The sequence below is a fragment of the Myiozetetes cayanensis genome, unplaced genomic scaffold, assembly GCF_022539395.1.
Source record: "Myiozetetes cayanensis isolate MyiCay16 unplaced genomic scaffold, myiCay2020 scf9, whole genome shotgun sequence".
Taxonomy (NCBI): Eukaryota; Metazoa; Chordata; class Aves; order Passeriformes; family Tyrannidae; genus Myiozetetes; species Myiozetetes cayanensis.
The window spans coordinates 32,528,787-32,600,875 of NW_026088185.1; the positions used below are offsets into that span (position 1 = coordinate 32,528,787).

A 72,089-nucleotide genomic window follows, 5' to 3' on the forward strand; every position below is an offset into this window, starting at 1 on the left:
TACAAATCTTGTTCACTTTGATGAGGTTTCCATAGATTCCACAAATATGATTTGACACCTAGATTTTTCTCTTTATTGACTTCCTCTTCTGCTTGCCTTCATTTTGCCATGATGATTCCTACATGTCTTTTGAAATTCACCTACATTAGCTTGAGGAATTTTCTGTTCTGAGTTTATTTTCCTGGAAATCCACAGCATATTTGAACTGCTATACCATATTCCAGTGGCAAAATATTATCAAAAATGTAAATAAGAATTTTCAAAATATTTTTTCCTCTGATATTTGCTATCAAGAAAGAATTTTTCAATTAATTTAATATAATAACTCAGTAAGTATATTGTGATGATTCATAGAGTCAACTGGTAATAAATAGACACCAACCAAAAGCTGCAGTTTGGGAATTCCAATAGTGAGGTTGTATGGAAGCACCACGAGGAATGATCATACCAGCAGCAAAAAGTCACACCTTTTGCAAATGATTTGTGCCTTCAAATGAACAATGAACAAAAATACACAGTGTTTATTTTGCTTACTGAGAAGTGCAGTAGTTGCTGTGCTTCTTGTTTTCACTGAAGGGAAATGGTGCCTGACATTTGCTGGCCATTTACAGGGGGATTACAGCCCGGGGGGATAAAGGCAGAGCCACTGGTGTCACCCTCCTGACCTTGTACAAGGCTGCCTTGGCCACTGTCCCACACAGCATCCTTGTCTCTGAACTGGAGACAGGTGGATTTCATGGGGGGGTCACGTGGTGGGTGAGGGCTTGGCTGGATGGTCACCCAGTCAATGGCTCAGTGTCCAAGTGGAGCCCAGTGCCAAGTCACATTCCTCAGGGCTGGATTCAGGACTGGGGCTGTTTAACCCCTTTGCCAGCAACAGGCACAGAGGGATTGAGTGCACCCTCAGGAATTTTGTTGATGACACCAACCTGTGTGGTGAGGTGGACAGAGAAGCTGTGGCTGCCCCATCCCTGGAAGTGCCCAAGGCCAGGCTGGATGGAGCTCTGGGCAACCTGGGCTAGTGGAAAGTGTCCCTGCCATGGCAGAGGGGTGGAACAAGATGGTCTTTAGGGTCCCTTCCAACCCAAACCCCTCTGTGATTCCATTTTACAGGAGACAAGCTATGAACTGCATTAAAACAATTTCTGAGGTTTTTCTTGTTGCTGTCACTCTTGGACGTTTTTATTTTAGAATAAAATCATCCGTATGGAGAGAGTTTGGGTTTCTGGAATTTTTTCAAGTAATTGTTCTACTTTGAATGTGTATTTTATCTTATTTGGATGAAGAAGTTTAGGCAAGGCCTTGGCCTTTACCACTGTGCCATTCAGGTGTCTGTAGGTTTTTATTGCAAGTTGCCATGGAAAGCTGTGGTACAAGGTAGACCATATTCAGTGTAAAAATTCTACAGAAAAGTCTGAACTTGTCTTCATGTTTGTAATCCTGTACTCAAGGTACTGCTACTCTGAGGAGATCTGTGGTTTTTCTCATTTGACCTTTGATCTTTATTTAATGTCTCTTTTTTATTATTTTTCATTTCCGTCTCTTTCCTGCTCTATTTTAAATTTTTCTTCTTTCTGTTAGACAATAAAATCAGTGAATTAAGAGAAAAAGCACATAAAGAAAATGACAGATTTTCAGCTACAGTGGGCATTTTAGTTATCATGAATTGGGATGTGCTTCTTTAAATGAACGTAATTAACTGTCAAAATATGATAGTTATCAGATTGACAACAAATCTGATTTCATTTACTCTGTGTGTAGGTACAGCTCTTTTGTTGTCTGAGTTGTCAGAGCTGATGACTTGGTGAACTCTGATATATTTATTACTCCAGCTGGGGAGTGGCCAGTGTAAGAACATTGGTGGATCAATAGTTCAGTTTTTCTTTAATTTTATATTTCCCCCCCTACATTTTCCTTGATTTTACTCCCCTGTGTTTTCCTCTGCCTTTTTCTCAGCTGTGTGGTTATTTAAGGAGCAATCATAGTGTTTAGTATAATTCGTGTTTGCACATTTAGCTTGGTATAAAATTTACATATGTTTGGCAGGGCTGTGTCAAATGGGAATAAATCCTAAGGAGGTGCCCCTTACTTAACCCAGTGTCTTGTGTTATCCAAAGAATAACTTCAAAGCTGATTATTTTACCAAGAGGAACCACACAGGGCAGCCCTTTGATTTTGCTTTTTTACTGCTCACAAGCTCTGATAAAACAAATTAAAACAAAATTTCTCAAAGACCACTTCTTTATATTTTTAGTTGCCCTAATAAAAGAGATCACCTCCACGTTTTGGGGGTGCTATAAAGTGCTTTTCTGTTGAGCCAGTGTAATTACCATTTGCACATTCCTTACTTTAAAGGCCAAAAAGAAAGCTTTATAACATGGAGCCTGTATCACACAGCCCTGGCATTGTGTTTAACGGGATTCAGGACTGCAGCTGTTTATTCCCTTTTTTCCTTTGCTGTGACAACAATTTAAGATGATTTTGTTTAAAGTGAGATCCCGTTCCCGTTATTCACCTACGTTATAAAAATCCTGCCGTGTTTGAAAGTGTCATCAGTGCAGCAAATGTTTGAAATTGTATGGAGAGTTTAATAGATCTGAGCAGATGGGTCCCCAGCCTCAATCCCTGCAGTGAAAGATGTGCACTGCTGAGAACCTGCCTTTAAACAATGACTATACCATATGTTGTTGCAAAGGAGCACGTTAAGGCTTGGCAAACTGTTTAAAAAAATACTTTGCATCGTTCAACCTCCTGCTTGAAGATACCAAAGTTACCTTGAGACAAATAATTTAAATCAAGCAGTTTAGTGGTGCTGGTGAGCATTTTCCCTGGTGTGTCCTAAACAACCCAGTGCACAATGAGAAAGACTCAGAAAAGTGCTGTATTAAATAGTATGTTGGCAGATCATTGAACTGGCTGTCCTGCAGCTTTGTTTGATGTGTGAGAACGTGGCCATCTCACACTGGTTTTATTATGAATGCAGGAAGTGATGGTTATTAGGGCCTGGGAATCCCGTTCAGACATGTACTTGAATTAACATGTTACCACTGACAGTAGACTTTGTTAGCAAAGGGAAGAACTTGAAGTATTCAAGTGAAAAATAATGTATTCAAAAGTGAAATAAAGGATGAAGTCAGCAACTTATCCTGGAGTGCATAAAAAGTAACCACACACTCAACATGCGATCTCTGTTAATTTACAGCAGTTGGAAACAGCAAAGAGCAGAACATAAAGTAAGTCAAGGCTCCTATGAAGAAGTAGTATCTTTTACTAGACAAATGACTTAAGTGAAATAACAGCTGGTCTTTCTGCAGTATCTTATTCAGGATTGAACTAAAGCAACTACTGAATATATTGGTTTGTGTAGTAAAAACATTGGCTATCCCTAGACAGCTTAAATCATTTATATACACAGGCTGCCACAGTTGCAGCATCATTGCTGCTAGAAACATAATATATTTGTGAAAAGAACTTTTTTCCCCTAGTTAGCCTTCCCTCTTCTTCACAAAGTGATTCCTCTGTCTTTTGGGAAGAAACTTGGATATGCAAAAAGTGCAGAGTCAATAGCAGTGCCACAAACCCTGCACTCCCAGTGAGAAGAGGTGTGCTTTGAGGCAGAGATCCCAAGATGCAGCTGCATGGAATTGTCAGCAGATTCCATTAGATTTGTTCCAAATTTGTGGCTGTGGTGTTTACTAGAGATTACTCCTGAAGACTCTGCTTCCATAGCCAGTGGCTGACCATTTATCCTCTGAGGCTGAACCACTGATAACTTGATACAGTTTAAAGTGACAATTTGGAGCCTTTTGTTGTCGTTAATATTTGTTAATGTTCTGGCTCATCTCTCGGTGTTCTTTAGACTGTGTCATTGCTTACTGAGGGGTTTGCAGCAACATAACTGTGATAGAAACACAGTTATTATTTACAGGGCACAACATGGGGGACTTCTGAATTGGTGGGGAAGGTTTGTCTAAGACTCAGCTATGGAGTAGGTGGGGAAGGAATGCACACTGAAGGAACATGGTCCAACACATGGGTGGTACAGGCACGTCCACAGCAGTGCTGGAGCTGTGCAGATCTGGGAACACACAAGTAACAAGCAAGGCAAGGTTTCTGGGAAGAGGCAAAATCTTAATTATTTAGGTTTTCAGCTGGAGAAATCAATAAGCTTTTGAGAATGCAAGACAGAAAGAAGCAGCAAATGTCAACCTGTATTCCTTTTGGGAATAATTGCTTTGATAATTTAAATTACTTAATTACATTAAGCAGCTTGAAGGAAAAGAGGTGGCAAGGACAGGAAAGTTGTTAGGCACTGGGAGACCGAGGGATGACGATGGAAAACAACAATAAAGGGAAAGTTTAGGAGCAACTACTAAAAAGAAACAAATGCATTGAGATAGAGAGTTTATTATAAAAAAACTCCACAACTATGACCTTCCAAAGTAATCCTGTGAGTTTTAGTAACTCCTTCTGGGTTGTGACAGAACAGAATTTCTCCACCAGCATCCTTGCCAGACTGTGATTTACTATCTGTGATGTAATTGTCTTCATGTTTGGATTTAAAGTAACTGGGTTCTTTCTTTGTTCTTTCATTCCCTTAAATTGAATGTTTTCTCTCTTTAAGCGTGAAGGCACTTGTTCTTTTATTTGTGAGAGAATCAAAGCAGCTCAGACAGATTGCACAGCATTGTTTCTAATCAAATGAAAGGAGATAACTCTGTAGTTTGAAAGTGAAACCCAGCAGCGGTTCCAATGAAAACAAATCTCATTAAGTGTAACTATTTTTTTCTATTTATATTGCCTTGTTTTCCATCTCCCTGCAAATTGCTGTTTCTTCCTTCTTCTTTTGTAGTTCTAACAAACCAAAGTGAAACTAAACTTGCTTTGATTGCATTTACAACATCATCCAAAAATTCAGTGACTCATATCATGTGGAAGGTACATGATCCAAAGGCTCAGCTGTGTGAACTTGGTAGAAAGTTTGTTGTGTGGTGTTATCAATACTTCTTCCATAACAAATGTGTCTGAAATACTTTCAAAGGAAGATGTCTTATAAAATTTCAAAAGAAGACGTGGTTGGAGTCCTGCTGAAGTGCTTTCTGTAACAATATGATTCTTAGCAAGTGCTGATTATTAAATGCCTTTGCTAGTGTATATATTTTATTTTTAGTAATGACAAATGTAGATGTTTGCAAAGCTTCTTTTGCCTGTGAGGTGACCTGCCAAACTGGGAAGCAGAGACAAGAGTGATGTTCATCACTGGTCACTTGTTACTGCAAAAATCCCACCAAAAGTCTGCCTTTAAGAAATTATATCTCCCATTGCTAATTCATTTTTATCATGCATTTGACACAGTGACAAACATTGGTCTGGTTTGCCAATATATATCATAACAAAGGACCAAATAGCTAAACTAGTTTTCAGGGTGGCACTGATAATCCTGTGGGAATGGCAGGGTTTGTACATTGCATGTGGAATACCAGAAATTGGTGTGCTGTGATCATCTCTGTACAGCTTTAGTGTGCAAGTATTAAATATGTAAATATGAAAGCAGGTAATTTGAAAGCACTTCTAATATCAGCAGGTGAGGGCAGTAAGAACTATGGAGTGTTAGTTGATTAGGTATTTCTGTGGGAAGTGTTCCTGTGGAAATGAAAGGATTGTGTATTTAATTGCCTCATAACATTGCAGGCTGAGTTTGCAGTAGATATTCACGGATGGAAAGAGGAGATTTGGGTGTGCATAGTTAAAAAATAACTTCCTCTGAATAAACTGGATTCTTCTGCATCAGGTGGTGCATGAAGTACCAGTTCCTTAACAATTGCAGTTCTGTAAAAGGTAAAAATGTACCAAAGTAACTGTCTGTAATTCTGAGCAGTGAAACACACACCTCTGCTGGCAGCTCAGTTTGTAAAGGAGAACATCCAGAAGTGCATTAGGAGAAAAAGTGCACTAAAGTATGCACTTTGTGGCATAGTGCCCAGGGCTGTGTCCAGTTGGGTGTTAAATATCTCCAAGGATGGAGCCTCTGCAAGTTCCCTGTTCAGCCTGTTCCAATGAGAAAGGGTTTTCACAATGAAAAAGGGTTTTTTGTTACCGTTAAATGGAATTTCCTGTATTTCCACTTGTTCTCATCAAGAAACTACACAAAACACCAAAGCAACTGCCAGCCCTAAACACTGTATTTTCAGTAAGGAATGATTCTGGGATTCTTTTCCTACTGCCTTATATAATATTGGGTTTTGAGCAGATAATTACTTTTTACTTAGGTAGGAGAGTTTGACCTTTAGAGGAAAAATCTGAAAATTTCTGTGCAGAAATGTGTTTCGGTCAACTGCCACTCAGTAATTGCAACCTTTCAACCGATAGCTGTCAGATACTTTTTAGGAGAGGGAAGCTACTGACCTACCTAGCAGGGCTCACTTTTAAAATTCATGCTTGGCTCACCTCTGTCAGCGCTGCCAGAGTGTAAGTGGTTAAAGGTAACCAGTGCCTTCAGATTTGGATCTCCTGTCAATTCATTTTATTTTGGATAATTGCTTGCTCTCGACATCTGGTGTGATTACTTCTATCACACTGCTTTTGTCTCGATTTCCACCAGACATCTGCCCTGCAGACGTTGTTTTCAGTGCCAGAAAAGTCTAGAAAACCTGAGTTCATCTCAGCTTAGAGAGCGGACTACAGACAGAATCTCAGTGAGCAGAAATCACTTTGCGGTTTCCGTAATGTTTTTAGCTCGTTACATGTGAGCTGCTAATTTACCTAAAACTACCAATGGGGTCGTGTTCACCGAGATTGCCCTCATTTCTCTTCAGTCCCTATCAGTGGTGTGTTTTGCCACGTGCAACTAATCACCAGATCACTGCAGCCCAAAGATGCTGTGGAGCAGCAAGGACTGTTTCTCTCACACTGGCAAAAGGCCATTGTCACAAAGATGTTTTGAGAAGGCTTCAATTCTGAATAATGATAATAAATATTCCTTTGTTTGCTGGGTAATGACCAGCTGGTGGTTACTTACCCAAAAACTTTGTATTTCTATTCTGTAGAATGTTACTGTACTGATGAATTTAAAAGTTGTGTAAAACAAGTTATCAGCTTTTTGGTTCTGTTTTTAATTAAAATCATTGCTTTTACTATCTACTGAAAAAACCCCAAATCAAATATCATGTTATGAATTACGTGGCATTTCAAGTTCAGTTTTGGAGTTAGAGAAATGCAGGTCTCTTCAGAGTTCTTTATGAGTGGCTGAATTAGACACTCAGACCTGAAGTCCGTGCATGTGCAGTGTTGCTTCCTCAGGGTGGGCATTCAATTGGCTGGAAGAAGTTGCTGAAAGAGGAAGAAAATCTCATTGTATTTTCACGTATCAAATTTACTTGACTATGTCTAATTATATCCTGCTTGACTGTCAGCAGAAAAAGTGCTTGGGTAATCTTTCAAGAGCATAATAAAAAAAGCAAGGGAAAAAACAGCAATACTGGGGTTTTTTGGTGCCTGATCTGTCTGCAGGACAGTGATGTTTCCCTTTTAGGCACTTCTGGATGTTTCCATTTTTTTATGCTTTGTGCTAAAATGCTTCATTCTCTCCCTCCTCCATTTTGCTGAACCCATTCAGAGTTTCCCAGGACAAACTGCTTTTACTGGGACAATCACTTGACAAGTTCCAATTCTAAAAAATACCTTTATGGAATTTTGAAAGGATACATTTATAGACTGATCCTGAAATGTTGTGGCTTCTTCTACTGCCTCACGAAAGATTCTTACAGCCCACTTTTTCCACTGGATTTACTTGAATCTGTGTATTCCACAGCTGCTGCCTTCACAGTAGACCTTCCAAATAAAATAGCTGCTTATATAATCTAGGAGCCACAGATTGTAATCTCTTCTATGTGAGAGAAAAGTTGTTTCACAGGATTTATTTTCCAGTATCAAAGGAGGAAAGGAGGCTGAGGAGCCACCTCAGACTTTCATTTTGGTCAGTGTTTGTGTTGCCAGATTCAAGCTCAGGATGATTATGATGGTAATGAAACCATCATTTCAAAGGGTTAACTTACTTTTCTCCCCTAATCTTAGTTTATTGGCCCATTATAATCTATTTCATAGGAAACTCCATCGCTTTGTTGCCCAGTGTCACTGGTTGTACAGGACTGTGCAGTTCATTCTCTTACCTTGAGGGTCAGCAGCAAAGCTTCCTGCTCATCCTGACTTATTTTCTACCCTCATCTTGGCAGCAGGCAGGTGAAATGTTTTGCAAACTCACAGTCTGTTTTGCACTTCTTAACTCTTCAAGACTCACAGCCAATATGTCACAGCCTCCTCTGAAGTGCAGGCCATGATGTACATGTAACAACCCATCTTGATTTTATTTCTAACAGATCTGATAGGCCTGAAATCAGTTCCAAATGTAGGATCTGTCCTTCAAAAGGTGGAGCCTTGTTCTTTCATGTCACAGAAGAACTACTTAGCTTGGGGAATCATTCCTTTCCCTGGAAAGTTTTAACTCCAAGGATATAAATATGATGTTGAACTGTGCCCCTCCAGTGACCGTGATGAACACAAAGTCTCTGGGAGTCAAATTTTTCATTAGGTCATGGAAAAACCACACAGTGTTAGCAAGGGAATGTTCTGTCTCCAGTCTCTGTCCAGGCCATCAGCCGTGTGACATCTCCTGGCTCTGGCCCTTGGGTGGGCTGGGACACAAGGGCTGTCCCCAGGACAGTGTTGATGGAATCTGTAAGACATTCCCCCTTTTTACCAGGGGTTATCATAGTGACACAGACAGTACCACTGACACATTTTACATGAACACACACAACAAAACCAGCACGTGGTTGCCTCCTCTCTGCCTGTGAATGTTCTGGCACTGACACTGGCCTGCACAGTGTCAGGCTGCCTTGACTCTTCTCTGGCTCTCCAGAGTGCCAGACACAAACTGCACAGCTTTACTGCTCAGGCCTGATGAATCACCAGTGAGAACTGGGCAGCAATTCTCAGAGCCCTCTTCCAGGATTTGTGTGTCCCTTGAAATCCATCTCCTTCCCTTCAGGACCTAAAAGAAAAGCCACTCTTTCTCTGGCTGTCTGTTTTCTGGTTTCTTGTTATGTGTATTCCAGCTGCTGTGGGGAAAGTTTCTCATCTCTTCACTCTGTCTGATGGACATCTGGAAGATAAAGCACAACACAAACGAGGTAATTACAATAAGCTTGGGTTGGCCAAAGCTGTTCTCTCTCTGATTTTGTTCCAGCTCTTATAAGAGGCCTGTGAAAGCTTGTCTTAGTTTCCACACTTGCTTGCACATCATCTGCACCTGCACATGAAGGTTGTTTGCCAATCAGTGTCAGGGTTGGTGCCTGCTGGTTCTTCCTTGGCAGGACCAAGATTCCTTTCAGCTCTTACAAAGGACATCTGATGGACAAGTACAGTCCCAGAGTGTCCCAGTGTGAAAATAAAATTGATTTACATCCTTCATTGGGTTTGAAGAAGTGGTTGAGCAGCAGATGTAGCAGGAAACTGATTCCCCTTCCTGGGGGCAGAGATGCTGGAGGCCAAGTTTGTAGACAAGTTGGCTTCTTTACTTGCATAAAGGAAAGCTTGTTTTTCCTTTACTGTCTCTCTCTTCTTTAAAGTCTTGCTGTATTGAAAAATTATAGTAAACAGAAGACTGTGACAATGTCCTTAGAACTTCTGAATGCATTGTCTTTATTTGTGAGCTGCCTCTAATCTTACCTCTGATTAAGTATCACAGTTTTGTCTCTTATGTGCAAAATAGATAATAAAATCTGTGCTTCCCTTTTTCCATCTGTGTGCCAGCATCTTCAGTTTTCACACTTACGAGTAAAATGGCTGTTTCTGACACTTTGATCACAAACTCCAAGGAGCACCTCATCTCCATGAGTCTGTCTGTAGGAAGAACTATAAGAATAATTAGAAATTTTCATGCTGCTGAAGTAAAGTAGTTTTGAAGTAAGTACAATGCACTTGTCAGTGACTGAAGTCTGCAGTCTGTTTTCTCTGGGGATAAAATGTCTACTGGCTGTTTATTCTGTCCTTGGCAGTACTGTTAATATTGTTCTTTGTTCTCACCTTCAGGACCAAAATATCAGAATTTATCTTCTCATACCACTTTTTCCCTTCTTGTTGAGTTGTCTGTCTGTCACCAGCCCAGTGCTGTGAGCTGTGGGCACTGTGATCCCACTGCCTGCAGCTCTTTTAGTCTCAGCTGGGATAGCTCTTGAGTTCATTCAGCTGGAGTTGAGGCTTCTGCATGTTCCTAAATCACTGAGAATACATTTTTAGAAAAGGCTGGTGACTGAAGGTGCAAATGTGAACGTTTCTTTAAGGGAGGCTGAAATCATTGGTGCTGAAAGTGGGACATGGTTACTGGATCTGGCCAGTCCAAATGAATCCAACTAAAAATCCCTGATTCCTTTATCCAGTGTAGAAGGGCAACAATCCTGCCACAGTCTCGTTGCAGGAATACAGTTCTGCCATCAGCCTCATTAGCTTCCCATCCAGTGCCAAATCTGCAGAATTGTCTTCCTGCTTTCTGTGCTTTCTCATGGAACTACCTCATCCTCTCTCACAGAGCTCACAAGCCCAGCCCCTCCACTGCTAATGTTTTTAAGTGTTCAAAAAAAAAGCAGTCTCTGTCTTCTCCAAGTTACTTTTTCTCTTGATTGTTCGTACACAGAGCTGGGTGTTCAGACTTGCAGTGTACAGGAATTTAGACATCCAGCTGCTTTCAGTAGGACTTTCAAATTCCAAAAGCTGAACATGAGAACAACTTCTCTCGGTCAGACCAGAGGTTTGTCTGAGTCAGTGTCTTGTCTTGGCACTGACCAGCACCAGAGCACAGGACAGCAGATACGACAGTCACTCTATAGTGCTATTTCCCAAAAAAGCTCTCCCAGCCTCCAGTGATTTTCAGAGCAGGAACTTCTTAAGCCCAATACAACCTCTGTGCATTTCATTGTCCGGGCTGGATTTTCTTCCACTAATTTCATGATACCGCTTTTTGTATCCCTATGAACTGGCAGCATCTTTTAATTCTAGAGCTGTATGTTATGAAGCAATGCCTGCTTGTGTTGATCTTGATCCTGCTGCTCTCTGGTTTTTGTTTCAGCCTGACTGAACACTCTCTTACCTGTTTATCTTCTCTGTACTGCAGTAACTGATTGTTCTGTCTATCCAGGAGACTCCTGTGTGTGGCTTTGTTCCTCATACAGAATCCCCCTGTGGTGCACATAAACATATGGAAGTGATGAATAGGAACCATGGTGTTGGCATCTTGCCAGACTGAGCAGCAAAACAAATATAATCTATTAATTGATTAAATTAATGAATCCCAGCATTTTTTATTCCTGGATTTCAGGCTAGTTCTCTCTTTGTATTTGAATGCTTAAACTTCTGGTCATAGTTCTGTAGTTTCTACAACGTGAATCACATGCAGAGTTCAATACCTAACAGATATATTGAGATAGGAATCAAGTGAGTTGTCAAGATAATACAAATGTGCATTAATGTTTCTATAGTTGTATATCTTTATAAAAATATCATCATATTTTCCAGTCTCTGAACTTTCCAGTCTGTCTGTCTACCTGACTGGGTGACTCAGCACTTGCTCACCTTTATCCTGTTAATGGATTCAGCCCTGACCATCCTTTCTCTTTTCCTTTGTTAATTTACCACTCTTTTGTCTTCCTAAACTTGTTGTGACTCCTTGTTATGCATCAGTGTAAAGGAACTGTTACTATTTATCTGGGTAAGATGGAAGCAGCCTCAAACTCACGTTGAATACAGAGGAGAACGAATGCAGAGGAAGAGGAAGGTGCTTCTGCAAGGGGTGTGCAGACAGGACAATGCCCTTGTGCCACAGGTTGCAGCAGGATGAGCTCACAGGTGCTGGGGGGGCCTGCAGGAGGATGGAGCTCCTGACACATCCAGAATTCCAGAGCAGTCACTATGAGTGACTGCAGCAGTCCCGAGGAGACAAATCCCTTGTCTTTGTGCTAGAGAACCAAATACTGCAGAAAAAAGTCCCCCAGAGGAAAACATGGAGCTAGGAGAAAATAAAAAAGAGATAATTGCAGAAAGGTGTTGGTTGGAAGAGGTTTTTCCCTTGGTTCTTTTCTGAAGAACTTCACTTTTTAGAGACATGTGGCAAAATGTTTTTAGACAGTTCTAACATATTTTATTCTCCCCTCATCTCTTTGCTGTTCATTCCTTTTTAATGCATTTCTTTTTTCTCCTTTTCCTTTCTACCTTACTCTTTATTCTCATCAATCACCCTTTGATTGCTTTATATTTACCTTTTCTTTGTTTGGATCAGTTATTGAAAGTAAGCAACTACTTTTGATGTCTCATTAGCACTTTTGGAAGCTTTATTCTTGCCTCCCAGTTTCTGGTTACAGAAGTGTAACAGTTGTCATGAAACCGATATTGTAAATAATGGAATCTCTATGTTTGTGTGGCTGATGAATTTATAATATTCAGTTCCCATAATTATGGCAACGGAAAAGGTTTTAGCATATAAATAAAAAACACTGCCTGCATTTTAAACTTAGGAAGCTGCACACAGGCGGCTTCAGAGCAGCCACCAGCAGAGGTGCCAACAACAGAATCAGATATCACTGCTGGGAAAAAAATACATTCCTGAGTTTGACATCTGGGTCCTGCAGCTGGAGTGACTGGAAGAAGAAAGGGAAACAGTACAGACTGTCATCAAAAGGAGACAGTGGTGCCAAGTGGAAATTACATACAGATGCCACTTTTTTTACTTAAGACAAATAGCTCAACTATATAAAAACACAACAGCTCCAACATCCAAAGATGTGCTTAGAAGTGCCTGATGGGTAAAGGAGCCTTGCTTTTTAAAGTGAATAGCACTGGCTTATAGCTAGAGATGTGAGATTTGGAGTTTAGAGTTGGATAGGTTTGAGTGTTTGAACAAATAAACTCCAAAGAATTTTTATGTATAGAAAGGCAAAGAGCAAACGTGGGGTATTCCAGCTAGTTTGTGAGTAACTCATTGTTTCAGCTTTCCTGCCTGAGACCTCACTTTGCAGTTTATCATCTTGCTGAGCACATCACTGCCCACACAGGGCCCACTGTGAGCTCTCTGCTGAACAGCCCCAGCTCTGGAGGCAAAACCAGTCACAACTGCTGAGGTGGCTGGGGTGGCTTCGGGAAGAGTGAAGAAGGTCGGTGCAGGAGACACTGGTGTCCTGACACAAAGCTGATCCATCCAGTGGCAGCCTCCACTGATTTCAGCAGGTGTTTGAATGAAGCTGTAATCCAGTGTCCTTAATTCCTGTGTAAGGGTGAGTGAGGGTGAGGTGACTGGGCTGGGTGGGGATTGTAAGACTTGCTAGAAAGAATTGTACTTTAGTTCTGCCTTTTCTTTTTTAAGACTGCAGGAAAGCAGCACTTTCACTGGACCACTCTGTTCTGTCTCAAAAGCTTGATTATTAATAATTTTAGTGGGAAAAGTTGTATTAGGATCCATTTTATGCGTATAATCTTCACTATACCTTGCTTTTACTTCTAAATGATACATGGTGTCTGAATTCATAACTGCATTTACCTGTGTATAAACCCCCTGGAATCACTTATTGGATGGACTACTATTTTTCATTTCTTCGTGGCTATTTAGTGTCATAAATCCTTTCATGAAAAAAAAAATGGTTCTAAGTTAATTTCATTTTATTTTACTGTATCTCTTTTGTGTGCACATTAGGCATGCTCTGCTTTCTGTCTTTCCTGCAGTCAAAAGACAGCTTTCCTAGAACCATGGGACTCAAGCATCTCAACAGAGAAATAATGTGTTTTCACAAATAAAACTGAAAGAGTAATCTAGATTTAAGGTGGTTTAGGAGTTGCCTGGCTGATCAGTATCAAAATCTGTCTTCTGGGGAAGACGGATAACCAGGTATATCCACTGGCACATATGTGGAGCTGTGTGATGTGCAAGACCTGCTGTGAATACGAAAATGTGCCCTCTTTGCTGAGGAAACATTAAAATATCATTGGGGATGCTCTGACTAGACAAGGTACCAGCAACAGCTTGAACTGGGCTGTGACTGCAGAAGGCACTGGCTCAGGCTGTAGAAATAAAGAAGGACCAGGGGGAAGATTTAGATTTTGGGTTTATCTAGGCCATAAATTAATGGTCTAAATCTTTTGTACGATGGAAAGATGTCCATGTACTGGAATCAGTTATACCCTGTTGATGACTTCAGCAGGAAAGTTGAATAATTCAGGGATCCTAAGGGTTTTCCCTTGTTTAGAGGGGCTGTCCCAAAGAAGTTGTAGCATCCTCAGTGATACATGGGCTTTTCCTGTAAAAATTTACAGGTTTTACCAATTCCAGGATCATCAAAGCAGGCATCTTCTATAGCATAAATCAACCCTGATTGATAAAACTGTGTCATGGCCATGGTATCTCATTTTAGAGTAGGACTTCTCTTTCTCTTACCAGACCTTCAGTACCTGCAAGTTGATCCCGGACTGCTTTACTCAGAGCAGTAAATGGGAATGCTTATTTGGGGAGTGAGCAGTTGGTGGCTTTGAAATTCCCTCTACTGAGGAAAGGTGAGGCAGTCTGACAGCATGCATAACTTCTTCACTGCAGGACACTTCACAAAACACCCTGCAAACTGAGAGGAAGAAAGCTTGAACCCAAAGCAATCCTGTCCCAACAAGCCCCTTTCTTGTTCAGCGGGTGTTCTAACTTGCTGTCTCCCTGCTATCCCAAGCAGCATCAATGGGTCTTGCCACCATTTGGGAAACCTGTGTGTGTTTGAGTCCCACATTGTTCTTGCAGGATTTCCTTAGGCTAAGGCACAGAGCTGAAAGAGCTCCATTTAAGAGGGGCTGTGAATAAGTAGGAAACGAGCATCAAACTCGGCATTATCTGAAGATGTTTGTTAACATGCAGGATGTTCCTTAAGGCCTCTATCTTCAATGAGAAGAGTTTTTATTCAGGATTGCTTTTTGAAAAAGCAAGAGTTCTTTTGCATGCATGTCACTATGGGCCCGACTCAGGCAAAGAGCTGTTTGATGCTCTTGGCCCGTGTCTGCTCCTCCAGTTTCCCTGGATATCCTGCTACAGGCAGCTTTATTGGGAAGAAGATTAATAACTTCTGAGTGGTGAGAATGGGCACAACTTGCAGCCTTGCTACTCACCTGTAAACTACTCCTGTTCTATTGCAAAGTTGTAACAAAAATCATAAAAAGTGGTTCTCTACTGAAGGATCTCTAGAAGAAAAAATTTGGAGAGAAGGCTCTGCACTTTCACTAGAAGATCAACTGTGACCCTTCCCTCATCTTGATAAAAATACTACATTTCATATCTAGCTGAGAAAAAGGAAATAACATTGTGTGAGCAGTAGGCTCTGCTTTCTAAAGAATGTTAGGCAAAAGGATTTGTGGTTATACAGTGGAATAACAAGCAGCTGGAGAAGCAAGTTCTAGCAGGGCACCAACTCTAAAGTACAGCCATGGAGATAAATGAAATTGAAGTTTTCCTATCAAAATATGAGATTGTGACCCAAAGTATAATCCAATCCATATGTGTGCCTGTGTGCTTGCAGGTATGGATGGGGAAGACAAACATCTTTCCAGAAGTGTGTTCTTACCTGAGGCCTTGCCTACAAAATTTGCACCAATGAGATAAGAATCTGGGTAGTTGTACTGGTGTAGTTTTCTGTAATATTGGCAGAACCTCAGAAGTGGCTTAAGAGAAGAGAGAATAATTAACCTTTAGACTGTGAAATCCTTAAACTGTGAAAGACATCCGCTAAAAAGTTAAGGGAGCATAAAGTGGAACCTTGTGCATTCAAAGACAAAAGGGATCCATTCATACACTCACTCTTGTGTTCTTTGTGTGAGCATCATCCTCATCTCTGGGGAAGCAAAGACTTCGAAGAATACAAATGCTATATTCATGTTTATCTAATTAATTTATAGAGAGATTCCTAACTCAGCAGACAGTTTTTGTATATCAAAGTCAAAGGTCCTAACATATGCCAGCCTTCTTACACAGATGTTATACATTTGATATCTAATAAATAATTAAACATTGGGCTCAGCAAAGCTACACAGATTATAGATTTGGCCTATTTCATAGCTGGGAAACTACTTATTTTTGACAAATAAAAAACAATTTAGATACCACGATGATTTTAATACGACAAAGTGAGGTTGGTCACAAGATGTACTTTGGATGAACATGTCTATTTATGTTAATTCAGTGCCCAATCAGGCTGGGATATTGAATACATTACCATTTTCCACTTTGTGCCCACTGACTCGTAAATCTTGAATTATTAGCTTTTTACTTGTAGTGGTTTTATCAATTGGCTCTTTTAGGTGGAAGAAGATCTTTAAAAAACACTAGAACAGCATCACCTTTGCAGTTACACCATCTTCTCAGCTCCTGTAAACCAGCAGTGAAGCCATCCTGTCCTGTATATGAAGATACCTGCACTTTAAAAACAACAGGAGTGTGGCTCAAGTGTGGCTACAACAACATATGGGAACTACTTTATCATCCTTTCCAAGTCATAAACAATCCACCGTTTCTTTTCCATAAAACCTGACTATCCATTGTAATGTAATGGAACAAATACAAAGCATCTGGAAAGAAAATAATTATAATTAAATTAGTGTTTCCAATTAGAGAAAATGGTGAACCTTTCCCTTGATTTAGAGTTATAATAATCATTTGTAATCTGATTTAAAAGGGGCTTATGGTTGCATTCATAAAACTGGCAGACATTAGGACTGACATGACCTCTTAGGTATCGAAAGAAATTATGGGCCTACAGAGGTAAGAATATATCATTAAGCCCTGAGCTGACAGCATTTTTTTATTTGTACTGACCTTTGGTTGGATTAAGTCCAGTCATCAGAAAATAATTCCATTTCAAGCAGCTGAGAGTTATTATGAGGTTTTGCTGATTCAGGATTAAGTGCGGCTCTGCCCGAAGGGCTCGTTCGGATCAGCTGTCCGCTCGCTACGGAGTTCGGGAACAGACCCGGATTTTGTAGCTGTTCCTGCTGGTGTAGGATGGGAGTTACTGGGGTAGCAGGACCGTCTGCAGCTCTGCTTTTAACGTGGGACGGGGGTCTGTCCTGCCCGGGACTCTGCCAGCTGGATGGACAGGACGTTTATGTTTCTACGAATGAGACGGACACTTTAAACATCAGCCTTTAAAAGCTCTCGTCCGTTCGCAGCAGATCTGAGCCCCGAGATCTGTTGCTGCGCTCCTACAGAGCCGTTTCAGACCTGATGGTGCCAATTACCAAGGTAGATCTACCGGACCCGCAGCTGAAGTCAAAACAAAGCACTTCTCGGCTTTCTCCAAGGACAGGCTTACTCCTGTAGGTGCTTTTTAAACGCAAACTTAATCCTACACTAAACACTGACGAGCAGGAGGAGGAGCCTCTCGCAAAAACAATGTCCCTTGTCAGGAGACATCGGTGCAAAAGCTCGGGTTGCCTCGCAGTCTGAGAGCTCGCTCTCTCTCGGGACGCGCTTAATCGCCGTGCTGTTGTATTTGATGGGGTGCTTTTGTCCTGGGAGTCCTTTTGAAAATATCTAACTTTGCATAAATAAATATTCACCACGTCGGAGAGAGACTAATTGTACAGCCCAGTGGCCAAGGCAGTCGGGATGGATGAAGGGCCAGGTAATCACAGCTGTCTCTCTGGCTGCATCGATGACGTTACCTCGGTTAATGTCACCGAACAGCACCGCAGTGGGCTCAGGCATTGTCACCTCAGCACTACAACACCCTCTTCCAGTTCAGGGTCATTTTCCTCCCAGGACATGTCTTGGAGAGGGCATCATGGGCCCCACTTCGGCTGGCAGCTGAAAGAGGACATGTAAACTGTGGGGTGCTGAGAACAAGGGATTTTAAAATGCGTTACCTTTAGACATTGAAAGTATTCTAACAAGATACAAAAATCTTTGTTCTGATTTTTAATTGTTACTGGAACTGTTGAATGAATGAACAGGATCTCTTTCAAACACCTGGGCAGCCAAGTGTTCTTGAATATCCCAGACAAAGGATCTTGTATCCTTCATCTGTCACAGCTTTTATTACAGAGTCCCCACAAAGTGCTTGATGCGGGGGCAAAGTTTCTTCACGTTCCCGCCATGTTAGCCTGTAGGAAGAGGCGAGAGTGAGTGGATTCAAGGATTTGTGGCTCTGTTGACTGTTTATTCTCTGACCTGAGGTGTGGTTAGACTGGTGGACTGATGAATACACTACACTGAATATTCATGCCGTTGCCAGGCTCTCCCCTTCCTTGCAGAATATTGGGAGAGCCGTGTGGTTCCTATAGCTCCATCCATTCAGACTGTGCACTCAGAGCACATTTAGTTTGGCTTCAACATAACTGGGCTGACTACACATCTTCAGTGAAACTAAGTTTGCATTTTCTAAGCAGATTTCATATGGTGAGGCAATTTCCTTTCCTTTGTTGATAGGTTGAGTATATGAAGAGAATCACGACATAATACTTATACTAAATGGTTTGTGGTTTTTTTAAGTGATTGGTAAATAGAGGACCTGCTCTGTACTTTTCAAGTATCCCGCTTTTAAAAATCGCACAAGCATCCACCACATTCCAAAAGTCCTGTGGACTCGACCTATGAATGTGGAATCGCAGTGTGCCTTGACAAATAGCTACTTTAAATCTGATGAGCGATATAGGTTATACTCAGGAACGTGACTAATCAGCTATTGCAGATCTCTCAGTTTAAAACTGTTATTCCACACCTCTTTCTGGAGCTTTGTTTCAGGGAGAAGTCCTCAGCAGGACCATGATCACATAGTTAACAGGTAATGATGGATTTAAGGAGCAGTCAGGGCTCACTTCCCTTCAAGAGGGGCATCTGTTCTCTCCATTCTCTCACCTTTTCAACCTCTTGCCCCCTACCTGAGAACTCGTTTGTTTGTGTAACACTTTGGCTGTTTACTTAGGGAAGTTTTGACAAGACAGCTAAACCGGTCTGACAGCTTGCTGCTCCCAAAGCCGGGTCCCATTTCTTTGCTCCCCCTCAGCTCCCAAGTGCTCGAATCCGCCTCCACTCTCGCAGTTGCTCTGGTTTTTGACATCTTGGTGAACCAGTTCAGTTCACTGTGCTGGCTGAGATCCATTCTCGTCCTTTTGTTGGTTCATTTTCTGTGGGATTCACAAATAGAGGAGTCAAACTAAGAGCTCATTGCTGCTGGAAGAAAGAGTAGGGGGGAAAAAACAACCTACTTTTCTTTCTTTGCTTTGCTATGTGTCTGACTGCTTTTATTTTATCTGGGATGTAGTCAGCCCTTTTTCTGAGCTAACTTCATTAAAATGGCATAAAATGCAGTAAGAAAAAAGATACTCTCTGTCTATTTAGTCAATTAAGTCCGTTCCAAAAAAGTGTGACTGATTCCATAGATAATGCACAGCAGGGGACAGGTCCAGAGGACTGGGAATCAGAGGGTATTGAAGATACCAAATGAAAGGATTAGAACAGGGAGGGAGGAAAGGAAGGAGACTGAGCATCTTCCCGACAGAGGAAGTCAGATTGCCTCAAATTCCCGTGAAACTCCAGTCTTCAGGAGGAATCACACGAGCAGCAGAGGCTGAGGGGTGTGCACGGGGAAGAGTAAAGGAGAGGAGGGGACTGTGAGGCTCTCCACGTTTGTCCTATGGATGGGTGGATCAGCTCAGTGCCTTGTGTGGGTGCATTGTTAGAGCAGGATTGCTCTGCTCAGGGATCACCACAATGGAGTGGGGAGAAGAGAGCAAACAGAGGGGGTGGGGGCATGACCTGCAGGGCCATGGAGAGAAAGGTAGTAAATAGTGAGGGGTAAGGGAGGACAGGAACTCATTACATTTACTTGGCTGCCTAATTAAATCTAACGTGAGCCTTGCCCTTCTACAATAATCCCTTCTTCCCTTTCATTCTTGCTGGACTCCTTATCAATACATTCCTGTACTGAGTTCCAACAGTGAACTTAACACTTGTATGGACTTAGTTCCTCCTCCAAAGAGCAGGAATAACATCTCTCACACTTACCATCAGCCTAATATTGACAGGACATTGCTGTCACATTGAAACATCTCTATAAAAACACCAGAATTATTCTCTTGCTTCCCACAGATTTTAGAGATGGAGTTTATCTGTGGAAACTGAGGTCCCAGTTTCATCTTTGGTGTCAAGCATATCAGCATTTCTCTCTTTGGTGAACTCATGTAGACAGGCTGGGCAGAATCGGTGTTTTTAAAGGTATTTTAAATATATATTTGAAGGAGTAACTCAAAGAAGGATGACAAGGAGTTCTGAAAGGAAATTTAAGATGTTCAACTTGAACTTTTTGGGTCTATTTTGTGTTACGTCTATTGAGGAGTGTGATGCTCACCTTTGGCAAGGCATGGATTAGGATCATCCTCAGAGATAATTACTGCTGTCTGGTCTTGTTTTAGCCTTCCAAAGTGCCTCGGTACTGAGAGCAAAGCCGTGGGCAGCTCATGTCCCTGGAGCTGTGGTGGCATCAGTGGTGACAGACCAGCAGGTGAGGGGCCTCCTCAGCCTCCTTATCCAGCCCCTCTCTGGGAGATCTGCCCCCTTACCCAGTGCTGAGTAGGAAAGAACCAGGACAGTCAACAAATGTGTGCTGTGACTGCACTTTGAGAAACCTGAGAGTAAAACCAACTTTTGAGTTTCAACTTTTCATACAATATAGAAGTAATTTATCTCCCAGCTAAAGAAAAGCAGATGTTGGGAGGGAAATGCACAAGAGAAGACACAGAAACACTTGTGAAGGCTCTGTTCTTTCTTTGAAGAGTTCCTCTTTACTTTTTCTTACTTGTCCAGGATATTGTTTGTAATCTTAACTCAACAGAGCCATTAAAAATTCTATATAAAGATATATTTTTAAAGGAAAAGTCAAGTAGAATAGAATAGAAACTGTAAGAAGAGGGCAGTAGGAACAAAAGGCAACATCAACAGCAAAGAAATCCAAGTGAAAACCAAACCAAACCAGAAGCCAAAGAACTCTTTACAGCATAAACCTTCAAATATCCCTCATAATTCCTACTTTCTCTGGCATGTTTGTGTGGGGAGGATCTATTCCTGGTGTGAATTCCAGAAGACAAGGATTTTTTAGGTGTTGACCTATTTCTTTCAAACACTGTGCCACTGAAGACAAATCACTGCAGGACGGTCAGTGGCTGGGTATGCAAAGCTTGCAAGCCTTGAGAAAGAGAAAACCATTTTGCTGAAAATTTATTTCTCTTGTGTTCAGCAGAACAATTCCACCTGCTCCAGACTGAAAGATTTAGGGTTTTGTGCCCCTCTGACTGCAACTGAAATCAGAGCAGCTTGTAATCTTCATTTGTAATTGATTGGGGCTGTAAGGCTGTACACTTTAGCGAGCCTAATTCTTTAGGTACCCTGCTGTCTCTGCCTTCAGTGGGAGTTTGTCACTGAAGCCATCTGTCCTTTCAAGAAAATAGTCATTTTAATCAATACCTGCCACATCTGTAATGAATCCTGACTCCTCTGAAGTCAGCAGTAGCTGTGCTGGAGCCTGGAGCACTTGTATCAACACATAAAATTGGTGCTTATAATCTACATCATTATAGATATGCAGATGTATTTATGTTAAAATATATATAAAAAAGCAAACACAAAGTATGCTTATAATGAACTTCTATTAAAATATGCTTTTAAACCCAATAAACACAGCACTGGTTAATTGTATGTCCTGTTAGAATGGTGGCAAGGCAGTGACACAACTGATGTGAAAGCAAATTCTCTTTAAACTTCATCCTGTTAAAGATTAAATATTTTCAGAGGAAATTAAAAGAACGACAGAAAAGTTGTTGCCTAAAGAGAAAGGATTTTAAGAAGTCTGTGCCTTCTTTATAAGCAATAATCCCAGTGCTCATGTAATTTCAATTGACACGTGATTTATGGCTGTGAAAAAGAGTCTGTATAGCTCTTTCTAAACATAAAGTGAGGGAGTGGCATCCTTTGAGCCAAAACCTCTGGGGCTCTATCTGCTTAAGTGTTTCCTAAGTTTCAGCACTCTGAGAATATGAGAATACTCCATTGTTAGGGGATTTTGGAGGCATGCCTGGATCAAGGAAGTACTTCCTCGTCATGCTGTTTCCTTTCCCAAACAATGTGAAAAATGGCCTTTTCAACCAAACATCTCGAGGTGGTCACTTTGTACATTGTCCAACTAGAGCACAGCCATGGTAAGATAAACCATTCCCTGGTATGAATGGCTCCATGTTATTGCTGCCACTTCCTTTATATTTGCGTGGTGATTTTGTTTTGATTTATGGATATGCGGAGAAGTTCAAGCCCCTCTATAATGATTGTGTCATAAAACTGGCCAGGAAAAAAAAAAACCCAAGTGACTCCCCCTTGCTCTGTGCCCTCAGCACACACAGGAGCTCTGTCACCTTCACTGCTCCACTCAGCTTTCCACGTGCTCCTGGTACAGCCTGGCCAGACAGAGTGAGAATGCACCGTCACCCAGGGGGTTCCAGGGGAATTTTACCCCCCTGCTTTAAGAGTTCTGACTCTACTTCCAGACAGCTTTTCAGAGGAAGCAAAAGCAAGTTCACATCACATACATGTTCTGTTCCTGGCTTAGCTCTGCATGATCCAAAGGATTTCTAACTAATCTGAAGCACTCCAAGTGTGTGCATTAGAGGATGGGATGAATATCCATGTTTTAGTTCAGCACTGCTGTTGGCACACTGCGAAATACTGAGTGCCTGAATTGCCTGGAAAGAGCCTCTGTAAATCCACTGTAAATCTTTGAAATTACCACATCAAATTTGAAACTGTTTTTTTAACCAATACTCAGTGGTGCTCACATTTGTTTTCTGCTCTGTATCTTGAGTTGTATATTTACATTACTTGGACACAGCTATTATTTTATGACCTCAAGAAAATGCTGAGCCCATGCATTGTGTATATCTTGAAGAATGTCATGATTATTCCGTATACAAGTGAGGAACAATTTGGAAAAAAACTTGGAAAGTCCCTTTGAAAACTTTGGCAAGTTCTTGGGGTGTGTGGACTTGTCCAATATAGAAATTACAAGATTAGGTCCATTCACCTTTGACACTGAATTTTCATTTTGAGAAATGCCTTTACTGGGACCACTTTTGCTTCAGAAAGATGTAAAGAAGTCACAGCCTCAACAAAAATCAGCTTAACACTGATTTTGTTTTGAAAGGGAGCAAATTCATGGTTTTTACCGAGGTGGTGTATTTGGAATAGCTCAGTGGCTCTAAGAGAAATTTGCCTGATTTTCTCTGACTTAGAGGTAAAAGGACAGAACTGGATTCATAATTTCTTGCTGTGTTTCCTCATGACAACTCCATTCAATTTGCAAATATTTGCTCTGTCAACAGTGCAAATATATGTTATATTTATAGATGTATAAAGTTATTTAGAATTAAATACACATGGCTTTTGACTCATTTTTCTTGCTGGAGCAAAACCCCAAAGAACTTACAACTCCTTTTCAGGACAGTTTTCTGCCCGTAGTTTCACTAATTCTCCTGAGAACAATGGCAGTTTTATCAAAATCATCCCTCTGGGGCATGGGGTGAGTTTTTTTAATTTTGCTCATTTATTTCTGCCCAAATTCTTCTGTTGTTTGTTTAGTGTCCTTTCAGTGGTCTTTGGCAGGAACATGACTGCTGAGTTTATTCTGTCTTGCACCCTCTTTCCTGTTAACTCTGCTCGAGATAACAGTTGTGGCTGAGGCATAATGGGAATAATCTGAGTTAATGCTGGGGCTCTAAACATTTCCTCAGCAAATAAGCAGCAGTGTGTTGAGAGCCTGTAAGTATTTTATAAGTGCAATTAAATCACAGTGATTGATTGGGATGGGGTGAAAATCAGAATCATTTAGAACAACAAATTCTTCACAGGGCAAACCCTCACTAAATTAAGAAAACACACAAAGGAGCAACAAAAATAAACAATTTAAGGAGTTCTGTTCTTATACCAAGTTTTCCTCATTTCTCAGCTCTGTTTAGGAGAAACAACTTGACCTAAGTGAGACCTTTTGTTTCTTGAAAATACATCTTTCCTGTTGTTAATTTATGTTGAGTGAAAATACACATTAGTTGACTGATCTAAAAGTTTAGTTGCTAATAGTGGGAGGAAATCTGCTTCCTTTTATCTCACTTTTCTCTCCCTGTGCCTGGCTCCGGGTTACAGGATCTTGCACTTTTGTAGTGCTTGTTGGACTCCTCATTGAGCTCATTCAGTTCTCTAAATTGCTGAAAAATGATTTATTTTTCTGCCAGGTTGGTTTTGTGCTGGTTCAGCAAACTGGGACAGCTCAGCGTAGAATCAGGTGACTCCTGCTGTCACTGCAGGGGACAGAGAGCAGGATGCAGCCAAGGCTGCACCTCCTGCCTGGACAGGAGGGAAGCTGAAAACAGAAAGGTCTTGTATTTATGAAAACATCTAAAATAAAGCATGGAATTTAAGGTAGAGTTTAGCATAGTGGTCCTTGCTCCACAAAGCCACCAGGGTGCTGTACCTGTGAAAAATTTGGATAATACCACTACATTATCTCTGTAGACCATTTCAGCTCTGTGTGACTGGTAGACATTGGTTTTTTGCTTTTTTTGACTTCCAAACTGTTATATATATATATATATATATCTCTCTCTATATAAGTAACAGTGGTGTTTGTCCTTTTAATGTAGGAACATACAAATGACTCTGTCCTCTTGAGAGTCCATTACTTTTGAATATATTCTACCAACAGGAAGACATGACAAGACAATTAAGTTTTCAACACTAATTATTGGAAAGTCTATAGTCTGGCTGATCCCTACTAGAAATACTTTAAAGAACTGGTACACATTCTGTATTATTAAAAAGAATGTTAAGATTGTAATGTTAGCTTAAGTAAATCTGGATGTAGCCAGGAGAGGGAGAGATCCACAGAGGAAAACAACTTACCTTCCACAGAGCAGAAACACCAATAATTGTGTTTCTAGTCCAAATAGCAAAATGGCTTTGATCCAACTACTTCTGTTACTATTTACCTGTGAAACTAATTTTAGAAGCACAGTAAAAGGCAGAAATGTAGGATTGACTTTATATACATGGCATACAGGTGAGGCACTTGCTGCAGTCTGACTTGAGGCTGTAAATTTAGCAATTGCTTAAATAGATTGTTTTTCATTTGTAGATATTTTGCCCTCAAGAAGTTCTTTAAGTGACAGTTTAAGTAATTCTAAATATAATGTTATCTGTAGCAAAAAAACACAAATCATATGACTTAGAACTCACAGGTGTCAACTGAATAATCACACTGTACTGAAACTCATTTCCCTGCTTTTCATGAGACATGCAATTTCCAAAGAAATGATTGTGTATTGAGAATTGTAAAGAAAAGCATTGAGAAAAACATTTCACCAGAAATGATAATACCACTCAAAATACCTTTTTTTTTCCAAATACTTTTTATTTTACCTTGAACAGAAAATGTTGCAAACCATCAATTACTGAGAACGGGGGGGCAAACCCTAGCATGTAACACAGGAGGCTTTGGTTATAAGTGCCATTTCTACAGCAGAGTTAAGCTATTGTAAACCAAACATCTTGTAGTAAGGTAAAAAATAACCAGCCAAGTTTTTAAGAATAATAACAGCAACACCCAAAACATTTACATATAAACAACAGAGAAATATTTTCTAAACTTTTAACAGTCACTTTGCTACAATCCAAAGGGTTTAGTTCACAGATCTATACATACAGACAGTCACTAAAACTCTTGTGAACTAACCACTTGTCCACAGGACCTGCCTAGACAGTTTGTCATCAATGCAAAAGGGTTTTTTTATATAAATAAGTCAATTAAACTTCACAGAGACTAAAAGAAACAATATAAAATCCCAACTGTAAATAAATCTGTACATTATGGTCAGTCTTATTTCGCTGGACTCTTGCACAACTTTAAAGTGTCTGTGTATAAAAGGATGGCAAGAGCAGCGTTAGCTGGAATGGAAACTTGAGGACTCGGACTCTGTAGAAACAGAAGAATGTCCCCCACGTTTGCTTTTTGAGAGGATCTTGAGGCTGGACCCTCTGCTGACTGACGTCAAGGCATTCTGAGCTGATGTTTTGAATTTGGCACCCAGGAAGGCGTACAGGATTGGATTCAGGCAGCAGTGGAAGAACGCCAGGGCTTCCGTAATGGAGATCCATTTGTGCACGATGGTCTCCAAGCTGCAGCGATGTCGGATGACTCCCAGCAGGATGAAGGTGTCGATGCTGATGCCGATGTAATATGGCAGCCAGCAGGCAAAGAAGGCCAGGATGAGGATCACCGTGGTCTTCAAGGCTTTGCGCTTCTGGTGGCCCTTGGAGTGCGACAGCTTGGATATGATGATACAGTAGCAAGTCAGAATGATGAGACCGGGCAAGACCAGCCCTACCAGGATGTGCTGAAACCTGAAGGAGATCAGCCAGTTTTCGTGAGGGTACATGCGGTCGCACAGGTACTTCCCCTCCACCTCGGTGGTGCTGGCGAAGATGATGTCGGGCACCGTGAGCAGCACAGCCGGCAGCCACACGCCCGCGTACACCACCTTCTCGGCCAGCAGCTTCCGCGGCCGCTGGCTGTTGGTGGCGTGGACGATGGCCAGGTAGCGGTCGAGACTTATGAAGGCCAAGATCAGGACGCTGCTGTACAGGTTGACCGTGTAAATGACGTGAACCGCCTTGCAGAGCACGTTCCCAAAGTACCAGCTGATGGCCGCGTCCACGGACCAGAACGGCAGGGTGATGACGAAAAGGAGGTCGGCCACCGAGAGGTGCAGCCTGTACTTATCAGTCATGCTTCTTTGTTTCTTCTGGTAGCCCATAACAATAATAACCAATCCATTGCCGATTATTCCCGTTAGGAAGATGATGGAGTAGATGGTTGGCAAGAAGATCCTGTTGAAATCGGCATTCTCATGCTGGAAGCACGGCTCTCCATAGTCTCCATAGTCACCCGAACCAACCTCATCTGTGCCATTATCAGAAAATTCGATGAATAACCCAGAAGACAGCTACAAAAAAATAAAAACAAATAAATTAGATGTTAGCTTCGCTGCAAAAACTTGCTCTGTGTGGCAATGTGTGTGGAGAACAGTCCTCATCATCACAAATGGGCAAACTTTTTGAAAACCAGATGGGAAAATACAATGTTCAAGTATATGTATAAAGTACACAGCAAATAAGAACAAGTTAAAAAACTTCCTTTGTCTTTCTCTGAGGAGTAAGGTCTTGCTAAGGGTCAGGGCATGAAAGGGGAAAGGGAATGGCTACTCCCAGGAATCTCGCTGGTTCTGGACACCTCGTTGCTCTGGATCAGATACACACCACAGATGGGAGAGCCCAGAAGGGCTGAATGCAAGAGGTTTGTCCACACTGAACATGACCCATCACATTTAACTCTTACAATAGAGAGCTATAAAAAAAAAATCACTTGGAAATGCTGCTGCTCCATCGTGCCTTCTCATTAAGGGGATGGGGTCAAGGAGAAATAGAGAAGGTACCCTCGGCTGATGTAATAAAGGATAAATAATAGCAAGAATTCCCTGCTGAGAAGCAAATGACAGCTCCACACGCACAGACAAGAAAAAAAACCCGAAACCCATAAAGAAAAGAAAGAGAGAGGTGACCTTAATCAGGAGAACTCAAACCCCATGGAGGGTCACCACGTTCCCTCCCTTTGTTCCCCACCCTCTGCGGTCGCGGGGCAGGGGGTGAGCGCGGCGGGCTCACCAGACGGATCCACTGAGCACAGCGGTGGAAAAAGGAAGCGAAATTCTGGGGAGGGCATGAAAGCGCATCAGGAAACCACCAACGGTTTTGGCCACCGCGCCGAAAAGCAATGCTGGCGGGCGAGTGCCATCTGGCTCTGCGCGATTCCTCAGCTCCTCAGATTTTCCTTGTCCTGTCCCGCGGACCCCGGACCTCCGCGCAGGGCGCGCCCGCGGGTCCCGCAGCGCTTCACACGCAGAGGCACCGGCCCCGCGCGGGCACTGACCGAGGACCTAAAGCTTGGAGCTTGCCAGAGATCTCCGCTTCGCTCCTAACTGCTCTCAAAACCTCGTGTCAGAGGGGCTGCCTCCGAAACGCGGGGACACGGCCGCGTTCGGGCGGCGGGGAGCGGGCCGGGCGCTGCCGCGCTCCCAGCCCGCGGTCAGGATCACCGGGGCAAAGGGATGCCCTTCCCAGGAGTCACATCGCTCCAAACTTCCTCGCCTGTTCTCCCCCTCATCGTTCCCGAGGCTAAATGCTCTGCCGGCGTTTTCCAGCCCGCAGAAGCGCCACATGTCACTTGACCCGCCGGCCGGGCAGCAGCGCCCGCGGGCGGGAGAAGGTCCGGCCGTGGCCGCAGCGGTGCCAAGGTCCGAAGCGCTGCGGGCAGAGGCAGCAGCGGCCGGGGCTCAGGGCCGAGCCCCGCTCCCCTGCGCCCCGCAGACCCCTCCGTTGTCCCGACCCCGCCGCCCGCAGCCTCCGCCGAGGGCAGCTTTGTTTGCAAACAGCGCGCACATGGGCACTTACATCCAGGCTGTCGAGGCTGCTGTCCATGCTCTGAGCCATCGGGCGGCTCCGGGCTCTCGGGCTGTCGCCGCCGCGCCTCTCGCAGTGACACCGCTCGCCGCTGCTCCAAACACGCCCCGGCTCTTCTGGCGGGACGCGGCTCTTATAAGTTGCGGGGCTGCCCCCCCGCCCCCGGGGCAGCCCCGTCTGGCTCCTCCCCGGCGGGTGCCGCCCGGACTTCGGGCGGGCGCCTCGGGCCGCTCTTTGTCTGCGCCCCGGGCATGGGAACGGCACTTGCCCGGCGCGCCCGCGGGGGCCACGCACCTCGCGGGGACATTTGCCACCCTCTGATTGATGTGTTCATACAAGCGGGCTTTTGAATTTCCCCTCAAGAGCATTCTTTGAAGTGTGTTGTCGGGCCCCGTGTTGCCATGGGTACTCCAGGCGGGCTCCCGGGGAAGCCTCTGGTCCAGGAATCGTGGTGGAGGAGGAAGAGGAGTGTAAATACAGGCAACTCTGTCCTTAAAGTTGTCGCTCACCGGCGCTAGAGTGCACTGAAAGAGACAGGAAGAAAGGGATGGTCCCTACTGAGGGATCTGAGGGACCAGAGTTCTACAAATCTTTGAGGGCTCTGCAAGGTGAGTGGGCTGCTGGTTGCCCACTGAACTCCTCTGGCACCTGTGGTTTTGGGTGAGAAGTCTGATGATGATCTGTTTCCAGTCGTTGGACAAAAACAACAACAACAACAAGATAAATACCTGAAATTAAATTAACAGTCATATCGAATTAAAATAGCAATCATATAACGTAGGTTTGCAAGGGAAAACTATCAAATATAAAGAAAAACAAACCAGAATAATTGCTTTTCCTTTCTCTGGAGTTTCAGTACAGATGATATTCATGCAGGTAAACTAAACTGCTGAAAATATTTTGGTAACAGAATCACAGAACCAACTAGGTTGGAAAAGAGCTCTGGGATCAATCGAATCTAACCTAAGACCTGACACAACCATGTCAAACACACCACGCACCAAGTCCAGTCTTTCCTTAAACACCTCCAGGGGCAGTGACTTCACCACCTCCCTGGGCAGCCCATTCCAGTTTCTAATCACTCTTTCTGTGAAGAAATTCCTCTTGATGTCCAACTGAAACCTGCCCTGGCACAACTGAAAACTGTGTCCTCTTGTCTTGTCGCTGGTTGCCTGTGAGAGGAACCCAACCCTCACTGGCTACACCCCCCTGTAGCTGTAGAGAGTGGTGAGGTCTCCCCTGAGCCTTCTCCTCTCCAGGCTGAGCCCCCCCAGCTCCCTCAGCCACTCCTTGGAGGAGGGGACCCCCAACAGTGAAACTTTTAGAACAGTGTGTGGAGTGTGTGTGCCCCCTCACTTTCACAGCTCCCACCACAGTGAGTAACTCTGTTGGGAATTACTGGTTCAGTTGGATGGATTTGCTCTTTACAGTTGGAATTTGGAGTGGAAAGAAGAATAATGAAAACAGTATTCTTTATGTGATAACAATATGCTCAAATTACCCTGGTAGCTTCGAGGGATGAAAAAAGTGGAAGTTTGACGAAAGTTTCATTATTAAATGCCCCCATTACCAGTTTACATGCTGCCAGTTAATTAAAACACCAGTTTTAGATGCAAGTCTTATTTCCAGGTATTTGACAAGAATTACTGTCTTACTAAAAGCTTTAGAAATCTTTCTCATGCACTACAGTGAGTATGAGTTTGGTTATGATTAATAACCAAATAATGGTTATCTTTAAAAATATGGTGTTTAAGGTATGGCCTATAGTATGATTGTGTACTTTAACTACATTTTAGCTTGATAGTAATTGATATTTTGCTAGTAGGTCTGGAAAATCACATACAAGTTGCATTAAAAGGAAACTGTAATTGATTATAAGATGGGAAATACCAGTCTTCAGAAAACTCAGTATCTACTCTTGAGTTTATACCCTGGAAAAATTTGAAAGGGATACCGTGCTAGAATTCTACAGAAATAAAAAATCTTCTCCTGAATCCCCCTTTTCAGTTACAATACCAGAAATCTACTCTGCCAAACATTTTCAAAAACAAGTGGGAGAAAAGTATAATTATTGGTATTTGTTCCTTATTTTCCACAGAACCTACTTTTTAAACACAACACTAGCAAAGTACCTGCTCCACGTAAAGAATGTGCAGCACAGCATTAGATGGCCAGGCAGATAAATGAGCAAATGAGGGATTTCTATAGACAAATGAGCAGCATCATGTCTAAATAATTCTCTCCCCCTCTTTCCCTTGTGGAGGATGCCCAGCTCACGGCACCAGCAGGTGCTGGGCAGTTCTCAGCTGGGAGATGCTGCTGCTGCCCCCTGAGCCTGCAAACCTGGGAACAAAATGAGCCAAAGATCTGTGCACATGAACTCTGGAGCTATGGGACAGGTTTGGGAGCTGGCTGTTTGTTGGGTGGACAGCAGGCAGTGCACTGGCATGTGGGGCAGGGATGCACTGAGCTGCCAGTGCAGTTGTGCCCAAGTAGGCAAATGTTCCCACACCTCCATTGTACCGTGCAGGTGGAGCCCTAACAGCAGAGATTATCATGTAAAACTGATTATGTTAATTAATGGGATATGGAACCGTCACTCAGTTATCTGTGTTCCTAGATAACCTAAGAAATTTGGAACTGTGGAGTGATCTGCTTCCCTGGATTAGCCCTGGGGCACTGCAGTGCTGAGTGCTGGGAAATATGGGGATTGATACCCAGCTGATGAGATGTCACTGAAATGTGTTTGGATGAAGGTCCTCTAACACTGTCATTCACACTGCTACTTTGCTATCTGTGATCTCTTTTGTTTCCACTATCAGAAAATCCATGTGAAAACTTCCTTTGTTGCACGGAGGACCATCCAGGGCAAGTTAATGATTTCCAAAGTGATAAAAGAAGGGAGGTGTTTCTGCAGAGCATGTAATTCAGAGTCAGCCACAAATCTTCCTAAGACAGAGCTAGCAAATAGCAATTTCCAAGCTTATGTTTTGCATTACATGTTTTTCTGGTCACAGAATTACTGTGAAAATCAGACCTTTCCTAACCCATGTAATACATATTTTTGTTACTGAAAACATGTCCTTGGAGAGTCAAAATCCTACGTGTTCTTACACTGCTGTGCTGACAGCACAATTCCTCAGCTGTGAATTATTAACTTTCTTTTTTTGTCTTCTGAAAAGAGACATAAGTGCTTGTCATGCAAGAGCAAAGTAGTTTCTAACAAACCTTTCTAAAGGAAAAATACCCTTTTGATTCAGCATCCCCAGAAGCAGGAAAAACAAATTGCATTTGATTTACTATGTTAAATGATTTACTTAATCTGAAAGCTTCACAAGTGTCTTTAACAAGGTAAACTTCTAGCTAATAAAAGTCTGATGAGACCATTACCTGTGGGCAATAGCTGACACAAAGGGGATATGATCCCTGGTTTATGCAATAGATGAATACTAACATGTATTAATTGCATTGGTGTATTAATAAATTGTTCCTAACTTTTTAGCATTAATGGAGCTCTACTTTCAGGACACATCACAAAAATACAGCAATAGGGCTGAAAATACTGTTCTGTATGGTAGGGAGTGAATAAGTTTCAACCATTCACTGATTTTCTCTGTGCATGTCAGTTCCTGTACTGAAAAGCTTCTGAAAGGAGGGGGAGCATTTTCTGAAAAACATGACAGAAAACGTGCTCAGGGGTTGTGAGGCATCAGCTCCAAGCAGTGGATTTTTCTGTCCTGAGAAGTATTCCAGGAACTGACACTGCGGACTTGCCGCTGGATGGAAAGGGGTTTCCTGATAAAACTCCAACTTTTATTACAATACACTGGATTGACTTAATGACAAATGGGAGTCCCAGTGGCCTGAAGTTGTATACACAGAGAGGAAAAGGATACACTCTCCCTTTTCCATCTGATGTTTCTGTTGAGGTGGGAGAGGTATCAATCTTAGCCTGTTGGAAGGGTTACAGGCGCTTCGCTGGCGTTGGGTTTCACTTAATGGCTTTCTTTGCTCTTGGTTCTCAGAGCTGCCTTTCTCCATTTCTTTCTGCCTCTGCTGCAGTGGAACAAGCCAACCAACTGCTACCCTGATCCTGGAAAGAAAGTGTCTGCCTAATTTAAGGGCAGGGAGCCACCTAAACTTACAGATTGGAAAGCAGAAAGACAGAACAAAACCTGCAAAGGAGCAGGACATATCTTTGAATTGGTAGCATGTTACATCACCACAGATGATGTAATTCCTTATGAAAAGGATACTTGAATATCAGAACCAAATTAAAGGAGAAACCTTTCATCTGTATAAGGCAAGATTGTTTTCATCACTGGCATAAAACCAGCCAGATTTCTTGATGGTTCCTTGCTTCTAACAAGGAGAATTTATTTTGTTTCCTTTAAGTGTTGCCATGAGGCCAATATGTCTAAAGTCAGCACAGAAAAGTCAGCACAAAAAAAAAAGAAGTGCTGTCCCTTAAAAAGAATCCTTGTGACTCTTGTGTTTTAATCCCACCTCCATCTGTGGCCTGCAGCAAATCACTTAACCCTCTGACTGTGTGCACCCAACTGTAAAATGGGGATAACAATACCTACTTACCTACCTCAGAGGAGAGTTGCAGGGATTAATTGGTTGATGTTTGCAAGGCACTTTGAAGACAGAAAGTGCTTATTTTAGAGCCTGTTGAAATTATTGGTGACACTGATCAGCTAAAAGTCAAAGGGGACCAAACTCATTAAGGTTCTGCTCTTCTTCCTCCATTTGGCTGTGTTTATGGGTTAGTGAATCTCACTGCATGAGGACAGTTTATTGTTTGTTTGGAAGCAGAGTAGACTAAAAAGATGCTTTGAACAACTTGGTTAATCCTTTTAACAAACATGTCTTCATTTGCATATCACTGGAGCTGAAGGTTTTATCTTTGATGATTCTATAGTAGAACAGTTCTGGAGACACAGTTGAAATGTGGGGTTTTGTCCAGAATTGCAATCAGATCAGAATTATTAAAAAGAAGTAAAACCTACGTAATTATATCACAAATATAAGTTTCCTATAACCAGGTAGCATTCAGATAGATTTCTGTTTAACTATGAGATGTGTTTCTTGTTATGTCCTTTTATGCTGTACAATTCCTTTAGTAACTTGCTCTAGCTCAGTTTGGATTAAAAAGGAGGGGATTTGCTTCTGGGACCTGTGCTAAGGGCATGCTACACTCCTGTCTTAAGAGCACAGGGATAAACTAGAAAACCTAGTTCAGATATTCATGAATACATGAATAGTGGCACAATCTCATGATTTCTGAGTAGACAGCTTTAGAAATACAGTTACATCTGGGATTGCACCCAGTTACATCTGGGTTACTGCTCCTGCCAGTGTAAACAGGACACAGGTGCCTGGAGGCTGATAGGCTGAGCAGGCCCTGAGTGACCTGGCCTAGCTTTGAATCCAGAGGTTCCTTCCAGCCTGAATTATTCCATGACTTCAAATGGGTCCATCAGTCCATGTCCTCCTACCACTGCTACCAGCAGTGCCCAGGGCTATCTGGATCAGGACACATCCCACACCTTTGTGTACACTAAACCCACTTGCTCTCCACAGTGGAAATGGCATTTTGATGTCGTGTTTCCGCCCTGACAGTTTTTGATCCATCTTTTGTTGAAAGGGTGTCTGCAGAACCGTGTGCTTGGGATGTAGCAAAGTATTCTAGAATGTGCCATTGTTTCTTTGTCATTTTCACACATTTCTTCTACTTCCTTTCTCTGGAAGCCGTAGTAGTTATTGATTTTTCACACGTTGTGAACTTCTGAGCTTGTTGAAATACGTCACTTGCCTCATTTGCCCACTTGTCTAAAAAAGTGGCACTGACAGCAGAGTAGGAGCAACCACTCTTCCTGTTTAGCTCAGTTTAGCAGCCTGAAGCTCCAATGTTTGAGTTTTATTGCATCAGCTTTGAAGTGAAGTCTGTGCATGTGGGTGCTGAATGTCAGCTGGGATAGTTCAGAACCTGCATGCCAGGGGTTGCTCCTGTCTCTGCTTCCTCTCAAAACCGGGGATGGGATCTGCCATTCAGCCAGTGGGGAGGTCGCCCAGATTCACTGATGAGCATTCCTAGTGTTTCTTTCCTTTGGATCTCTCCTTCACTTCAGGATTCCAAACATTTTTTTTACTGCTGGAAGCCAGGTTTGCCATGTGCCACTGAGGTATGTGCAGGATAAGACTGGCTTTACATTTTTGAGTCAGTGCTTCCTATTTAGGCAATGTATTTGGTAGCATTCACTTGGTAACTGTCCATCCCTTTGATGTCTGTTGAAATCATGACCAAACATTTCTAAAGCAACCAAAATATATCTCCATCAGATGTTGCCAAACTTTTGGTCCTACTGTCAAGCCCTCTCTGTACAGGACTTGCTGAAATACCCTAAATAAATACACATACACAGCCTGCCATATCCATTTATTTATAGCCAAACACAAGGATGCAAATGTAGGAATATTTATGGCAGGTCCATTCCTTTCTCTATTCATTAATTACCAGTGAGACAATCATGATATCACATGCTTATTATTTTGAACTGAATTGTTATGAATAGTGACATTTGCTCTTGCTGTTTGGAAAACTTGGTAGGCAGGATTTGGGGCCTAATCTTTGCAAATAATCCCTGAGGTCACAGAGCAGGATTTCTTCTCAGTCATTAGGTGATTGACCTCTATGAAAGCAAGAGAACTGCTTGAAGAAATTATTGAGATGTTGAATCTCTTTTTCTGATTTAATGGGAAGGTAAATCCAATTTTCAGGGTATCTCTTACCACATTAAGAGCCATATGGTATACAAAGAGCTGATTTCTTACAACTGAACTTGCTAAACTTTCATCTTGCTGGTTCAAGTTAATTTTTTGGAAGTTGAACAGGCAACTTTGGGCAAGCTTTGTGCTGACCCAGGCATCATCCACACAATTTCCACGATGACTGGATCAAAGACTTCCCAAACATCGTGGTGTGTGCTCTGGCTGGGTTGACAGAAAAGTGACAGCACGTGGTGCCTGGTCCAGGTCAGATCAATTCAGCAACAATCTGATCTGAGCAACTGTGGAGCCCTCACCTCTTCAGGAGAAGGTGAGGCAGAATCCTGGAGGAGCATAAAGAATAGAAGAGGAGCATCCTAGAAAATAAAGGGCATTAAAAATCTCTTCCTGCCTTTTCCTTCTGCACGAGGAGGGGAACTTGCATTTGGCTTGTACATGGACCTGAAGGTGAAGTAGCTTAGTTCCTCCCTGCCAGGGAGAGGAGAAGTCACCACCTGAAATCAGATCAGCTCTTTTTTTCACTCTCCCTCCAGATCAGAGCACCCAGCAGAGAAGCATCTGGAAAATGAGTTTTCATGAGTGTACCTGGTCACGTGTGCCCGGCAGTTCACGCTTCACTATACCTGTTATGCACCAGCATGTGTTTAAAAAAACCTCCCCCAAACGTAAATATTTACCAGTGATGCTTCCAGTTTAGCTGAATTTTACACTTCAAACTTTTTCCATTAACACTGTAGTCCACAATCCCATTCCTTCATTCATCAGCTCAGTGCAACTACACATGGGAAGGAAGAATTTAGCCTTTAAATACTCACTTGATAAATGAATTTGCTGTTCTGGAAATTTGCCATTATTTTAGGTAGGTGGTTCAATATTTTTGAGGTTATTTTTCAGTAAGGAGTGAATATTGAGAAAAACATACAAGAGGGGAATTCTAAAAATACTCCTGGGTTACAGTCTGTGTTCAGGACGGTCTGTACCAAATTATATTCTTTCTTTTTTTTTTTCTTCTTTTTAACGTATAAAAACAGGAAGAAGCTTTGCTGCTTCTGACGACCCTGATAAATGTTTCTACCTGGCTTTTTCTAGAAAGATCTCTTCATGTGCCAGGCAGGGGTCACTGTAACCATGGATACTTATACTCCATTTTCCCCGTGGGTTTCTGTGAAAAACTTGGTGTGATGCCCAGCTTAAACCACACTTTGTGTTAGGTAATCATAGGCTCAGTCTTTTCTTGGGTACTGTGGTTTTAAGTTTTTCAACGGTTGCTCTGTGGTTTGAAAGCTGTGTTTTAGATTCCCTCTTCTCTTCTAAGCAAAGAAGATGTTAAAGCAAAGTTGCTTGATAACATTTATTCCACCAAAATGAAGCCTTTCGGGAAGGATTGATTGTTGTGTGGTTTCAAACTGAAACCAAACTCAGAAACCGCTTCAGTCTGGCGTCACATTCAATGCAAAATATCTGACATTTTAGTGCATTTGGAAAGAGACTGTTCCACTTCCTGGACTTGTCAAAATGCACTTAGGAATTAAGACTTGATCTGTTTTCAGCGTGTATCTTACAAGTCAGTCGCAAAAGGGTTTCTAAATGCATTTTAGTAAAAAGTGGGATATTTATTTTCCATGAAGTAGCCTGTGAAGCCTCCTCTGCTGCTTTGATATAGATCTACAAAGGATTGAAGTCTGGTTGAAGGAAAGGTGTAACTCAGCTGAGGGGGGAACTAATTATAGATTTTTCTCACCTTTCAAAAACGTTGGAGGTGTTGAACAAGCAGACACAGGTGAAGGGAGATACCCCACATGAATGAGTATGAATGAGATGTGGAAATGGAAACTGCTCTGCTGGGTGTGGAAGCAAAGCTCGAGAAGATCAGAAGAATCATATCAGCTCCATCAAATACTGAAAGGACTGTTAAGCCTTGAAACACTCAGTGTTTTAAAAATCTGTAAAAAACCAGGACAAAGAAAGGTGATTACTGAATGGCAAATGCAGGACCTACATCTAAAAACAATGACTTGGGCTCATATTGCTTTACTTGCCTTATTAGCATGCAAAGCTTCACAACAACCTCTGGGTGAAGAATATTTAGAAGCATGGGAGTAAATGGAAAAACAGAGTAAAAAGGAAGTTGAATTTATGAGGGTAGATATTGTTGGAGCACTACATATTAGCTTTCATTGATAATTAATTTTCTAGGCAAATGAAATACATTAGCTTCCACTTGTCTGGACTTTAGTGAAGCATTTCATATGATGCTCTTTAAGTGCTGATTAGCTTAGTTCATTAACCTAGAGAATTAATAGCATGTATTTAATGTGAACAAGGGGTTTATAAAGGAAAATAACAGTGCTGACACCGAGGGAACCAGTGGGCGGCAGGAAGGCAATCAGTGAGCTCCTCATCAGTGCAACCAGTTCCACTCACTGTTTTGCATCAGCTGTGGGACAAAAAGCAGTTAACTACTGACAGCACTGCTGGTGGAAAATGAGGTGTCACTGTTGAAATTAGGATATCCTCAGCCAGAAGTGAGAAGACACAAACACATGAGCCAGTTGCAGGATGAGTCTGAATTTCTTGTGCACAGCTGAGAGCGTGATGTCTTTGCTTGTCGAATGCGTATTTACTAAAGAGAGAAAAATGTACCTAAGGGACAAAGCACTCTTGGTGCCAAACACAGCCCTGGAAATGTGTCTTCTGAAATGTTTTTTGCAACTCTTAATGTGAAAAACTGAATTCAAATGGGACAGGTGAGCAGGAGGATGATTGGGGTGAAGTGTAGAATGGAGAGCTGCTCCTGTGTGAAGAGACTGAAAGAGCTTCCTTTCCTCAGTTAACAAAAGGAATGCTGGAAGGGACAATGAAGCAGGACAGGAGACATCTGGGAAAGAAAAGAAATGCTGGGGCCAGTGGTGGCACACAAAGGGCTGGATGTAATATGGGGAATACACACTGTAAAAATATGACAAAATTGGGAACTGTCACAGGAACAAGCTTTAGGAACAGTTTCCCAATAAAAGAGCATTTTAACAATTGTCTGCTTTGACAGATTTGTTGGGATTGTTGACCCCGTTCAGTCCCATTATCTTAGGTCCTGATCTGAAATTCTGTTCCTTTGATAGCTGCAATGTCTGTGGAAGTTGAAATATCACATATCTGATGATCACAGAATCTACGCATTTGTGTAACTTTCATGCTATGCATTCTTTGTTAAATTTGAAAGAGTTTATGTCTCTTTCTTTAGGGTTTCAGGAGCAATTTGAGTAGCAAGAGCAGTTTTATGTGAGGTGGAAATAACTGCTGAGAGAGTGCTTTTCTGGTTACTAAAGATGAAGTAATATTGAATAGTTCATAAAATCCTGATCTGGTTCTAAGAGAGAAGAAATTTTCAGCCACAAATGTCAGATTTTAGTGTCCAACCTATGCCACTGTAGAGAAGATTCAGGAATGGCCAGTCATAACCAGTGTCAGTCTCTGAGCAGAAGTCAAACACAAACAATTCAAACTTCATGAACAAAGAGACAGAAGGGCCTTTTCATCATCTGTCTTATTGCCAGTGGAAGGGGGTTTCCTCTGGCAAAGGTAGCAATCAAAGGCAAGAAGGGGCAAGTAAAAGCAAACTGTAAACATACAGAGCCAGAATCTGGGGGTCAGGAGGAGGTCAGTGCCTGACACGGTAAAGGCACAGTCTAATTGTGTCCTTAGACTTTGATTTTTAAATTAGTACCCACGGAGGGAAGGGCTGCACTTCAAACACGTTGTGTTAGATATTGGGGAACACACACACAGTCACAAGTCCAGTGGAAGGTTGGTCTTGTTAAGTGTGGTAGTTTGGATGCTGCCAGAATATCTTTTAATATTAAATGCTGTGGAAATTGAATATGTGCTTATATCTGTCCTTATAAATGGGATGTACACAATGAAATAGAAGTAACGTGATAAAAACCAACAGGTTATTTCTACTTGTACATAAAGTCTGGTTGATTGCAGAGCACAACTTGTGCAGCTTCTTAAACCCCAGTCAGGGAGAGAAGGACAAGAAATGGCAGTGAGTGTTTGACTGGCCTCGTGCCCAGTCTTTGCTGTGAAGTCCCTGGAAAGGCTCTCAGTTCTGGGTAACAAAACACTGGTAAATCTGCCTGTGATTCTTTGTAATATTCGTGATACAGAAACCACTTCCCATGCAGGTAAATTCCATCTCAGAGAGACAACTTGTGACCACAGAATAGAACTTAAAAGGCAGTAAACTTCACGGTAAAGGATAAAAGGGAAACATGCAAAAATACAGCTGTATGTACAATTCTTGCACAGGTACAACTGTCCCAGAACAGCTTGTCCAGCAGAAAATGTCACACATGAAATAACAGGAGGAGCAATATCAGCTCAGTTATTTACTTGAAAGTGCTAGAAACAGAGGTTTAAACTCCCTAAGAGCCAGACTAACTTATACATCTGGCTTTTCAGAGAAGTAATGTGGTCAGTTAGGAAAGGAATATGGTGTCAAGCACAACTTGGATCCTGCTGTTGTTCCCAAGGTGGAGGAATCACCTTGAAGTGAACAGCTATTTATTGTGGAATGGGGGCTGCTTCGGGAAGAGTCAGGTTAAACAGTGGAGAGAGGGAGGAGCAGCAAAGAGGGAAAATGAACAGTAAGTTCAGAAGAAGTAAATAAATAGGAACACAGACAGCAGGGTCATTGAGGGACAAGAGCATGAAAGGATGGTGACAGATGGAGTTGATAGTCCCTCTCTTTTATTTTCAGTTGTCACATAACCATAGAAGAGCAACCTTCTCCTGGTGCACAGGAAGAGGTGAAGATTTCTCAGTCAAGGAGCAGGTCTGTTTGAATTGCTGCAGGCTGAGCAGAATGACAAATGAAAATGGAGAGGAAAATGGGGGCCTTAGGGGAAATTTGTCCTAGCTCAGTTCAGACAGGGATAGTACCAGATTCAGAGACTTATTTATCATCCAGGGAAAAAAATACAAGAGAAACTAGAGAAAATAATGGAGTGACTCACACTTTATTTCTGTAAGAAATATTTTAACTACAAATAGGCAGATGCAAAGTTCTTTATTAGTACATGTTGGTGCCTTTCTACTTGTGTCTACTCTGAAAAGAAAGGAGTGCAATGCTTGTGAAAGTGTAAGATAAGAAAACCTGTTTCATTCCTAGTGCTGGTAGAGCACAATGAGTAGAAGTCAAATATGGATGATTTTATCATTTCCATCTCAAACACAGACACACACAGAGTGTCTGCCCTTGGAGCTGGGAGCTGGTGTGGAGGGACAGCTCTCCAGTGTATCAGTGCACAACCTGTGACGTGTTCCCCCGACCCACGACAAAGATCCTCGAGGACTGAAACACCCCCACAGCAGCTCCCCAGAGTGAGGTTTGAGTTGCTCTGACCACAGGAGTTCCACACATGGAGGGCTCTATTTTTGTAGGGCAGGGCTGTAGCGGCCCTGGGAGTCCCACCAGGCTCGTTCCCAGCCAGGAGGAGCCACTCCAGGATAAAAAGGGTTTCTTTAGCTCTGTCCCTGCCGTGGTCAGTGCGGTGTCACTCAGGTCGAAGTGTAAGATGGGGCCATTTGTCCATTAGGAAGTGGAATGACACCACTAATTCATTTTCTGTGGACTACAAACCAGCTGCCAGACAGCAATAATTTTCAGTCACCGCTGACCTGGGGTAGATTTAACAAGTGACCTAGAAATGAAAAGCTGGGTAGGCAACTGCAAATCCCTTGAGTTATTTGAAAAGGCATGCCTCTGAAAGATTTAGAAATGTATAATTTAGTAAGGGACAGACAGTAGGTTTTAATTAATATGCTTGTATTTTCCTAGGTTGGCTTTTCTTTTCCAGTTTACTTGACACTGTCATTTATATCAGTAAAGAATGGACGTGAAATATTATTTCCCAAGAATAGTTATGTTTTGTATCAATTTTACATGAAATTAAATTAACTCATGAACAGGAATGTAATACAGAATCAAACTCTTGGAGGGCAGATTTGCATTTCTGAAAATGAGTGAAAATGCTACGAGTAAATGCCGCGCATTTTGAGATCAGTAAAACACTTCTTTGGTTGTCCCTGTCAGGAGAGATGCCCAGGAGTGAGTAATGAGACTGCTCAGGGCAAGGGCCTGGCCAAAAAGGCTGACACTGGGCTCTGAACAAACATGAATAACACAGGGCTAAATTATAAAATAATGAATGGCCTAGAGAAAACAGAGGAGGAGCTTATTGTCCTCTAATTTTACCAGACTAAAATAGGGGGACTCAGTGAACTCAATATAGCAGTGACCTCCTGCTCCTTTGGCTGAGGAAGTCACACAGCTGGTGTGGCCGAGGATGGTGGAGGGGGAGGTCACTGCCCTGTGCTGTGTGTGCTGTGGCCTTCACATCCCTGAGCCTTCAAATGGACAGAGATGGCAGCAAGGAGGAGATGCTTATTTGAATGTTGTGTATATCCAGAGCTGCTGCAGTCAGGAAGCCCTGCTCACACTCATAAGTTTCAGGCACAGAAGGGGTAGATGACTATTCACTTTTTTGTCCTAGTAGGGTTAATCTCTGACGTTGTAGTTCCCAAAGTTGCCTCATTGTGGAATTTGGAGCCCATGCAGTGGTGGGATTATATTGTTAGGATCAAGACTGACATTAGAGGGACAAGCCATTAGATCTTCTTACCAGTAATGTGAAAATGCATTTTGAGAGATCCATGGGAAATAGAACGGCTGGCATGAGGGGAAAAAGCACAACATTTGTCAGCTGGGGGCATGGGATGGTTGTGTTTCCTCCTGCTGGCCACTGACAAATGAAGGTAATATGTGCTAGGGCCTAATGTGGTGTAGAAATTCCCATATTTCTATTGCCATAAACCACAACATTTTAATTTACCTAGAGAGAAGCTCCACTGCAATCCTTGCTACACAGAACCTGTCAGCTGAGACTCCAGGGTTTTGATAATGGCTCCACTTTTCATACGCTGGGTGACTCCAGGCAAAGCATTTCCCCAGTACTGCAGCAGATTAATGCTCCTTGAAAAGGGGGGAACACAGTGTGTGCCTGACTCCAGGAAAACCTTAAATACTACAGGATCTCATGTCATATGGGCTGGGTTAGCAGATATGCAGGATAAGTTAAAGTTTCTTAAGCCAGGTTGGTGGTTTTCAAAGAAACAAAACCGAAAACAACAACAACAAAAACAACAACCAACTTTGGGTTTGATCTGTTGATAAAGGTGACCTCAGATTACCTTACCTAGACTGTGACAATGCAGTGCCCAAGAAGAGAAGCCTCTGGTGTGGCCTGGTTGACCTTCTGTCCCAGCTGCACAGTCCCCTCCTGTCACCTGGGTTTGCTGCAAGGCACAGCTGCCCAAAGGCTGACCGAGCACACCTTCCAGCTCCACTAAATCAGGGTGAGCTGTTGGCTCATTCCACATCTGCCCTGGTGCTATCTTCTCATTTTCTGAAGCTGCAGAGTGTGCAAAATGCTTTTCTTTTACTTCCAGACAGCAAGGAACTTTCAGCCGTATTTTGGGCTGTTTGTTGGAAATATTGAGCTCTGCAGTTTTGCCCATCAATGCTGAGGTTGCTGACCTCTATTGAAGGAGTTTGTGGGATGGATGCTGAGCCCTTTTTGTCTTCTGCACACCTCAATTTTACTCTGGATGTTGACAGTTTCATAGTTCCAGTAGGATAGAGCTGTCATCAAAGGAAGTTGAGATCACACGGCATGAAATGGTCCCTCTTTTAAATGGCACTGAAGGAGAGTTTTGGACATGGAGAACAAATAATTTAACCAAAGTGAATGCCCTGAGAAGAGGAATGAGGAGGATTGAACATGCAGGAGATGAGGGACTTCCAGTGGTTTGCACTGGTTTGAGAGCTTTAATGAAATATGCTTCTGAACATTGGCTATACATGTAGACACAAAAAAACTGGACTCCTCAGATGATTAGCTCTATGAATTTCTATAGTAAAGTTCCAGTGAATTGGTGAAGAATGGTTCTTTAACTGATCAAGGTAGAAAAGGTTTTATAACCGTGAATTCATTGATAGGACATACATACCTTTTACTTGAGCTTTGATTCTGGTTTTAGTATAGAATGTCTGCAATCCAAATAGAAATACCTGTGTCTGAGGTCAGAAGAAATATTTGCCTGGAATAAGTCCTCAAGCTAGGAGGGAATAAATCTGTAGCTTGGGCAGAACCCCCTTTTTTTTTACTGTATCCGTCCAAACTGGAGGAGTTTGGAGTTAACAGTGCCCATCTATTGTTGCTTGCAAAGGGAATGACCCATCAGTGGGTTAGGGAAAAATGCTGAGGTTTCTCATTAAACAGAAACATGGACATTCCCTCAAAACCAGAAATGAATTAAAAAATAATGAGGAGCAACAAACAGAGCAGGGCTGACATGCCAAGCAATGAATTCAGAATATAGCTCAATGAACTGGACCGTGGGGGAGTATCTCTTCTCTTAAACCCTGAAAATTAAGAAACATCAAAACAACGACTTCTGATAATCCTCTCAAATAAGGCTTAAATTCCTGCAGTGATCCCTTTGCTGAAGTAGCTGCTTTGTGTAACAATGAGCCTCACACAAAGGCTCCCTGCCTCAGGGAGATAGGCAGGATGCTTGGAAGTTTGCTGGCCCAGTCAAGACTTTTTATAGCCTTGGGCTGCACAGCACCAGTTAATTTGGGGACTGTTTAACTGACTTTTGGCTACACAATGCTTCTCTCTCCGGGTTTGACTGAAAGCTCCTGCTTACACCAGTTGGCATCACTGCAGCGCTTCTGTAACAACAGTGAAGCTGAAATCGGTGAATCAGTGTTGTAGGTACAAGTGTGGTGAATAGAAAGTGAAATCGAGTTTTTGAGTAGTTTTCCTTCTCCTCTTGCTGCAGTTGCCGTGATTTCTTTGTAAAGCAGCAATAACCACTGCCACTGACTACTCAACTGCAGCTCCACAATAACCCCCCTGCTCCTCCCCCTCCATCCTGAAAAGTCCCCTCCAAATTACCATTTCATTCTGAAAGCAGAAGGAGCTGCACGTTAGACCAACATGTTTTCTGGGCTTCCAGTAATTCCTAAATACATCTCTGTCGTCAAAGGAATTTCTGGGTAGAACTGAGACCCACCAACGTTTCCTTTTGTTTGTGGTGTGCCCGTGTTGGTGTCCCTGAGAGGTCCATAAGAACACGCTGGAGTGTGATGTTTATAAGCATCTCGTGTTACTGTTTTGGGAAGCCCACACCACATGTGGCCAGTGTATGTTTTAGGAACACTCTGCAACAGGAACACAGCAAACCACCACTCAGGAGGGAGGGCTCAGGTCTGACATTTCTGACTTAAGGGGTTGTAACTCACTTTAAAAATGAGAGAGCAAAGTTAAAATGGAAAAAAGATGAGCAACGTCTTGCAAGAACATAGGTGATACATTGGATTTTATAAACATACAAACTAATAATTGTCATCTTTAGCAAAACTTTAACCTACTGTCTTCCTAAAAGGAGGTGCATTCTGACAGCAGAGGTTTGAAAGGGAAAGAAAGCTGCTGTGAGCAGGTTCTACTTCCCTTCACTTAACAATTACAGACCCACGGGCCTGGCTCATCTCTAAAAATAAAGCCTTAATGTGGTGTCAGAGGAGAGGAGAAAATGCCATCACCCTGCCACAGACGGCACCCCAGTTTCTGTGGTTCCTGGTGAGTGTCTTCTGTTCATTGACACAACCAAAAGGCAGTTGGTCCCACCAGTTGATCCGAAACTTCCTGCGCTCTGGTGCTTTTCTGGTTCTTACCTCAAGGCTTTTCTGTGTTTGCTTTCAACTTTAAATGAAAACTGATGTGGACTTATCCCTTGAGCTGAGTATTTCTTGGTGTAATCTATATGAGAGATTTTTTTTTTCCTCTTGAACAATAGTAGAAACAAATAGAATACAATCAATTCTCTGTTAGAGAAATCTTTGTTAAAATAACGTTTTCTCTCTCAAAAAAAGCTGTGCTTTTTTTTACCTCTGTTTTTCAAAGGCATAAGAGGCATCTGGTAAAACCCAACCTGCTTCCTTGGGGGAACACATCTGGCTGTGAGATCCGTCCCCAGAACTCTTGGCCTCACTGTGAGTGGCTGCAGGGTGAGCAGGAGCACAGCAGCTCAGGGGGTTTATGGAGCGGTGTCTGCTCCGAGCCACCACTCTGATCAGGAGGGAGTAACTCAGGTCTGGAGAGCTTACACGACAATGCACCCTCAGAAACAGATCTGGGAGAGGATTTGCACAGCAAAGCGTGCAACTAAAGCAAGCTCCACAGGCAAATCTTTGTGGTTTTTTTTTCCTCTCGAATAGTGATGCATTAATAGAGGGTCAAACGTGTTGGTTTTGTATCAAGGAAATTTCCAGTAGTTATCCTGCAGCCCTGTTTCAGCTGCAGGCAGCAAACGGGGTGCTGTGCAATAATCACTGAAGCAGGTAAGAGATTGCAGATCTCACAGGCCTGACATGGCAGGGCTCTGAATGAGAACCTGCATTCCAGCAACGTTTCCCATTGCCAGATTTCCAAGATTTTGATGAGCGCTGGGAACAAAAGCCGCTCTGTTCCTCCTGGGGTTTGCGTCAAGCGGTTGTCTTCTTATTGCTGATGCTCTGCCAGTTCCATTGTACGCTCGGAGAAAGGGCTGGAAAAGCAGCTTTGCTCCTGTAAAGAGATTTCGGCTTCAAAATCTTGTTCCTGGGACTCTCGGTTGCAGGAGGCAGGCTGAGAGCACAGAGAGGCACTGCTGGCAACATTGGTACAAGGTTCCACATAATGGCATTCCTGTAGGATGACCTTAAGGTTAGAGATGTTCCCATAAATTATACATTTCTTCTTTTTTTTTTTTTTTTATGGATAGGACTGGAGTACAATAGATGGGATTAGAAACAAATCCAGCATGAAGAGCAATCTTTGTTTTCTAGATTTCTCCCCTTTTCTGGCATTCTGTAATTTTTGAGTGCTTGTATTTACAGACTTAAAATAATTCTTAACGTATTTTTGTTGCAAATTTATTTAATTTGGTTCTTTGCAACAGCCTTAAATATGAAGGCAATGCAAAGAGCTACGTTCTTTCACGCATTAACTGTGCTTAAAGAGAGTGTGCTGAGGGGGCAGGCTCTGAAATCCCAGGAACTACAGCTTTTTGTATTTGTATGTGTGGAATAACCAAGCAGGCTCCCAAGAAAAGCAGCAAAATTCCCTGGAATTTCATCATAGACTCAGTATTTTCTTGAAAGATATTTTTTGCAGTCATGAACTAACCTCCACTTAATCAAGCCTTCTATTTAGAGAGTCTTTAGGGAAATAAAAACCCACTGATTTCCCCCAGTTTTAAAACCATTTTTTTCAGCCCCTTTTGGTAACAACTTTGCTAAGGCTAAATTGCCACTGAACATGCTCGATACAAAGGGATTAATTCTGGATTCAACTACGTTTTCTTAACTAAAGGTTTCAGAATTTTAAATTATTATTATTATTATTATTATTATACTAATCTTGATTGTGTTATAAGTTCACAATCTGTAATAAAAAGTGGTATTTCAAAAGCTCAAGTCCATGCATATGGATATGGTCTGAACCAGCACCAACTGGAGAAGTTTTGAGTGATTTTGATCTGATGTAAGAAACTTGTTCTCACATTCTCTGCATATGGGTGTTTGGAGTTCTTGACATTGGTAATACGGTATCTGAGACATTCTTGAAAATTTGAGCATTTTTCACTGAGAAAACTATCAAATATAACAAATGAAGTTTCCCTCAGTTTGTGTGAATTTTAAAATGTTTGTTGCCAGCACTGTCCAGACTCAGAAATGAAACCGAAAGCTGGGTCGTGGGAGAGCCAGTCCTGTGGAGTCAGATCTCCTTTTCCCAGGGCCTGAACTGAAACCACACCAGAGCAGGGAACTGCAGACAGTTTGCCCAGGAAAAGTTCTGTGGGGAGCAGGAGGGGACACAGATCCACAGCCAGAGCTGCAAATACAGCCTTGGGCAAAGACACCTTTGCATCCATTTGTTCTTTTATGGTGATTTTTGTAAACAGGAGTTGCTTATTTAACACATATTATTTCTTTATCTATCTATCTATCTATATATCTATCTATCTATCTGTCTATCCATCTATCTAGCTACAGTTCCTTTTTTTGGCAGACACTGTGTTCTTTTATAGTACACATTTTCTATGTAACACAGAATTAAGGAATTAACTCAATTAAGGGAGATTCTGACAACTGTACAAATGATCATTTTACCATCTGATATACCAAGTACCCACCGAAAACCAAACAAACCCCAGTGTGTTGCCCCACCAGTAGGCACAAGGCTGAGGTCAAAATCACTTATGTGAGATCGTGGAAATATTCCAGGAATTTTAAGGATAGCAGAAGTTTTGATACGCTTTTCAAATCTTTGCACTGCTGTACGAAACAGCAGAGAGGAGCAGAGAAATTGGTTTATTGCTGCAATAAATTAACCTAAAAGAAATATTTAGAAGCCATGGGTCTGAATCATAATGTTGGTATTAATGACACAGGAAGGCAACGTTCCTGGTGTGGTACTGCAAGTTTCTAAAATTGAAATGTCATGCTCAGGCCGTATTTCAGAGATGGGAGATAAATGGGGCTACATGTCATGAAATATGAGGGACCAGCAGAATCTGGTACGAGCACTTTGTGAAATTATAAAGGTTAAAAAATGTTATCACAGTAGAAAAGATTCATCATAATTAAATCTAGGGAAAATGAGGTGTTTGCAGAGTTTATTTCATTACATTAGCCTTTTTATCATACCCTGCTTAGGATGTGTTGTTGAGGGCTGGCAGAGGGCACACTGCAGGGAAAACTACCCCAGGGAAAGGTTTTGCTCTGAGACCTTGTTCAGTGGAGAAAAAGTGTGTTAATGGCACTGAACTCTCGTGTAGCATTTGATTTGTTTGTACCCAAACACTCCAACAACAAAACCATTATCTCTGTTTTACAGGGGGTGAGATTGATCTGCCAGGGCCACAGTGGAGATTATGAAGTCAGGAGCAGAGCTGACAGGAGACTCGAGATCTCTTTAACTCCTTCTCAGGACCACACAACAGGTATGCATTTATATATTTTTAAGTGGCTACATTCACTATCATACCTGACACTCTCCAAAAACCAGTTCAGTTATCTCTTGATTGCACAGCAATGCTCCTTTCTGCTGTAAATTCTGATAGCAATAGTTATATTGCTGCAATTAGCTTCAGGCAGTTTTGCTGAAGCAACAAGCCAGGTTACAATTCCATCGAGTTTGACAGGAACCTTTAGGGGACTGGTGTGGGGTCAAGTAAACCTCCTCCTCCTCTTTTTGTTATTATTATAGTTACTCCTTGTTTGGGTAGTGTCTGCAACGTTCTGGGCAATTTCCCAACATAAAAGAAGGCAATATTTCCTTCCCTAAGAGGTTACATGATTAAAAAAACAGACAAAAAGATAAAGAGTAGAAAAGGTCAGAATATAAACCATTAGTGGTTTAGCATCTTGTCACTTTTAGTGGGTTTACTGAGTCACTGAGTGATCCCTGAGAACCCCTGGCTGGCCATAGTCCACCTAAAAGCAGGCTCATCCCATGTTTAATAATTTAACTGTCTGTGTGCAGATAACTGCTGCTCATTCTTAAGAAAACCATCTTTTTTGCCCCAGCTGTTGGTTTGGGAGGGCACCATGCAAACCCCAGTGTTTAAATAGGGTTGAGACACAGAGCTGCTGCTGAAGGTGAGCCACCCCCTACAGAACTTCTACCATCTGCACATACTGGGGGATATTTATTGTGTGGATGTGTGATGATGTACTGAAAATACAGGTCAGTGCCAGGGTGAAGCTGCACACACCAGCGATTGGTGATAATCCAGTTCACAGTAAAACTGCAAGGGAATAACACATTAAGGAGTCAAATGCTACAGAGATAGTAATGGGACAGATTGTCCAAGAAGGCTTTTAGGTCCTCAATTCAAATCAAATTTAGGTCTGTATCTACCAAATGTTCCTGTTTGATTGTTTATCACAAGACCTATAATAAAGGCATTTACTTGGCTTTGTTTGTCTGCCTACAGCATGAAAATTAGGACTGCAGTAAAAATCTTGTTTTAGCAGGCTTCAGAGATGTCCTTAATTTACTTTTGACTGCCTGTGGACACTTGGGAACTCTTAATAAGTCTTTCTGGGAAATTCCACCTGCATATAGAACCTCATCAGGTGGATTATCGTTCCTACAAGCACTATATTTAGGTGAAAAAAAAAAGTGTGTTTATAAGTTTCAAGCATCAGAACAAGGCCAGAACCACTTCTGAGCTTGGTGGTTCTGAGAATTCAGAGCTTAACTATTTTATTATATTATTCATGAATATGTTTTCATCCAGGATGGTGTTAGTTATCCACATCACCTGTGTAATGTAAACATTAAAGCACTTGATGATAAGTAAGTTAATTAGAGAAACCTATTCTTCCCCCATTATTTTATTGCTGCACCTTTAGTTGCCATGAAAGATACACTCTCTCATCTTACGACACACGTTAGAACACAGATAAAAACAGAAGCAGCACGAAATAAACCTCAGAAAGGAACATTATTCTTATCATCACAATACTGCACAGATAAAATCTAACAAACACCAAAATATGGAACAGGGGAACGAGGCTCTTCCTAATTGCTTTGAAAGCAGAATTAGCAAAGAACACCAGATTAAAAAATGTACTAATTAGGAGCTCCAATGCCAGGTTAAAAATGTACAAACATTTAAAAGAGTCAGGTAAGAAAAATATTGAAGAAAAATTGAAAGGAGAATGACAACATTTTTATGATGAGTTTTTCTTTAGATCATTTTTCTCACATGAACTACATATTTGTAGGTTTGAAATACATTTTGCAAAATAAGTGTTTTGCTGAAATTTGTTTTATTTTATCTATTCCTTCTTATACATGAAGATCTGTGTGGACTGGGGCATTTTCTAAAGTGGAATAAAACTTAGTCTTTTAAAATATTGCAGTTGCCTGTAACACACTGCCGGTTTTTTATTATTTCCCCCCCCTCCTTCTCTCTAATGCTGAGGTTTCACAAACAAATTATGTGAGGGTCAACTGCAGATTGTCAGAGAGAGGGGTGCTTGCAACTCTTCAGAAACTGGCTGCAAACGAGGTATTTTCAGTGTTAGTTTTCAGCAGGATCAGTGAGCTGATCTTGTTTATCCTGTGGCTGGATGATCTCTAGAGCCCACACAAGGGAAGTGGTGGGAACACGCAGCTGGAGATAAAAGGAAGTTGGATTGCCCTGTTCAGGAGCAGAGCAGTCTTAGATCAGCTTAAATTGACTGTGAAATCTCACTTTTAGTAGAGAGGGAAATTTGCTGATTTACAGAGCAAGGACAGTGGCACTGATGTCTGAATTCTGTCTTACGTGGGTTTAGCAGGAACCTTATTGAAGTGAGTGGGCTTAAAATAATAGGGAAGTGCTAGGAATGCTTTTAAAGTTAGGAAAATTGTTATAGCCATCCAAAGAAACAAGTCCATTTGTTCAGTGATACATAAAAAAGGGTTTTGATTCAAGTCCACCTTTACAGGCTTCCTGTTTAGGCCCAAGTTCTGATGGGGCTGTGGGATCTGCCCTGGATGACTTCTCCCTTTACCTGTTTACTTAAAAAATAAAAAAAATTTTAAAACCCCACCAAAACATGGAAAGGTGTGCAGAAACTTTCCCAATGTCAGGCTGTAGATCTATCGAAATAGATATTCTCTTAATGCTTATGTCTGTGCTCTGCTGATGCCTCTTGGCCTTGGAAACTTGTTGGAGGTGAATTCCACTGTATTTTTGATTTCAGTGGATGGGTCTTACTGACCTACTGTCAGGGCAGAGGGGCAACAACAGCCCTTGATGGTCCTTCCCAGCCTCCAAGGGACCTCCACCAGCCCACCCATGGCACAGGACCCCATTTCAGCTGTTCAGCTGTATCATAAATCAATCTCCAAAACAGAAAAAAAAATGGGTATTCTGGTGGTTTTCCCTCGTTCTTCTAATTCTGCCATCTCATGGTTCTTCTGGGGAGATTTGTTTTGTAGTCACTTTGCATTAAGGTAAATGCATATTTGTCACATTCATTACATGAATTACAACTAGCCAATCAATAGTTATCTGATACAACTGTTTCGAGCAGAAAAGAAATTAAACTGATCAGTGGGTAATCTCTGTGGTCAGTGAAGCTTAATATTTAATTAAATTATTGAAATGTTATTACTGTGGGATTGATTTTCTTCTCAAAAGTTACAATTGGAAGCATAATTTGTGCTGTTTTGATTGGGTTTCTCTTCAGACACGAATCTGTACTTTATCTTCGAAAAGATTTTGCACAACATTGATATTTCACACAACTCTCTGCCTGGAGCAGTCTGAGCTTTCTTTTTGTTGTTAAGTGGGGGACGATTCTTTGTCTGTCACTCATCTTCGAAACAGGGGCAACACTCGAGTGAGAGCTTCCCTGTCACCTTCTCGTGTCTCCTTTTGTTTATCTGACACTGTTGTGAGACATTTGGAACCCTCCAGCTCAATATAAAACATTTGCTTGGCAGGTTGGGCCTCCTCTTCCTTTGATGGGGACAGCACATGTGAGGAAGGGTTGTTGGACACATCTGATCTCGTTCTCTGTGCCTGGGGAGCTCAGCTTTCTGATTTAATAACTTAGGAAAACTCTTCTCCCTGCCCTTGAAAAAGAGCAGCTCCAAACTCTGCCTGCTGAAAGCATTTCAGTCTCAAATCAGAGCAAAATGCCCTACTGCTGCTGGTGTCTAAACACTGTTAAATAATTATTACTTCACATTGCTGCTCACTCTTTGTTTTCTGAGTGGTCTTTGCTGGGATTTGAAAAGCTGAGGATTGTGCTTTGTGCTGTCTGTCCCATTTCAGGTACCACAGCATAAGCAAGACCTGTTTTCTGTATTTAACAGATACCAATTTTTAATTTATACCCAACTTCATTATCTGGAAAGATACAGAGAGAAATAAAACAAGGAAGAGTGTCTGAGATCAAAACCCTCCAAAAATTCAGCAGTGCATATATTGGATATTTATTCATTTTCTCTAAGGGAGAAAGTTGCACAAAGCTGCTCAACTCATGAAAAATGCCATCAGAGTTTACCTTCAGTAGGATTGATATAGATGCACACCTACAACTTGCACTGCTGTTGTTCACTGCATGGAAAATTACCTGTTCCCATTGTCTTGAGATGGCAGGTCTATAGCTGGCCTCTTGCAGATTACTTTTTCTGCTCTAAAGATGTGCAATTTGCCTGGCACTGTTATCCAGGCTGCAGGTAGCAGGCCATGGAAAGCAGCGTTTGGAGAGACTGGAGGACACAGTAAATGCACTGAGAACTTGTTTGCACATCTGCTGGTTATTGGTCAGCAAGTAGCTCCATTTGGTCAGGTGATGGACAGGCACTTTTCATAGTTTGAAGATGCTGGGTTCAAATCAAGGTGGCCTGTGGGAAAAAACATGATTTTCCTTCAGAATCCCACCAGGGGCTGTGTTCCCTGCTAGCACAGCGCTGCAGGGGCAGGGCTCTGTGTCACAGCAGTGCCACTGCAACAGCACTGAGGGGACACTTGGTATGAGGGTACCAGGATGGGGGTGTGGGGGTGGAAAATCTGCGTGCAGGTGAAATGTTCTTGCCACCACTGAGGGGCCCAAGGCCCCCAGGGAGGAGTGACTGCGAGTGGCCTGGGAGAGGTGTCTGCAGCACACACTGAACCTGCTGTGGAAGGGCATTTATTCTGACAGTCTGTGCATGAGGGAGAGCAGAATAATGTTCACTGCTTTTTAGAGATGTCACAAAAACTGGCAGCCCCCAGAGGTCTGAGGTCAGTGTATGTGAATACATGTGCATGGGGAGGGGTAAATAGCAAACCAAAGTGTCCGTGCTTGAGGGTGGATGTTGAATCCCAGCGTATGATGGAACTTTGTCATATCTCAGTGCGTGCAAAAGCCTGCCCTTAGCTATACAATAACACTGAATTATGTCTAAGCCACCCTGCTTAGGAATCAAACATTTGAGCTCACACAGAACACTCCATGCACTGACCTGAGATACCTTCACTAACAGACAGGTCTGGAATCAGCTCTCTGTGCCCCACCAGTGCTGCACCAACACTCCCTGCAGTGGAAAGCTGATACAACATTCACCTCTGAGTTCCATGTTCTGTGCACCTGATGCATCCAGATCTTTAGAATTAGAAAACCGTGATTAGAAAATGCTGCAAATGCTAGAATAGAATCAGAATGCCTGATTTACCCAGCAAAAAGCTTTTCTTGTTCCCTAAAGTGATTGTTAGTAACTTATAGTCACAATTAAACACAAAGGATAATTATTATTTTCCCTTCCTAAGCACTTCCAATCCCTTTATGCCAAACCAGGTGAGATACAGAACATTCTCTGTTAATTCTCCCTGAGCTAATCTGGGACATAGATAAGGCACATTTGACTGGTCCTCTTAACCTTCCCTAGGAAGAGGAAAGATGAGTCTCAGGAGAAGAACGAACAAATTGAAATTGCAAATTCAGGAAGCAGTATTGCAACTTCAATTACTTGAGTGAGGAAACAAATTGAAGCTGTGTCACAATTTAGGTTGCAAAATGTAAAAACACCGAGCATAAGTAAAACTAAACCTGTCATTAAATCCATTTATCCACTGTGACAATGCTGTTCATTTTTTTTCCCCTGAGATCATAGTCTTTTTAATCTTAAAGGGAATTGTGCAGAAGAAGGGCTTAAAGCACTGTAAATATATCAGAAAAGTTTTACAGAAACCACAGAAACTCTGCTAATTGCATTTATTGAAAAATACAAAGCTAGCATTTCACTGGGATAAACTAAATTTCACTGCACATTTACTGAGAGATTTGCCAGCATATTCATTTGCCTTAATATGATCTTCAGTTTGTTTCACATTTTAAGCTCAGGCTGAGCCTTTGGAGCTTTAAAATGATTGTTAATCCTTGAATATCCAACTTAAGAATGCAGTGTTTGGTTTTCAAGGTTTGCCCATGTGTATTTTCACTACTGATCAAGGTATGTGCAGGTACCAGTTTATCCCACAATTTAAACTCTCCCAGCCCTGGCTTGTGTTTCTCTCCGTGCCATTGCATCACCAAACAGTGCAGTTCAGTGTTGTCATAACAAAATTATTAGCAAATAGTGGCAGTAAAGTGGCTTTTGAAGAAAGGGTCCATCATCCTAAGATTAGCATAGAAATTCTCAGAGTGCAAAATGCTGCACTATCTTCAAAGTGCAGACCAAGCCTCTGCAGCTACAAAATATTGGTGGCAAATGGAACTTCACCCATTTCTATTGCACTTTCTGTGTTTCCTTGAGGAGCTTTGACATCTGCTGTGAATAAAATTGTTACTAATGATGGTGGCATGGGATGATGAACTCTGTGGAACCAGTAACTCTTCACAGAAATAAAGCTTTTGGAAAGCTGCTGAAGTCATGTGGTTTGCAGTATTGATAGCTGGCAGGAGAATTAACAGCATTTTTCTAGGCTTTCAAGTGTTAAAACAGGTTTTAGACAGAAATTGCCAAACCCAAGATGACAAGAGGTATTCAATAAGCTTTTTAAAATTCTTCAGTAAGCTTTTTAAAATTCTGGCCTTTAATTTCTGTCTTTCCTGTTTCAGTCTTCCTTTTCCCATATGTTGCAATCTAAAAGAATTTGTCCACACATTTCAGTAGGAATGAGTCCAACCAGCCATCCAGTGTGGGGATGTGCTGAAGCTCCCCTGGCTCCAGGAGGCCATCAGTGCACACCTAAGGTGAACACTGACTTGATTGATTGCCACTCTTTTAACATGCTATAATATTTTTGGGGATTCACTGTAATAAAGAAGGCAAGGGAAGGAATAAACAGCAGAAGTTGGAAAGCAGAAAAAAAAAAAAAAGCAAACAAGATTAAAAAGGAACTTCAGAGAAAAAGTCCTGTGAGCAAGATCTGTGGAAAACACCCGTGTTGTTTGTGTGGTGAAGTGTCAGATCAGCTGTGAGCTATTGCGGATGTTTGACAGTGCAGAGTTCACCTTCTGTGTCTGCAGCTCCAGAGCCCAGAGTCCTGCACAGAAGTGTTTTATGGAGGATAAAACAGTAGAAATATTTTGTATGGGCTGCAGTTGGTGTCAACCCTTCTTTCTCTATAGGCATAATGGGAATGAGAGTTATTCCTGGAGACACAGAGGCTGAAATGACCTTTCAGGTTTTTGAGCACAAACCTGGGCTGTGGGACAGTTCATGGCAAAGGGAGGTTGGTTTTGGAACATGAGGATGCAGAGGAGTCCTGAAATGAAGCTGGAACACATAGATGGTGGTTAGACTTATTAAATTGTCAGGAATAGAGGGATGAATTATAGTCCCAGATAAATGAAGTGTACATGAAATTGAATTTAAAACTTCCATTGTTTCCTGCAGAGTGGAATTAGGATGATTTGAGTGTATCTGGAGCAGAATCAAGGTGCTCCCAGGGTTCTGTGCAGATCCAGATCAGGGCTCTGGCAATCACCAGCTGCTGGGATGTAAATCTCTGCCTTTGCTTCAGGGGCGTTATCCTGACCTGCAGAGCTGTCCCCGTGCCAGGCACCTCCTGCACTGGCTGGTTCTGTCCCTGAGTGAAGCTCTGCTCTGTGTGGGCACAGAGAGTTGGCTCTGCAGTGTTTGTGCACGGTGTGGTCCCCAGGAGGTGACAGCAACAGCCCAGTGCAGTTGCTGGGGAAATCGTTGGGGACTCTGATGCAAACAGGATGTGAGAGGTTTCTGGATGTGGCTGTGAAGGCTTTGTGTGAGCCCGTGGAAGGCTCTAGAGCTCAAAACTGCCAAGAGGCAGGTCCCCAGAGAGGTAAAAAGTGCTTTGCAGTGGAGTGTCAGAGGAGCAGAAGAAAGTGCAGGGACTCCAGCAGTACTCTGGGAGCTGAGAGGGAACTGAAATCAAGGCTCAGGAAACCAAAGAATAAAGATATCAAAACCTTTGGAATGGCCTAGTTAAGAGAACCTCGGGGAGTTAGACATCCTGTCAGAGTCAGTGTTCAGTCTGTAGTGGACATATAGTGTTTATGGAAATGTATGCAGATGGATTGGCTCCTTGGAACACTGTTGGGAATTTATCAACAATTCTTTGCTCTGTTTCTCTATAAACATTTATATTATGCGTTCTTTTATATTTGATTCCTCACAATGACATTTGGCTTTGCCAAACGTATCTCAGAGGAACTTTATTATTTTTGTATTGTTTGTGGTATGAGCATGAACTTTGACTTCCTGCCTTCCAATTTAGTTTGGTGTCTAGCTTTTTGCTGTCTGGGTCACTCATGTTACAGCTGGAGCTTCCTGTTTTCAAACCCATATCAGCCAACCATGTAAACCTGAGGGTCAGCTCGTTCAGAAATGATGCATGATTCCAGTCACTTGTTTGCTGAAATAAATTAGATTTACGTAATGAAAGCTGTCAGGTGCTGTATCAATCTTCTGCACTAGTCAAAGTACTTCCTTATTTACAATTCTTGTTTCTTGATGCGCAACTCAGCCACTCAAAAGTACGTTATTTCACTTAGAGGACAACTGAAAACTCCCTTCAGACAAAATTCTTACTGAATTTTGTCAGCCTGATACAAAAAAGTCGTTAATAATGAAAGTTAAGAGTTTTCTGTGTATAAAATCTTGGATGAAATAGCAATCATTTAAGTGCACACTCTGTATCTGCAAGTAGGGATGTCCATCTGTGTATGGGTATTATCTCCTCCATCCCAGAGAGGAAGGGAGAGTGGAGGGACATCCCTGGGTCTGCATGTTCCTGAATCCAGGGCTTCCAAGAGAGATTTTATTAGGAAATAGGAAATGCTGTGTCCTGACTGTAAAAAGAAACTCCCCAGTTTCTGTGAGGATGAGTCTGGTGGGTCAGTGTGAACTCCCTGGGCCCATCCCTATGAGAGTGGAAGGGCCAGGTCAGATGGCCCTTTAGAGACAGGGTCCCCACAGGGGATCATCTGGAGATCTGTTCCCTTGGGGCTGTTCTGGGTGTTCTGGAAGGCAAGGCACTCTGTCTCTCTCTCAGCTGGGAGTGCTAGATTTTCTCCAAGTGGCTTTCTGATGCTGTTGTTTCTAAAATATCAGCAGCACTACCAGCCACAAGTATGAGCTTCTCCTCCCTGTCCCACCAGTCAGCCTTCAAAGCATCATGAGATGTGCTGAAGTCATGAGAATTTTGAAGCTGCCATACGTGCCAAGTTCTCTTTATTTGACTTCTTGGTTTTGTGTCTTCAGGATCCACCCAAGTCACACTGACAAGGGTTCCTCCAAAAAGGTCACATGCTGGCCCAGAGTTACATCAGCCCAGGCCCGAACCAAAACATGAAGATGTTACGTGCAAGAAGATCCTGAGGGACAGGGACACTCTCATATGAAGTGCAGTCACAACTGGCTTGCTCTTCCTTTTCTGGTTCAGCATGAACTCAGAATAGCTTATCTTAAATCTGAAGAGTGTTTATTCTGGAGCAAAAGAAAGTACATTTTCATCTGGTTTGTGTTGCTTGATTAACGAGGTCCCCAGAAGAGGTGATTACTAATTTAAAAAGAAAAAGCAATTGGAACATGTAGGTGTTGCTTTTATTTACAATTAAGGAATCTGCAGAGCTCTAACAGGGTAAAATGGCCCTTAAGTGCATTGAAATTGCATTTAAGCTACAACAAGGTAATAAGAATAATTTCCAGTGATTTCCCTGCCCATTTAGGGTTTCTGATCACAGCTAAGGAGATGTCTGTACTTGGCCAGCAGGACAGCTGTTTCACCTGAGCTAGATGTGCGTACCTCCTTCACATCTGACATATTCATTGCCAACAGAAAGTCTCTTCCAGTCGGTGTGCTGATCTCTCTTGTGTGTTTTAAAAATGAATTTATAGGGTAGGTGATAACATGATGTGAGTTGCAGCTCAGACAAATTCAGATTGTCAAAGCAAATGTTGCACTGGGAGAGTGAGTTGCACTAATGGAAATAACTGGGTCACAGAGGACCGTGAGGGGAATCAGAAAATTAACATTTTCTTTTGCTTCACATTCATAATGTATGATTGAGAGCCCTGTGCATATTTGAGCTGGCCATTGTCAGCCTCACCTCTGAGTTTCACTTTTTTATATTTGCAACTTCTAAACTCCAGCAGTTTCCCCGTGAGTTTATTTTGCTTGTGTGAACTCAGAAGAAATGACAAAGCTGAACTTTACCTTGTGACTCTGAAAGGAGGGTGTGTTGGAGGCAGATTCAGGCTGTGGCCCTGCTGGCGTCCTCCAGCCGTGGCAGTGCTGGTGGTTTGTTGTAGACAGAGCCAGGTATTGTGCTCATCCCTGGGGACCCTTCCCACAGCACACTAAGCCAGATGCTGGGCGTGCTCCTTGGGAGAAAGGGTGCACACGGAGAATGAATCTGCCAGGCTTTGAATATGCAAATGGATAAATGTATCCACACACACAGAAACACAAAGAGAGTAGCAGGCACTCGGCGGTGTGCACCGGGATCTGCCTTTGTCTTAGGGAAAATAAGGTCAGACAAGTGCCACACAAGCAGGGAGAAGACAGCACATTCTCCTTCTCCAGGGAACTCACTCGCAGGCCTGTGTCAGCAGTGCAGAGTATTCCTGCTCTGGGGCAGATGAAGAAGTGTCACCATGATGATCCAGTTCTGAGGTTCCTAAGCAGTGAAGCTGTCAATCACAGTCTTCGCCCTAAAGGTGCATTGAAATAACTTGTACACCTTGCAGGCAAACTGGGGAGCCCCACATGATTAAAAGAAATGAACTTGAACTTTATTCATCATTCTGGAGGATGTCAGGGCAGGACATGTGTGATCCATCCATGACAGTCTGTGTTTCGGAGACCGTGTGTTGCTGTAAATTGAATTGTTGGCGTTTCCTGAGGTCAGCACCTCCACACTCACGTGCTGCATTGTTGTGATCGAGGTGGCAGGTGACAAAGAGCAGCTTCTGGGCTGTGAGCATCCTAGGGCAGGATCACATGGGCTGTGTCTATATTTAGGGCACTGGAGGCTTTCTCTTCAGCTGTGGGTTTTTTGTCTCTGCTCTTCAGAGGTGCAGTCTCTGCACCACCGGTGTGCAGGAAGCAGTTTTGCCACTGGTGGAAACCAAGGTTGAGTTGCACACCGAGCAGTGTGCGGAGAGCAAGGCTTGGGATGGGGATGGAAGGTGCCTCCTCAAGAGGAATGAGGATCTACTTGGAGGTGACCTCCCACTAGTTTGCTTTCTGCATGTGGGACTTCGTTAGTAATGAGAACATCACGTTGGTGACAGGACTGAGGACAACTACAGGCCAGCTTACAGGGACATGCCAAAGTGTTCCTGGGCCTTTACCTTTGGATGGCTTTTTCAGGAGAATTTACTAAAGGCTTGTCAAAGGTGAGGGTCTGACAGAGCCAAGGTGATAAGAGCTGGTTGAAACGTCTGTTTTTAGTGAACAGGACTTGGTGAGACTTAGAGTCTGTTATGGAAAACAGAATCCCAGAATCAATTAAGTTGGAAAACACCTCTGAGACCATCAAGTCCAATCTGTAACACGTGACTGTTGTATCCCAATAACAGAAATTGTTCTGGGTGGGAAGTCTGTACCCTCTCCGTGGTCACCTGGCACTACTGCCATGTGAGACAGCACCAGTGCAGCATTCACATGCTTATCTGGGCTGACAGCACTGATGAAGAAATCAAGAGTCTAGTCTAGTCATCTATTCTATTGTAACACAGGTCTTCAAAGGTATTCACCAGCGTTTGTACTAGCAATAGTGTCTGATTTCAATTATCCCTGTGATTGATTAATTACAGAAGGCATACCTTAGTTCTCTAGGCTGCTGCAGAACTCGTGTAGATGGTAAAGTAGCACTGGATCCCCCAATCTTCCTTTTATTTTGGTGTTACAGTGGTCTCCCATGAAAGTTAAGTTTCAGTTCTTAGTTAAAGCTCAAATTTATTATCTCAGACAAGATGTTCAAAAAATCAAGACCTTCAAGCTGCAGTGATAATTCCTAATACTCTGACCCCACTCCAGTAGAAATTACATGTGCTCCTAACTTTCCCTTCAGGGATCCTCAGTGACCTGTAAGAGCTCTCTAGCTCTGCCATGAAGTTTCATTTGTGTCTGTGGTGAATATTTGAAACACTGAGTTTTGCTTGTAATTTATCCATGTTAGGCTTCTCCTATGCTGTGATTTTACCTGATGGTGTTGCAACTTCTCTGTGTACCAAAGGAGTAAGAGCATGAGCTCCAGTGGCTGCAGGAAATGTTCTGTGGTTAAATGGTTTGGGTTTGTTTGTTTGTTTCTGTCTTCTGAGATTGCATGTGATAACAAAGATTTTAAAAAACCCTTTTCCTTGTTTCTTGGATAACCACAAGAAAGTAAATGGACAGATATTCGAAGGGGATAAGAAATGAGAAGAACAGTCCCAGGTAGCAGCACAGTTCTGGATATTGATTTAACCCCACTTTAAATCCAGCACTTACTACAGAGAGCCTGCTGCTGGCTGAATTTCTGCTTCAGACACAGTCTCTACAAACTTCCTCATTTTCAGCTCATGTGGGCAGGGAAAACAGCTGGGACTTGTGTGGTTGACTGAGTAGACGAGTCCCGTGTGCTGGAGCCAGAGACTATCCCACACTTAATCTGGGCTCAAGATCCTGACTCATTATGTGACCCCGAGCAAATCATTTGACCTCCTTGATCTTCTGCCAGCTCAGATGGAAAATTAGGTAAAAAGCAAAGCCTGCAGTGGAAACTTAGTCCTGTAACTGAACTGAATAGATGAAATGAGTAAACCTACAGGTGTTTCCCTGCGTTTGCACGCCCGATACCAACCAGAGCCACAGTGGGATTGAAACAAAAGACAGAAAATAGCAAATGTTTGGCATTTTCCCTGGCTGAGCAGAGGCTTTCACAATTTGTGGCATCTCGCTGGAAATGAGCCATTACAAATATGTTAAAATAAAGCAGTCCAACGTGCTCTTATTGCCAAGGTGCCATCCCCAGGGAATGTCAATTTGATAGCCGTAGTAACTTTTTCTGCTCCTGTATTTCTCCTTTGCTTTGGCACAGCATTCAACAGCACTCACTTCCACTTGTCCTGCCTGGAACAGAAGTGCCCCAGCAGTTCAAAATCACTGGAAAGATTCTACTGTATGGGTAGAAAGGGTTCTCACTGTCAGAATCACAGGGTCTTGGTCCTGCTTCTACCACTCTCTCACAGGGGGCCTCTGTTGTTATCTTACCTGTCCATGAAGTGTTTGCACTGAGATCTTCTCTGATATAGTGAAATTAGCAGTACTCAGAAATTCTAGGATCAAATACCCAAATAAAAAAAAAAGGAGGTTTTGTTTGTTTGTTTTGAAAAAACAAAATCAGTTACTCGTGAAAGTGTGATGAAAGCAGTGGCTGTGATAATGCTGAGGTTGGGTTTTGGTGCTTCAGGAGGGAAGGTCAGAGAAAGAAATGGAAAAATCAGCAAGAAAAGAGAATAAAGGACATGGGATAGCTTGAGCAGCAACTGAAACAGATAAAAAGAAAAGTTTCACATTATATTCCTTCTCCACCCACGTTCTCAAAGCCCCTTTAAAAAGTGACATTGTGGAAAAAATCGTTCCAGTTGATGTTACATCACAGGGCACTTGATCAAGCTGGTTATGATGTCACCAAAGCTGCAACATTATTTAAAATCTTATTCCTCATAGTGCTTTTATAATTTTTCTTTACACGTGTCTGTTACATTAGAAACTGTGAGCACCAACTGCAAGTTTGTTTGACCTTCTGCTAAGAATTCAAGAGTGACTGACTTAGTCCTAGATGTAGTTTTATTGCATTGTTTTATTTTTATTACCATGCCATGGAAAACATGTTCATATTACTGAAATCCATCTGAGTGAGATCTTATTACCTGAAAGAAATTGGCTTTTTTGATCTTTATACATCAAAGGTAATCCTTTTCCACTCTACAACTGGTTTAGGGCCAACCATGTGAGTGCCACTTTTATACTTGTTTTCTGAGAATGTCAGAAAACCCCCTTTTCCTCAATGCTTTTTAGCTTAGATGATTTTTTTATTTTTCTATTTAAAAATGTATAACTATATATTAACTATATCTCTCTTCCTCTGGTGCAAAGCAAACTCCAGCCTTCCATGCCTTAAAGCATTAACTAGGAAGAAGGAAATCTTATTTCCATTGTTCTTAAGTCTGGGACATTTTCCCTATTTAAGAATCATTTTCTCACGTGTTTTTTCCAGTTTGTATGTGAGCCTGGAATTATTTTGAGTTTTCTGGCTTGAACATCTATTGCCTCTGCTGGACTTGATACAAACCACCTACAGCACAGTGAGACAGAACCTGAGCCTTGAACTAATCCCGGCCTACAGAGGCTCCTGCCTTTGAAATGGAAGTAAAACTTTCATCTGAGCCTCTGAAAACGGGCCTGAGCCCTGAATTTCACGGCCTGATCCTGCCCTGCTGATTGGAATCGCCCTGTAGTTACACTGCAGTTATTTTGATGAGGGCAGGAAAGGAAACTGTTTCTGATTCAGTCTGATTCACCATGCCCAGACTCCTTTCTCGTGACTGATTAAACAAAACAGCATTTATTGTGTGTGCCGGTTACCATGGGAACCAGAAACACTGAACATCAATGAACCTGATTAGGAATTGGGATTCTTTAGATGCAGAAACTTATCTTTTGTGTGGAGACTTTCTTACAAGTTTGGATCCCTGAGTTAGCTTTGGGAAAGCAGTCTCTGAATTGGCTCCCACAAACACGCAGGGACATAGGTGCACACCAGTAATTTGTATGTGCAAATTAGCATTTTCAGGAGCAAACAAAGGCGAATCATTTGTTTCAGATGTGGATGTGGGAAGTCTGAGTCCTTTCCCAGATTCAAACACAAACATCTTGTCTGGCCTTGGACCTTGCCACATAAAGAATTTTTTTAAAAGGCCTGTACTCTTGGGCACTTGTGTTTTCAGGCACAAAAGGTACCTTAAGCCTGTTTTATTTCAGATATTCTGATATTTTATTCAGATATTCTGTATAACCATGATTTTAATTGTTATCTTTGAGAAACTTTGCGTGTTTCCCACTCTAAAATATATGTCTTAAAGCAAGGCAATGCAGTAGAAACACTTTGTTTTCAAGTAGTAGCCCACTGTGCAGAACATCTTTTCACTTCCCTTTTCTGGGCTATTGATGAGATTTTCCTAAAATAAGAAGGATGTTGTTGTTTTCTTCTACCAATCAGTTCCAATCGCTGGGTTTGTTTGGTGCCGCTTTCTCAAACAAGTAACACACGAACTAATCAGACCATTTTCGTGTGTGAATGAAGATTATACATAGTGGATGTCATTTGACAGAAGGGCTGTGGCAGGATGGGTCTGACTTCAACAATTCATCTGGTTTGGCCTGAATCAACTGTGTGGAGAGGCAACTTTGATCTTGGGCTGTGTGACAGAATTCAGTGGATGTTGCTGTTCCTGTAAATGCAGCTCCTTAGGCCTTGGAAGAGGATGCTGAACATAGCCCAGGTTATCTCTGCACTGGATCCCTTACCTGGGAAAGGACAGCTCCCTTTGTTATCCATGTCTGCAGTGACAGGCCATTATTTTCCCCTCTGTTTACATGAGTCCTGCAGGGACCAACTCCTCACGTCTCAGCCCTCACCATCTCCTGGTGGAGGAGTTCAGAGCTCTCAGGGATGAAAGCAGCCTGGGCAGAGTGTGCTGGAGAGAAGCTTCACAGTGCCAGAGTCTGAGACCCTCACGTGGCGGGGTCAGTACGAGGCAGCTGAGATTTTCTTTTTCCCCACAGAGAGAGCCAAAAAGAGCCAGCATGAAGAATGAATTTATGAATTCCCTACAGAATATGATTTGTCCTGGCCATGAGAAGGTCACTGGTAGGGCAGTGTAGGTAGGATTAGACACACAGACTTGGCTTGATGATTTACTTTTGGTTTGAAACTAATATCACTTTTCTGTTTAGTGCTCAGTTGCAGCCCATGACAGATGGGAAGAATCCACAGCCATTTGAACTGCTTATAATATTTCAACATTGACCACTGAAACCCTGCAGTTCATTGCATGTTATTTTAGAGAGAAGTGATTAAAACAAAAAAATAACATAAATCAAAATTTCTCGCTTTATTTCTTCTCTCTCGCTCCCCTCTTCTCTCTCCCCTTCTTTTCTTCTTTGGAAGGGCTCCAAGAGATACATTAGGAAATCTAATGCCAAATGCCAACACACGTAAAAAGGGCATACAAAGTAATTTTATTTCACAGGATTACAGATGAAATGCTGAACACCCAGTCGTCTCAATCAGACATGAAGCCTTCTGAGAGAATTCCATTTGACTTTAATAATTGTGTGACAGCTTTTCCCCCAAAGCTTTGTTTAAAATAAAGCCTGGGAGTCTGACATCAAGACATGTTCATTCCAATCAATTTATAACAGAAGTGCTAAGTATTTGTTGACTGCAGATGCCCATGAACTTTAAAAAGTGGTGAGGGATTGTTCAACACAATTTGAGAAAATTACCCAAAACATGTGAGATGAACTGATAGTAGGATTCAGGACTCTTGACTCTGCTCGGCACCCTAACTTTGGAAGACATTGCTTCGTTATTCCTGCCCTCCATGGCAATATTGACTTCAGCAAAAACTCGTGCAAGAGTAAACTTGTATTTTCCAACATTCCTTCGCTATTGATACAAATGAATAAAAGCATTAGCAAGTTACAGACTGCCCTTCATCACTATCTCTGCAGTTAATCTCCCCCAGGAGATGAGGAAAGGTGGAAGGACTGACAGATAACAGCCTGGCACTTGTCTGACTGTGCAGGAAGTGGTATCCTATGCAGGAAAAATTCCTGTATTCCTCTAACAAAGGCAAAGTACAGTGTGGTGAACGGGATACTGCATGCAGTGCCAAAATGCACTACAGGGTCCAGGCAGGTCAGCTCAAGTCTCACTCATGGAATGGGCACTTTTATGGCCTTCTTGCATATGAAGATTCATTATATGCCACAAAATGGAAAGATAAGATAGGAAAAGAGTTATGCAGGAAGTTTGCTTGATTTTGGTGAACCAGAAGCAATGATCATACCAGAATGACAGAAGAATGGTATCTTCAGAGCCTGCCTGGAGTTGCTGACTCTGTAAAATTACGTAGGTATGGACGGAAACCTGAGACACTTCCTTTGGAACAGGGGATGAGTGAATAGTCCTGTCACAGTGGGGATCCTGAAATCCACTGAATGCAGAGGGATTTCATGGTGCCACTAATGTGGCTAATTTCTGCTAATGCCACTAATGGTTTCTCTGCAGGCCGAGGATTCTCTCAGTGCCTTTCTCCTCCACACTGCACTGACCACCGAACTCAGCTCCCAAATTCCTTTGCTGGTGCTGGTGGCATAGACCCAGCTGACTGCACTGACAGGGTTGGATATTGCTGCCAAAGATACAGGGGAGAAATTTATCCTGTGAAACAAATTCTGCTCATTTCATATGAAACCCTTCCTCTGCCAAGGGTTATATAAACTCCAAAGCTAATCAGAACTGCAAAAACAAGTGGTCTTTAGCAGACAGCAATTAAGGAATTAGGGGGGTTCTCTGAAAGGGAAAGTCCTTTGCAGTAAAATAGGTGCCATGGAAGTGACAAAGTGATTGTGTGGCTTCTTTGGTGTGGAAGGGAAATGCCAGTCACACTGGCTCCAGGACCCAGCAGGTGGGTTCCCCACCTGAATGGTCCCTGGAACATGTGGCTGCACCTCAGAACAAAAGGAACATAAACAGTTTGGGATGATCTCACAGGCAGAGCCTGAGCCATGAGATAAAATCTTTAAAGAAAGAGACGAGACTTGAATTCACTTTCAATTTAAAGTCCAATTTAATTGGACTAGGATGAAAAAATGGAAAGCTGAGAATTGTCAAAAGGAACTGCAAATAAAAGTAGATTAGGATAATTTAAAGATTCAGTGTCCGCTGGTTGGTCGTTTGTCTCTTGAAAGAAACCACTTCCCAAGTTGCTGTGGACTAACTGATCAGTACAATGAGAATTCATTAACAGAAACACAAACCTTTCCTATTATTATTATTATTGCTAACCCATTTTTGTTGTCCTGTTCTTCCAGTGTCCTGTGCTCTGGGGGCAGTTACAGGATCTAAGTCTATCAGTGACAGGAGGGAGGGAGCTTCATAAGAATGGCACAGAAAGCAGGTGTGGGATGCACTGAGGACCTACATCCCTCTTGTTATAAATAATCTCATTTATTTGGTCTTTTTCTGGTCATTTCAATTCTGTTCACTTTCGTTCATGTTAATTTAGTTTTCCTCTTTTCATTTGCTGTATTCTGGCTAAGACAAAGAACGATATCAGCCTGAATATCTGGGCTGCTTTCCTCTGTGTGTTGGAATTAGAGATGAACAAGAACTCTACTGTGCCATGAATTATAATGGATATACAGGGCTATATAATACATTGAATATATTGTATTGGGCTTTATGCTCTGGTTTTGCCTACCTCATTTAATTCCCTATATATCTGCTTCTCCATTTCCCACCTTGCATTCTTTTCCAGTCAGTTTTTGTTTGTCCCCTTGTTTGCTGCTCTTGTTACAGAGATGATTTCTGTACATGGACATGTTCACCAGGAATTGGTTTCACCCCCCAGTTTAGTTCTCAGTTACCCAGTTGCAGTGACTTTCAGTCACCGCTGACCTGGATTCCATCTGTCCCTCTGCCCTCAGCTCATCCCTCCTCTGTAGTGGGCTCAGATGAGCTGCTGAAACTACAAATCCTTCCACTGGGAAACAGAGCCTGACCTCCCGTTTGCTGAACTCAGTGATTTCCAGGGAATCAGGATTGGGTCCAAAGTCTCGAAAGGAGCTTAAGCTCTTTAAATTTTCATGTGTAGCTACAGAAATGGCATTCCTGGCTCTCTAAAGCACAGCTTTCACGAGGCCAACGCTGCTGTTCATTCTCTCTTGCCGCACTATCTCAGCTGAGAATTCATCATGTTGGAGACCCTAAAATACAGAGTCAAACACAGCCACTTGAAAGGATCCAGAGTCCTCATTACCATCTTCATCAGCTCTGGGCAGCTAGTCTTGCATACATCAGCCCAGCAATATTTACCCATGAAAACTGCTGGAATTGTGCTTTGCCCCAGCTAGACAAAGTAGACTTTTTAATAAGCACGGCTTGAAAGCAAATTGACATTTTAGAGGGAGACAGCCTGCTCCTCAAAAACTATTAGAGATTCTGTCATCTGGAATATCCCTATCAAGCTGACCTTATTTACAGATTCCATGAAAAATACAGCATCATAACATTGATGTATAGGCCCTCCAGCATCCAATTTCTTTAAAGGATGTCTCCATATGAAATAAGGATGCTGGTCGTGAATCCATGCATGCTGAGGCAATACTAATGAGTCTAAGCACTGGGGAATATATTGCACACAAAGGCTTTCTTTAAACAGAGTCAGACACTTTGGAAATAAAGCAATTTGGCATCTTACCATGGCTGCAAACGAGGTGGTGTTATGGGAGGGGGAGAAAGGTAATAAAAGTGACAGTGCTGGAGTGTTATTGACAGCTCTTCTCCTAATTACAAACTGTCCCTGCATCTATCCACATTATCCAAGCTCTGCTCTTCTTTAGGCGTGAAACGCAACCATAGGGTGGTAACATTTCATCCAGTCTGTTGGAATGATACTTTATCATAAGCAATTAAGATCTCTTTTATTATTTTTATGGTTTTGTTGATATAATTATGCTCCTGACAATGATTTAAGTGCTCCAAGGACCATACCCAGCAAGTAGGTAAGATAGACACGAGGGCAGGTGTTTTACAGGGAAGAGATCAGGGTTTCTGAAAGATTCAGAGTGAACACTAAGGAAAATTCAAGAGAGGTGAAGACAGAACGAGTGCTGATGTGTTCCTTTGCCAAGAACTGCAAACATCAGTTGCTCTGGGGAAGAACAGACTGACTCATAACAAACAGGGTTGTGATTCCTGGGCCTTTTGCTGATAAGGGGTGGTAAACTGAGAACCTGGAGTCCAAAAGATCGACCAAACAACAGCCCACTGATGCTTAGGCCAGTTGGAATGACATCGGGGAAGGGAGGGTCCAGTCAAGGCTTGTGACTTCTCCAGTTGTTTTCAGCATCTCCGTCCTTCTTTCTTATTTAAACAAACTTAGCAAAAGAGCCTGGAATGTCTGGAAGTGTTTATTCTGTTAATCTTCCCTGCAATCCCAGTGAAATCTTTACTTGCAGGGAACCCTTTAATACTATTGGTGATTTTCGGGTCACAATGCAATAGCAGTCACTGTAAAATGGTAGTATTTATGAATGTGAGTGTATAGTCATCTCTATCATCCACATGTCATTAACAAAATGACGGCAAAATACTACAGGGGTTATCTGATTATCTCTCAGGATATCTCTATTTTCTTTTTAAGCTGAAAGCTAAGTGCTTTTTTATTTAAATTATTATTAGTCTGTAAAAGCTGTGCTACATCTTGCAAAGGAAGCAGTTTATCAGTGTGACACAATTCATCATAATTCAGCCTTCAGAAGTACAAGAGATCCCATATACAAACACATTCCAAAGTATTTTCTAATAAAATAAAATAAAAATAAAATAAAATTCTGTTTCTGTGGTACCACATTGTGTTTTGCCTGGAGGCTGAAGTTATCAGGAATAGAGATCTTTAGGCTGAAAGGAGAGTGTTCATTTGGCTTTCATACCTTGGCCAGCAGTGCATTTTGTGTCTGCTATATCAAAATTTATAGCAAGTGTTGCACACACTTTCAGCCTGCATTATTTGTGTGATCAATAGATCAGAATTGAATGATATCAGTAGCTTAGAGTCAGCAATTCAATTTAATAGACAATCTATGAAATTATGCACAACCTCGTAGGTCTTTAAAACAACGTTAAAACCCGATATCGTGTTTGGCAAACAGTTTGTGTAGCTCTGTCAATAGGAGGGACACACCGAGGTCACTCAACAGCCCATTCTGCTCCTGGGGGTCATGGAGGGAACAAATAACACCATTAATATCAGGGGGGGAGTAACTTTACAACAGCGTGTGCTGGGGCAGGATGTGACTTTTATGAGAAGAGTCTCTTCCCTCTGGAGCTGAGCAGTGAGGAGCCACGTGTAGACAAGTGACGTGAGTGGAGTTCAGATTGTCACTCGTGGGTAGGGCCTACCTATTTGCTCACAAAAATGTCTAACCAGCACATCCATAGGCCAACACACACATTGGTTATATTAGTTCAGGATATTCATTCTTCTAATAAATGATTAAAATTATGTTCTATACAACGCTGCTTGCCCAAAATTCAACCCTGACTTTCTTTTGTCTCCTCAAGTTATATATGCCAGTGCAAACCCTCATACACCAGGGTGCTCTGTGCAGCACAGGTCTTGGAATAAATTTCCATCTTCTGTAAGCACTGTGCTGACATGTGATAGTTGGCATATTTTAGCAGGTAATATTAGCTCCTTTTTCAATCATGAAATTTGCTTCTGCCCTTCATAACTTCTGTGCTTTTCTGTATGCATCAGTAGAGCCAGCTCCTTAGGTGGTCATGTTTGTACCTGAGTTAAACAAGTTTTATTTTCTAAGATCCCTCCTGTATGACTGCCAGCCATTCTCAGCTTGTGAGACCAGAGAAGAAAGTGAAGGATCCCTTGTAACAGGAGACATACAACATGTTACAGGATTTCATCCTGAATTCCTGGTTGGTTTGCACGGATTTTTTCTGTGAGTTTCTACATCTGAAGGGCTTGAAGATTTCCAGGTCTTTGTTTTCACCTGGAGGAGTTTTAACAATTAGTGGATGGAACCTTCAAGGCTGTTAACTGACTAGTGTCCTTTCTGTGAAAATAAATGAGTTTAACTTATGGCTTATGGTAATTACAGCACATCATATGAAATTATATTTAGGGGACCTCATCTGTCTTAATCACTTGTAACAGAAGGCGCTTTGTTGGGAGGATTGAGCAGGACTTCAAAACAACTGGTGTCACCTTCAGTTGTTTAAAGGAGAAAACCAAGGAACTTCCACAGGTTTCTGGTTTGGTTTTTTCTCAAAGATTGGAAACTAAATCACTGTTGTTGCTATTAGAGCACATTTACAGGTGGTTGTTTTATGTGAGGGAACAGCAGGGCCTGCTACCCCTTCAGGGAAGGTGAGCCTGGTGCTGAGGGTGATCCCCGTGGCAGCAGTGCCCTGGCACATCCTTTGGGGGCTGACCATGGTGTCACAGGGTCCATCCACTGCCCCAGACAAGGCAAATGATGATCCAGGTCCAGGGTCCTTCCAGGGAACCCAGCCATGGATAAAAGGAGACAGTCCAGGGCCAGGACGGGAGACAAAGCTCCAGAGTGGGTCCAAATTCCAGCCAGGGGATGAGACCAAAGACAGGATTTGGAGACAATCGGAACACACATCTAAGCATGTCTGCAGCCAAGCACGTGGGTGCAGGAGGCGTCCAGGAGGCAATCCTGGAGGCAAACACTGGGACAAAACAGCTCAGGCAAGGGCTGAAAGCCTGGAATGGAATGGAGCCCCTGAGCTTAGGGGCGAGGGAGTGGGCCCAGGTGAGGGACAGGGCCATTAGGGGCGATCAGTGCTCCCAGATCCCGGCACTGCAGAACACAGAGCCCTTTCACTGCCAGCTTTGTGTGCCGGGGACAATACACAACACACAAGAGTTCAGAAACTGTGAAACTCAGCTTCTCCACGTGTCTTTACTAGCATGTTCTCTGTCTTTGCAGAGGCAAAATGGTCATTTAACTGAGATTTTAAATGTTTTTCATCATTTTAAAGTGTTTCAAGGAATCACAGTTTTGAGACAAGGAATTGAGAGAAGAACTGGGGAGCCTATAACTGTTTTAAAATACTGTGCCTTCAATGTGTGATCACTAGCAAAGCTTTGAAAATAGATGACAGAATTTGAAGCTGCTCTACAGTAATTTTTGACTTTTATTGGGCCATTGAATGCATGAACCCAGTGTTTGTCTAAAAGGCAGTGGGGAGGAAGAAGCAGGAAAAAAGAAATTATTTCTGAGAGGTGCCTTATCTCGATCCCACACTTGAGAGCTATTGAGGGACAATGGTTGAGCCATTGGTTTTGAGAACTTTGTCTTAATCTCCTGCTGAGTTTACAGTACTGGTTTTATCTAGGAAGGGCAAACCCTGAGAGTGCAGAAGAATAACGCCCTTGTGACTGGTGTTTAAATGGGATTCTTCCTCAAAAGAGAGGTCAGTGAATTGTTGGGGGAGACAGGCTGAGGTGTGCAATGTTTGAGAAAGCAAAGTCTGCCCACCCTGGAGTGAGCCTTTGACAAAGACAGACAAGAAAAGTCTCCAGCTTTTCACAATCTCATTTTTTAAATGACTGTTTTGATTCTACAGTTAAATAATGAATGTTTTTTACTTTTGGAGGCTGTTTTGTCAATACCTATGCCTGTCAGTGTGTCTGAAGTGGGTCTAAACAGGCTGCTAACAACTGACCTAATGCATAAATCCTGATTCCTGTAAAACTGAATGTTATCC

General features: G+C 42.3%; 1 protein-coding gene across 1 annotated transcript; it reads right to left on the reverse strand.

Moving 5' to 3' along the window:
- Positions 1 to 25,504: 25,504 nt before the first annotated feature.
- Positions 25,505 to 28,716, reverse strand: CXCR4 (C-X-C motif chemokine receptor 4). Its single transcript, XM_050340445.1, has 2 exons — positions 28,607 to 28,716; positions 25,505 to 27,102 (listed from the first exon to the last, which is right to left on the reverse strand). The coding sequence occupies exons 1-2, from the start codon at positions 28,643 to 28,645 to the stop codon at positions 26,041 to 26,043; spliced, it is 1,101 nt and encodes a 366-aa protein (XP_050196402.1). The 5' UTR covers positions 28,646 to 28,716; the 3' UTR covers positions 25,505 to 26,040.
- Positions 28,717 to 72,089: the final 43,373 nt, after the last annotated feature.

Excerpts from the sequence above, each read along its gene's own strand:
- CXCR4 (XM_050340445.1), bottom strand. The coding sequence starts at position 28,645 with ATGGCTCAGAGCATGGACAGCAGCCTCGACAGCCTGGAT. Across the intron at positions 27,103-28,606 it reads GCAGCCTCGACAGCCTGGAT|CTGTCTTCTGGGTTATTCAT; the intron begins GTAAGTGCCCAT and ends ATTTTTTTGTAG.